General features: G+C 41.3%; 5 protein-coding genes and 1 non-coding gene across 12 annotated transcripts; 4 read left to right on the forward strand and 2 right to left on the reverse strand.

The window, feature by feature from the left end:
- Positions 1–1,525: 1,525 nt before the first annotated feature.
- On the forward strand, positions 1,526–4,588 carry LOC117557681 (replication protein A 32 kDa subunit-like; the record flags this gene model as incomplete). Its single annotated transcript, XM_034233623.1, is given in 3 exon segments — positions 1,526–1,648; positions 2,368–2,462; positions 4,097–4,588. Coding segments are annotated over 3 exon segments (306 nt in total), but the record flags the coding sequence as incomplete, so codon positions are not given.
- Positions 4,589–4,655: 67 nt separating this feature from the next.
- themis2 (thymocyte selection associated family member 2) lies at positions 4,656–11,086 on the reverse strand. The gene is made up of 6 exons (XM_034233613.1): positions 10,946–11,086; positions 10,477–10,617; positions 9,965–10,390; positions 7,827–9,025; positions 6,863–6,971; positions 4,656–6,467 (listed from the first exon to the last, which is right to left on the reverse strand). The coding sequence occupies exons 1-6, from the start codon at positions 11,046–11,048 to the stop codon at positions 6,355–6,357; spliced, it is 2,091 nt and encodes a 696-aa protein (XP_034089504.1). The 5' UTR covers positions 11,049–11,086; the 3' UTR covers positions 4,656–6,354.
- A 2,169-nt stretch (positions 11,087–13,255) lies between these two features.
- On the forward strand, positions 13,256–19,742 carry LOC117557832 (nuclear inhibitor of protein phosphatase 1-like). The gene is made up of 7 exons (XM_034233799.1): positions 13,256–13,370; positions 13,825–13,885; positions 14,389–14,542; positions 14,972–15,189; positions 16,349–16,493; positions 16,827–16,891; positions 17,969–19,742. The coding sequence occupies exons 1-7, from the start codon at positions 13,318–13,320 to the stop codon at positions 18,320–18,322; spliced, it is 1,050 nt and encodes a 349-aa protein (XP_034089690.1). The 5' UTR covers positions 13,256–13,317; the 3' UTR covers positions 18,323–19,742.
- LOC117557856 lies at positions 14,156–14,324 on the forward strand. The gene has a single exon (XR_004570760.1).
- Positions 19,743–21,163: 1,421 nt separating the features above from the next.
- LOC117557727 (cytochrome P450 4B1-like) lies at positions 21,164–34,793 on the forward strand. Of its 6 annotated transcripts, none has more exons than XM_034233707.1 (13): positions 21,164–21,180; positions 28,940–29,143; positions 29,974–30,118; positions 30,303–30,347; positions 30,450–30,577; positions 30,838–30,962; positions 31,052–31,206; positions 31,366–31,472; positions 32,129–32,319; positions 32,401–32,534; positions 32,807–32,871; positions 33,687–33,769; positions 34,077–34,793. In XM_034233707.1, the coding sequence occupies exons 1-13, from the start codon at positions 21,178–21,180 to the stop codon at positions 34,246–34,248; spliced, it is 1,557 nt and encodes a 518-aa protein (XP_034089598.1). In that variant the 5' UTR covers positions 21,164–21,177; the 3' UTR covers positions 34,249–34,793. The 6 variants fall into 6 exon arrangements, with proteins under 6 accessions (XP_034089598.1, XP_034089590.1, XP_034089601.1 ...); XM_034233710.1 differs by lacking the exon at positions 21,164–21,180 and adding an exon at positions 21,401–21,436; XM_034233732.1 differs by lacking the exons at positions 21,164–21,180; positions 28,940–29,143 and adding an exon at positions 21,402–21,436 and having other exon boundaries at positions 30,075–30,118.
- Positions 34,794–45,969: 11,176 nt separating this feature from the next.
- LOC117557783 (cytochrome P450 4B1-like) lies at positions 45,970–64,485 on the reverse strand. Of its 2 annotated transcripts, none has more exons than XM_034233741.1 (12): positions 64,191–64,485; positions 51,957–52,101; positions 50,399–50,443; positions 50,169–50,296; positions 49,785–49,909; positions 49,541–49,695; positions 49,275–49,381; positions 48,425–48,615; positions 48,210–48,343; positions 47,884–47,948; positions 46,994–47,076; positions 45,970–46,685 (listed from the first exon to the last, which is right to left on the reverse strand). In XM_034233741.1, exons 1-12 carry the CDS (start codon positions 64,380–64,382, stop codon positions 46,514–46,516), a joined length of 1,542 nt encoding a protein of 513 aa, XP_034089632.1. In that variant the 5' UTR covers positions 64,383–64,485; the 3' UTR covers positions 45,970–46,513. The 2 variants fall into 2 exon arrangements, with proteins under 2 accessions (XP_034089632.1, XP_034089633.1); XM_034233742.1 differs by lacking the exon at positions 64,191–64,485 and adding an exon at positions 64,140–64,146.
- Between the last annotated feature and the right edge of the window lie 6,771 nt (positions 64,486–71,256).

A 71,256-nucleotide genomic window follows, 5' to 3' on the forward strand; every position in this document is an offset into this window, starting at 1 on the left:
CTCTCTCTCTCTCTCTCTCTCTCTCTCTCTCTCTCTCTCTCTCTCTCTCTGTCTCTGTCTCTCTCTGTCTCTGTCTCTGTCTCTCTCTCTCTCTCTCTCTCTCTGTCTCTCTCTGTCTCTCTCTGTCTCTCTCTCTGTCTCTGTCTCTCTCTGTCTCTGTCTCTGTCTCTCTCTCTCTCTCTCTCTCTGTCTCTCTCTGTCTCTCTCTCTGTCTCTCTCTGTCTCTCTCTCTCTCTCTCTCTCTCTCTCTCTCTCTCCTCTCTCTCTCTGTCTCTCTCTGTCTCTCTCTCGTGTCTCTCTCTGTCTCTCTCTCTCTCTCTCTCTCTCTCTCTCTCTCTCTCTCTCTCTGTCTCTGTCTCTGTCTCTGTCTCTCTCTCTCTCTCTGTCTCTGTCTCTCTCTCTGTCTCTGTCTCTGTCTCTGTCTCTGTCTCTCTCTCTCTCTCTCTCTTCACTCTCTCCCAACTCTGTGTACTTCTCTGCACTGAGCCAGACAAACAGACAATCCTGTTTACAGTTGTCGCTCCTCTGTCTTCATAACAGTCAAAGCATGAGACTGAAGTTCCCACTGTGGTTCAAAATAATGCGCTGTGATGTGCAGTCGACACGGATGCGATCCGAATGATCTCACACAGTCCCTCGCCCTCCACAATGTTAATTGTCCTGCAAGCTGTAGCCACCGCCACCCATTTAGCTATAGCTGTTGAAAGCATGCTGCTCGTAGACGCCGTGTCCAGGCCTCTCCCCGGCAAACTTTCAATGGTCGTCTGCCGCAAGCGAGCGGCAGGAGCCGGGCTGTCAGCATCAGCTGTGTGCTTGGCTTGCTGTTTAAAACACCTTTTTTTGTATCCATATCTCTCGCTAGAATCTGCCAGCATCTAACAACAACAACAACAAGCCTTTGGGCTCTGAAACTACGGGGCGGGCCGAGGACAAATACACATGCGTTAATCGCACGTTAAAATAATTAGTGGCGTAAAAATAAAATGACGTTAACTTGACAGCCCTAGTTTTAACTGATGAGCTAAATATAAATTCACCCCGGATGCAGTTATCATAAATATAATAACCCAAACTGTCAGGATATTCAAGGCTATTCAAATGTGTAATTTTTAAGAAAAATTAGGAATTGTAACATCGGGGTCTATGGAGATGAACTCCCTCCTGGAGCCATTTCGAAAAACGTCCGGCGCCCTGGACGTTAGTTCTTGCTGAAAACCCCCTTTTTTAGGAAGACAGTTTAGCTCTTCGTGCTTAAAAATATGTATGTATGTATATGTATTATATATATGTATTCTTTATTTTAATCAATACAGAACCACATCAGTTTGATTCTGAAAATGACGTGGGTAGCATACTTGTTCTAGCACAGAAGAGTAAACTGTGTTTCCCTGAAGGGACATGAGGAAGTCACGTTTGTTCCTATCATGTTTCTAAGTATCTGTCTTCCTATTGTCTTTAGGGATGTTTTTTTGTTGTGCTGTTCCAGGCAATATGCTGACACAATTTATTTTTGTTTATCTTTCAGTTCAGTGCTGGAGGGGGCGCTAAGGTCGTGCCCACCTCACGACAGGACACAGGAAGCAAGGGAGAAGGCTATGCTGGCGCCACCGACATGGTTAACAACGGGTTGAGCGCAAACCAGAATCAGGTGAGCCTTAACGATGTCGTCAATTAGAATTACAAAGTCAACTCTATTGTCAATCTTCCAGTTTGTGTGTACAGACGGAGAGATCGAAATACCGTTTCCCACAATCCTGAATATAAAATGTATATAAAAATATGTGTGTGTTTATACCTATAGTATATACACAGAATCAAAGACACGTTTTTTACATGTGCACACATTAAGACCTAAATAAAAGCACAACAATCAATATATACAAAATAACAGTCAGATAGCCCAGCGTAAAAAGTGTCCGGTGCTGGAATTGAGTGTGTGGGGAGTTAGTGGCAGGGGGGGAGACACAACGACATGCTGACTGCAGTGGGGTTTGAACCAACGCTCTAACCCAAGGCGCCACAGCCACCATACTCAGGTGGTGTGTGCTGACCTGACAATGAAAGTTAAAATAGATGTGAATAATTAAGAAGAACGGCACACAAAAGAGCCATACAGTTTCAACCTCTGAATCGAACACATTCAACAATGATCTCTGGACAGAAAAGCGTGCAAATGAATGTGGAGAAGGACATTAAGAAGATGTGTCATTTGTTACGTCTTGCCCCTCCTTATTATATCTGAAATGCATGAACATGGTTTACTGAGGGGGAAAAAAGAGTATTTGGTTTCTGGAGCTGAAGGATGCTTCTGTATTTCCTCTGTGACGCTGCGTGCGGGTTTGAATGTGTCATTGCTCGTCTCACAAGGTGCTGAGTTTGATAAGAGGCTGCCCCGAGCCGCAGGGCATCAGCATCCAGGACCTGAAGCAGAGACTGGGAGGAACGAGTCTCCTTGTCATAAAGTAAGTCAAGTTCCCCTTTTTTATATCTTGTGAACAAAACAAAAAGTGAAGTCTATTTACTGCGTTGCACCCATATTAATATCCGAGCGTCCGATCAGTGATGCTGTCGGGGGACTTTTAGACGATGACTCATTGACTATGATCTCATTGTTGGCACTTTGTTTTCATAGCTTTCCTTTTTAAGACGAGACAAACGGGGTGAAGAATCCTAAGCGATTTCATAATTATATATATAATGCAAATATGAAAGCTTGTTGTTCTTTAGCATATAATGCATAGCAGGATTTCACAGAAGCTTATCCACATTGTAAGGGCGCTCTCCTGCAGCATTGGGTGGCTTCATTAGGTAAGAATAAATCTGTCACAAGAAAGGGAAGCTGCCTTTGAATGATGCTACTAACTATTTGTTTTCAGCATGAACAGACCCTGGATCAGCCGAACATTCAGGAACCTGGTAGCTGTTATTTGTTTATGTTAAGGAGTCAAAGTGGCTTAAATATAATCTGATAAACTGTCACTTTTTATTTGATAGACTTTCATTTATTTTATTTTAGTTATTTACCTTTATGGTATCCCAAATATGTCTCTATTTTATACTTCGTTATTTGTATTAATTTTATATGACGAATGTTATACTATTTAAAGCAGGGGTCAAACTCAAATACACAGTGGGCCAAAATAAAAAAACGGACTGGTTCAATGTTTATTGCAGAACTTATTGAAATGAACTTATTGCACATATTAAACCTGGAACTAACAAAGCTTAAATGATTGTCTATAAAAACAACATTAAACATTGAATAATCACTTGCATTCATTTCTTATGGCTCTATCTGCAGCTTTTCCTCAGTCATTTCTTATGATTACATTTTTCCACAGGCCAACAACAGCTTCAAAAAACCAAACATGCCCTGTTGTCGCAAGAAACATTTTTGAAAAGGAAACATCCATGTAAACTCAGGTTGCTGCTCTGTGATGCACACTAAGCCAGATACTTTCGCCACTGTATAGTTAGTTTAATAGGTTTTTTTTTCCGCCCCTCCCCCCCCCCCCCCACCCCCTTAACCTGTCTGCCTTTTTTCCCCTACTCCCCCCCCCCCCCCCCCCCCTACCCGACTTGTAAAGCGACCTTGGGTTTCCTGAAAGGCGCTATAAAAATATTATTTATTATTATTATTATACTTGGCATCTCATCCTGGATGCAAGTTCATCAATGTTTGGGCTCAGGCTCTGAGCTGAGGAGACCCTCAGGATGGAGTGAAGGTGCAATATACCAGCGGGTCAGATCTAATAGTAATTAGAAATTATCCTGCGGGCCGAAATTAAATCCACCAAGGGCCTGATTTGGCCCCCGGGCCTTGAGTTTGACACATGTGCTTTAAAGTCTTCTTTCTAATCTATACTCTTTTACTCTTCTGAATCACTTCCTACTTCATCATGTATAATTCTCACGGCTGGGAACCAACACATTTTTTGCATATTTTGCTAGAAAGGCAAGATGTTAAAAAAATCTATTTTCTCTTGATGTACTTATGGTTGCAGCTGCCCTTGTAAATGTGCACCATGTTATTTGTGTTGCTTGAAATTCATATGAAAAGACCCTAAAACATTTGTATTTCTTCGTTCTCTAACAGGCAAGCAGTGGAATTCCTAAGCAACGAAGGTCACATCTTCTCCACCATCGACGAAGATCACTACAAATCGACAGACAGCGACGATTAGATCCAGTTGTTTGAGTTGAATCTGATATGTCCTTCAGTCTGTTTAATAATAACTCAAAGCCTTCCCCTAAAACACAACCTCTGCCCGTGCCAATGCTAAAACTGAGTGACTTCCAATGATCCGTGTGAGTCGCGGCACTGTGGTCGGCGTTAGTTGAAGAACACATGGTTTATGTTGGTGAGGCTGTTGGTTGACACATCCTGTATCCTTAAGGTTGCTTCTGTATGTTGCCAGTCCCAGAGGTGTTGCTTTTTGAGGAAGTTGTTGTTGTTGGTAGTAAATGCTGTTTCTCTGTATTTCACACCATTTCTTTGTAAAGCATTTTGTAATTTTAAAAGATTTTGAAAGCAAGTACTTCGTTTTTTTGTCTGTTTAACTCGCATAATAAAATATTGTATAATTAACACATTCGTCTGTTTAGAGATTATTCAAGACATTTTAAATCTTAATGAAGCAATTTGTAGAAATGTGTTCAAATACAGGAGCACTTTATTTACATGAGTATTAAGTTGTGACGCCACAAAACGATACATTTGTTATCCTCCCACTTCAGATGTCTGTCTTTACTTGAATAAGTCCACCTGTTGTTCAGTTCAGTTGTGGGCAGGATGCAGACATGTAGAGCAAAAATATCTGTCTATAAATATCTAAACAAAGTAAAGTGGATTATGAAGCCTCGATGTTGTTGAGACAAACATCTTTAGTACAAAATAACAATACAGACAAATACATGTACAGTACGTTTGTATTTGAAGAAAAAAATGTAAACCTAAATGAAATGGGGAAATACAATGAACTTCTGCATTACTTTTTCATTTCATAAGTACCAAAAAAAGTGTTACAATGTTGTTCACACATGTTTTGGCTGTGACTTCCAGGGAGCCACTGCTATTTTGTGGTAAATGTGGTTAAGACCCACCCAGCTTTTGTTAACTTGTAAGTTTGCACGTATACTGTCGAAGGTTCACATTGCGAAACTCGTAAATATGCGTTTTTTGACCCAATATTCAACACTGGTGTTTTACAAGGGTTGTCGTGTTATACTGGAAAGCATTGCTGTCTCTTCAGGATGGTATATTCAGAGTAACGGCTGTGTACTGCACAATCAGACGTTATTATACACAAAATGACAAGCTACAGCCCCTGAAACTCTAGTTAAATACACAATATTCTCACAAGCTTGATTAAAAAGCACACATATACTGATACAACAAATGGTACAATAAATATGACAAGGGCAGTATGTTTATGATAAAGGTTTGCGACACAGCTGCAGCCACTTTCAATCATGAGGAGAATAAAGTGGTTAGAGCGCAGAAACAAAGGGTTGGAGACTCAAAGTGTTTCGCTGACCACATTAGAAGCAAGGTTGGTATGTTTTGATCCACTGCGAGACAATGTGTGGGCAAACATTAGCTAATCAAACTGTCCCCAAACTGAATGACTTCCCATGTTCTTGCCTATTGTTCACTTTGTTTGCACTCTAAACGTCTGATTAAAACAAGTCAGGACACAAGCCACCAAAAGCCCTGTGGGCTGTTATAAATCCTGTAAATCATCAAAGCAGTACCGGTAGAAGCTTATGTTTGATTAGTTTAATATTTAAAGAGGACATATCATTCTTATTTTCAGTTCCATATTTGTATTTAATGTCTCTACTGTGACATGTGTCCCTGCTTTAATGATCAAAAAGCTCTTAATTGTTCTCATGCTGCCTCTTTTCACCCTCTGTCTGAAACCAGAGCCCAGTATGTTGTGCTGGTTGTGATTGGTCAACCGCTTAGAGATGTCCCGCCCCTTAGCCTATCATGTACAGTGTGTTGGAGCTCTTATAGAAGAACGAGTGATGTCACTATGTTACAGACGTAAACAAAGGAGTCCAATTGAGGCGTTTCAGTTAAATGCACAAAAACCCATTTAACAAAAAATGTCCCAAATTGGGATCAATAAAGTATCATCTTATCTTATCTTATCTTAACACACTATAGGAAAGGGAAAACCCCAAAAAGCACGATAGGGCCTCTTCAGCGGAAATATCTAACCTTATTTAAACCCTTTCTTCTCTAAAAGAAATCAAGATGGAAGAGCATAAAAACACTGCAATATGCCATTTTCTTTTCAGTTCCCTCCGCCTATATTTGATTTGTTTCTGTCGTGGCAGGACATCATTTCAGTAAAACATGACATTCTCTTGCGCATCCTTCAGGATCGTGGCAAAAGTCTCATCCACAGTTTCATAGTCATGGTCGCTGTCCACATCTGGTGCGATTTCAGGCAGATGCACTGTGGGAGAAGAGAAGTACAGTTTATGTTGTATTCAGTAATGTTGTTTATTTGCAATATTGTTCCTCCTGTCAGCAAATCCAATAAACACAAACAAGTAATGAGTTGATATGCTAAGGCTAATCCTCTCAGTCATCGAGCTCTATTTCAAAGTTTCACAATTTTCTACTTCCTTTTTCACATACGGGTACTGTAATGTATCTGATATTAGGGATGTTGTGTCAATGCCACATGCCTTGTGACATAAATCCATCTAGACTAGAGAACCACTGTGTTTTAATTTGCATCTGAAAAAACACCCAAAATCATTTCCTCCTGCTTGAGTTACAAACAATAGTGGTCTTTTTTTTAATGAGTAACAATTTCTTTTTGAACGTCTGCATCCGGTTCTCCACCTTTTTTCTTGGAGTCCTCCCTTTGCACATAGGTGTTTGGCCGAGCATTGCCTGTAGTCACAGAGTGCTTTCGGGGTACTAATGGTGGAGGCTGATCAGTCAAAATACCCTGCACAAAAAGAGGAAGTTAGACACATTCAGCTTGATTAAACACACCACTTCTTCACCATGGCGAAAAGTGGAAGCATTGTGTTTCTGACCAGTTCACTGAGAGGCTCACTTCGAGAGTTCTCTAAGTCAAAAGTCACATTGTGGTGGGTTTCATAGAATTAGTTGAGATGCATGTTAAAAGAGACCGCCGAACCACAATGAACTTCGAATAGATCCTGTTTCCTGCATGCAAAGTTTCCCATGTAAAGATTTAAGGGTAAATCATTTAAGATACAAAAAGGTGTTGAAATATTGGTATTGTTTGGCAATTAAAACATGTTATCTATACAAAACTGTCTGTGTCCAATAACTCTATGTTATATGTTTACATACCTTGTGAATTAAAGTAAACTAAATACGGTATACTGTAAAATAATATACACTGACATTGACCATTTATCATCTGCCTAATGAGTAATATTTCTGTACTTAAATATGATTTTGTTTCTTTAACACATAATTGCTAGTACTTTAAAATATGGACGTATAAAACTAGTATCCATTCAATGTTTTAATCACAAAAAAATATGAAAAAGCTCATTTTCTTTAAATGGGTACTTCTGTATTTCAATTTCTTGACAATTCACTTCCATATTCCCTGAAACAGTTTCATGGTAACTATGTCTTGGATCAGCTTTTATCTCACTGTTGATCTTTTATAGTATAAAGTAATTTGTTTCTATTTAATATCAGTGTTGGTGGGTTCCTTTTACAAGCCCTCAGGTTTCTTTTTATCCCTCCTGTGCATTTACTTAATAATGTTTCCACTCTTACGTTTGAAATGCACAAATAAATAACTAAAATCCATACTTACTGGAGGCGGGGGAGCTGGGGGCCTTCGCTTGCCATCCAAAGTCAAAGTGGCTAACTCTGTGCTCGGGACGCTCTTGTTGGATGACTCTTTGATTGACTTTTTTGAGGGTTTTGATGGGGTTTTGAGAGACTTTGAAGATGACATATTTCGCTTAGGGGGTCGGGGTGGAGGAGCTGCGTCGTAGTTCCCCTGTTTGCGAAATTCATAAAAGAACATGTCTGTCACCTCAGTGACTCGGTCCAAATGGCATTTAGGGGGTTGGCTGCTGGGCCATGGAAGGGGGTCCTTGGTAAAATGGACAGACATAGAGAGCCACTCCGTTGGGATTTCAAAACAGTGTTCTGGCCTGTGTGCAAAGCTTGCCTGGATGGTGGGCTCCAACATGGCCGCCTCTATTCTGAGACACGCAAACCCAGCGAGTGGATCGGCTTCGAGTTCAGTGTCCCGGCTCACCACTTTAACATTCAGGGGCAAACTAAACTCCTTACCCAAGTCCTTGAGTTTGTACTTCTTGCTATCACTGAGTACTTCCACAAAGTGACCCTGCATGTACAGAGGCAGAACAATCTCCTCTCTGCCATTCTCCTGCATCACCTTGTCTTCATCTTCATCATCATCATCATCATCCCCATCGTCTGGGTCCTGGAGACGCAGACACAGCAGAGCCTCGACAAACTGCGTCTGTTCCTTGTTGCTTTCACAAGGCAGCTCCACGGTCTCACAGCGAACAACCTCCAGCTGTTCCCCCACACTGAGCGCAGGCAGGCCCTCCTCCTCACAGCTCCTCGTGACACCCACTTTCAGAGCTGGTGCCTGGGATGAAGCAACATGCAGCTCGTACACTGAATTAAACTCTCTCGGCCGCCTGCGGAATCGTCCACCGTATTGCTGAGACACCAGGAAGAACTGCTGAGACTTTCGGCTCTTCAGGCTGGATAACAGAACCATGGCTGTGGAGCTTTTCTTGTGGAAAATCAGGTTACTGCCCAATTTCATTTCTGACAGCCAGCTGCACTTGAACAGAGAGCGTGTCTCAGGGACTTCCAGTATCTCCACTACAGCAGGGAAGGATTCTTCCGGCTGGGAAAAGACCTCTGTCAGACTGAGCGGCGTCACAAAGTTCACGTCCTCGCACAGCTCAGTGGCATCGACCACATCCACCTCTAAGCTGGAGGGAAACTTCAACACGTTCTTCCTCACTGTAAAAAATAAACAATTGGGCTTTATCAGTGATGGAAAACAATGAAAAAACTGTTCCTCTAAGTATTGGTAGTGCGTGTACATTTAGCAGTACTGTTTAAAAAGCACGCCTCCATTAGGTAAATAAAGCTATTTATGGTCTTCAACATCATGTTCGGAAAGTCCCACTCACAAGTTCTCATTATGCAGATCATAATCTGTCACGATGAGTGTATATTATTATTGAGTGTATTATATTTTTGAACACTTGTGTATTGACCCTGGTCAAGGTGGCTCACATTTGTAATACTCTATGTAGTGCCAGGTAATGTCATCTAAAACAATGCACCATATTAGAAGGGGCCCTATTATGCTTTTTGAGCTTTCCCTTTCCTCTAGTGTGCTATAGGTTTCGTGCATGTTAATAGTCTGCAAAGGCTAAAATCCCAAATGTTCCCTCCAAAGAGAGTTTGGCTTCCTCAAGACATCTCTAAAGAGGCTGAGCAATCACAACAGAGCCAGCAAGTTAACCAATCAGAGCAGACTGGGCTCTCCATTCAGGGTTCAAAAGAGGCGGTATGAAAAAAATAAAGCACTTTTTGAACATTAGAGCATATAAACAAGTCTCAGTAGAGGCACAACATATATGATCCTGAAAATGAGCATATTAGGGCCCCTATAATGAGATCAACCTTGATTTTGTGAAATATATAGCTATACAACTACTAAATGTGGTGGTGAAAGTAAAAAATTACCTCTCAGATGTGTGAGGCATTAAATAGAAACAATTTAAAACTGTAACTATTAATCATAATAGAGTGTAGTACTTGAGTACTTTCACATGTCATTTACATTCATTTGATTCAATTTCAATCAACAGATAAACAAAGTGAAAATAATAACCATGATATAGCCCAGATGCAGATCACTTTTTAAAGAAAGTATTAGGGTATTCTTACTGCTCATGATGGCGTGGACCGTGTATATTGGACAGAGGACCAGGGGCCGATCACACTTGGTTGTGTTGATGAAGCGAAACTTTCGACTGCACAGGCAGGGCGAGGACATGATTTCTCTCAGAGTGAAGCGCTCCTCACTTTCACACACTTTGAACTCCCCTTGGGCAGAAAGTGGGATACACACTTCTGCAGAGGTTTCCTGTTGTCCTTTAACATGGCAGCGCACATGATCCACCTCACCCTCACGCCGCTCGATGGAGAGCACTGTCAAAGCTCGGCCTGCCCCCAGTGTGAAGTTTCCAACAGTTATCTTTGAGCGGTTGGTGAAAGTGAAGGGAAGACAGGACTCCAGGTCCAGGGGCCTCAGGCTCACCATCTCCTCCACTGAAGTGTACGGCATCTCCTCTGGAACAACCTTGAACAAACCTGAGAAAGAGAAACAAGTGTCGGTGTTCAGCTGAGACACAAAATGAGGTGTTCTCACCAGAATCTTATCTGTAGCTCAGACCGACCTGTGTGGTTGATAGGAAGCTCAAACTTCTCATCGTTGCTGATGTCTTCGCAGGAAACCGATAGGAGCTCAATGTCAATGACCTTTATTAGATCCCCAGTAGAAAAGCAGACTTCACTCCCAGAAAGTTCATATATAGACCCTGAAACGGAGAACGGGAAATAGAGCAAAGCTAAATACCAAGATCATCATTTAACAGTGAGCAGATATTTTAAGCACGAATAACCAACAAAAAGATAATGCTCTGTGTCTTTCCACAACAAGGTCTGACCTGGGGTTTGGCAAAGAAGGAAACGTAAATACAATATAGATTTAAAAGTATAGATATAAACAGATAATACAACAATCCAGACAGTTTACCATGTAGCCATTTTATCTCTTCAAATAATCTCTAACCCACTCAGCTGTGTCCTCACCTCATCTACTCTCACATTATCAGTTCACAATGAATAAAACAATCAAATGCCTACCTTGGAAATACACTCCAGAGCAAACTTGTAAAATTGTTGGTAGACAAGATTTGTCCAATGAGGCAATGAACTGTTGAAGTGACAGCGCAGTCGTGCCTGCCATCACTGCTGCTTCAGTGAGCTGCGATCAGAAGTGAAGGCTGACAGAGTGACAACCCAAGCATAAAAGGTTGTTGCCTCTCAGTCAAAACCACAAAATTGAATGAGGAAGTAACAGGATATCTTTGCACGGTGCATGTACAGGCGGAGGACCGATTCTATGAGTAATGCTTTGTAGTACTGTTGATGTGTAATTAATATTTCTAAATTATAAATTCATTTGTTTTCACATAAAGAACATAGAAGCTGATATTCTAATCCAGACTATTTAAAGGAAATGGGTCAAACTTTACACACGTGTTTGTGTGTTGATTCATACAATACATACGTAGGCTACAATTCCTGGTACAATAAAATGTACATATATGACAAGTATAATCAATTTAGTTTCAAGGACTAAAAATTCCAAGACACATCATCATGCTGTTGCATGTCGAGCAGGTGCAAACGTTGTCTTGTTGAAACCACAACGTGTTGTATCTTGTAAAGACTGTGGAAGGATTTCACAGGGCCGAATATAATTTGTTCCCCAATCTATTGCAAAACACTGACACAAAACCACACAAATAATAGTTTATACTTGACAGAAAGGACAGAGGCTACATGTTTAACCCAGACAACCAGAAGAGGGTTTCCTTGAGCTGTTAAGGAGCTACTTTTAGTCCTACAAAGTACCCTATGACACAGCCTCCATGCAAGGAACGTACCCTCTGTTCACTTGAGAAATAGACAGCCCCCTCACTTCCTTGTGCTGATCTCCTCCCACCTCTATGACACGACAAAATAACCCCGCAGTATCGGACAAAACCCACAACACTTTCCGAATGAAACCCTTGTTGAATCTCTTCAGCAACCCCTGCCCCAAACGCTATCTTTTCAAAACCACGCGTGTACTGAAATGGATGTATGTGTTTTTCAGCAAGCACAGTCGAGAATTAAGATGCAAGCCCCCTGCAACAAAATATGACATCAGACAAACTTGTGTTTTTCAGGTTTATCAAACCACCAGCTCTCCATAACAACTCAAATCAGTTTACATTTTGTTTTCTTTCTGCAACATACCTATTTTCAGTGATTTGAGGGACTTTGTATTCTACCTCACTACAATTCAGAGGTAAATCATGTACTTTTATTCCACTACATTTCTTTTATACCTTTAGTTACTTTCCAGATTTGAATGAATATTATGAAATTAAATCAACACTTAAATAAGACTTTAGTTACACCTGGAGACACATTCACCTGTTACCTTGCACTGCACAGAGGAATTTAAATTAGCTGCACCGTGATAACACATTATTGCATCAATAATTATAATCAAAACATATAGCATATTTTGAAATGGACCAATCTGCTCAATGAGCAGAACTTTTGGTACTTATATGTATATTTTGATGCCAATAATTGTATACTTTTACTTCAGTAAGATATTGATTGCAGTACTTTTACTTGAGTATTCCTGCTCTTTGGTATTTTTAATTAAGTATACCATTAGAGTACTTATTCCACCTCTGCCTATTTTGGGTCAGAAGTCTACAATGAGAACCTCCTCCAGTTTACATAGGCCTAGTTAGTTTTATTACAAGTAAAGTCTTGTTTACTGTATTGTCCCTCATTTGATATTAACACAGGGCGAGTATCATGATAACCTTTCTCTGCGGTCCTGGGTCTCATCATACTACTTCCCTGATGGCTCCCAGCCTCCCACAGGATTGTTTTTGACATCTTCGTGGATTCATCTTCTTATTATACACACATGCATTTCCAAACATTCTAGCGTAGTCTACCTACGCTGTAAAATGTATTATCTCTTCAATTTACACACGGCATCAATTGCACGTATGTCCGTCCTGGGAGAGGGATCCCTCCTCTGTTGCTCTCCCTGAGCTTTCTCCCATTTTTCTTTACTGTGGGTTTTTCTCTGGAAGTTTTTCCTTGAACGATGTGATGGTCTATCATACTGATATTCTGCACAAACTGTGCTGTTTGTATTTGCTGTAAAGTGTCTAACTGTAGAGTATTTTTATTACAGCACTTGACCAAAAATTGTTTAAAAATGTGCTATATAAATAAAACTTGATTTGATTTGATAACTTTGCTAAATTTCAGTTTAAATCGTGGACATACAAGTTTCATTTAAAATATTTGATGGTTTTATTTAGATGTAACCAGCGGATGTAACGTGTTAGAGTTTTAAGACTACAACTCCCAGGCCAGTTAACCAAAGTGATGTTTTCCCAGCATGCATCTCGGCTGTGAGAAGATGAGGCAAGATGGCGACTAAAATAATCAAAGAGAGTGCTCCTCCCTTTGATTGTCCATCATGGTGAGCAAAATGCACATGCTAAAGTTGTACCTGTTTGTTTGTAATGCCATACCAAAGGCACATGAGCAGAGCCGCGTACCCTCATTTATATAACTTACCTTTAACCTAGAGAAAAGCTTGTAGTTACTGTAGCTATCATTAGCAACCAAGCTAGCTAGCATGCTAACCAATGAACGCTGGTGTCCTTTTTCTTCTTCGTCCTTTTCTAAACAAGTTGCTGCATATGCATGGTTTTATAAGTGTCGTTTATGAGCAGAAGCCGTCCAGTTATAACGATAGGGCATTTTAACATTGTATTGGTCTGTTATAGCATTGCATAGCTGACGACCGCTTCAATGTTAACGTTTTCATGAGATGATTTACAGCAACAAACCTTTAAATACCACCTTTGCACAAATGCACCAAAGGTAGACTCTTTAAATGTTCAGAAAGTTCATAATCTTTTTCCTTTCAGGGCAGGAAAGCCACCACAAGGACTCCATCTAGACGTGATGAAGGGAGACAAATTAATGGAGGTAACTTTTAAGGTTTTCTTTTTTACTTCATGTATCAGTGACCTTGCCATACATCTGTAAGGTTAGTTTAGTAACTCATTTGGTCAAATACATGTAGTGGAGTAAAAAGTACAGTATTAGCTTCCAAGAGGAGTCGGGGTATAAGAAGCATACAATACAAATACTCAAGTAAAGTACAAGTACCCCAACATTTAAGTACAATACATGGGTAAATGTACTTCACTACATTGGACCGCTGCATGTACAATACTACTATTCAACGACAGTTGAATGCACCAGATACACGCCTGACAGTCCACTTGGTCCCAGAGGTGTTGAACACTTCTGGGACTTTCTATGGCTGCATGGCTTCAAATGGTGCGAGAACATCATCAGCCCTGACATTTAAGCTTTTCAGTGGAAAGCAACACTGTGTGAGTTATGGCTCAGAGGCACAGACAGATTGTTTACAGAAATATTCTGTTTGAAAATGACTGACTCACAGAAACTGTCTCTCCCTGTAGAAACTGATCATAGACGAAAAGAAGTATTACTTGTTTGGGAGAAACCCCGATTGGTGCGACTTCACCATCGACCATCAGTCGTGCTCGCGTGTCCACGCTGCCCTGATCTACCACAAACACCTGAAAAGGGTCTTTCTCATTGACCTCAACAGCAGTAAGTCATCATTCTCAGTTCCACTTTAAATGTTTGATATACATGTATGTTCAAATGGTGGAAAAACTAATACAACTCTCAGAGGTTATTTGCTTGAGACTCGATTGACAAAACATGTATTTGCAACTATTCTAGTCATATTTTATGTAATTCAGTTAACATCACTTTGCTCCTCAAGTGTTCCACCTCTTCTGTCTCAAACATCTTTAAGTGTTCATTTAATTTTGAAATGAAAAAGCATTTGGAACATTTTACTTTTGGATTTGAAAACATTGTAATTGACTTTTTTTAACCATCTCGTTTCTGTGTTTATAGAAAAAGTAATAATTATGAATCACATTCTATTAATTTCCACTATAATGTAACACATCTGTAAAGTAATCTGTCCTTACATATGCAAACCTCTTTATTGAATTGTTTTTATTTTAGCACACGGTACCTACCTTGGACACATCCGTCTGGAGGGACAAAAGCCTCAGCAAGTTCCCATAGACTCGACGATATCTTTTGGGGCGTCAACAAGAACCTACACCATCAGAGAGAAACCCCAAACCCAGGGCACCGCCGGCACAGGAGACAGTAAGACCGGAGAGGATGAGGAGCTGAAAGGACTGCTAGGGCTTCCTGAGGAAGAGACAGAGCTGGAGGTACGTCTAGTTTCTCAATAATAACAATATTATCGTGCTCTAAAACATGAACTGTATAAAGGAGAAATAAAATGGATGCATCTTGTGTTTTAATCATAACATTTGTTGCCTGCAAATTGCTGTTTTAGGTAGACTGCTAACATTACATTGCATTTAGCTGACGCTTTTATCCAAAGCGACTTACAATAAGTGCGTTCGACCAACAAAATACAAACTTGAAGAAAACAGAATCATATAAGTACATCAGGTTTCATAGAGCCAAACATTTCAAGTGCTACTCAACTGGCTTTAGGTAAGCCAGTCCTTTATTAGTATATAAGTGCTTTGTTAATCGTTCTGACGCTCGAAGTGGAGTCGAAAGAGATGAGTTTTCAGTTTGCGCCGGAAGATGTGCAAGCTATCTGCCGTCCTGATGTCAATGGGGAGCTCATTCCACCATCTTGGAGCCAGGACAGCAAACCCACGTGTTTTTGCTGATGAGAACGGTGTAATAGATGCACCACACTGTTTATGTGTTTCAGTCCTTTTTCACTCAAATAAATAAAGATACGATTATTCAGTCAAATCTGTTCCTCTTCCCTAGATATCATGTTCACAGCATTTAGAATTTGATGCGCAAAAAATATCCTTATGATTAGCATAGTTCCAAAATGTCATTTCCAAAGATAGCCTCAAACTCATAGTCAAATGTGTGACTGCGAGCAGCTTAGATTACTCAGATATCAGTGTCATCTTTTCAAAGCTTGTATGAGTGGTAGAAAAGCACAAATCCGTTTGCCACCATTTGAGGAACATCGTATTAACATAAGATTACATTACATGTTACATGTTAGACGCTTTTATCCAAAGCGACTTACATACTCAGTACTGTGGACAATCCCCACAGGAGCCATTTGGGGTGAAGTGTCTCAGGGACACAACGACATGCTGACTGCAGTGGGGTTTGAACCTGTGCTCCCCTGATCCCAACACCAACGCTCAATTCCACTGCGCCACACCAACGCACTAGAGCCTAAGATGATTACAATTCCTGTTTATATCCTCTTATTAACACGTCTTGTCTTTTTCCTGTTTATTAGCTGGCTCATTCTGGTGTTTTGTCCTGTTGTAAAGTAGTTACATCTTGAAATTAATATATTTTCTGTCTGCCTCCTTTCAGAACCTGACGGAGTTCAACACGGCACACAACAAGCGCATCTCCCTACTGACCATCGAGGAGGGCAATCTGGAAATCCAGAGACCTAAGAGGAAACGGAGAAACTCCAGGGTCACCTTCAACGAGGACGACTCCATCATCAACCCAGGTACGACTCAAAGTGACAGGCGGTATAACTGTAAAAACAAAACATCTGTCCTTCTAACTGTTACGGATTTTTGTAGTTGATTGCTCTCCCTTTGAAGTCCTCCCTTGGTAAATGATTTGTAAGAATCTTGACGTTTCATTTAACTGAGAAAGAAATGATTAAAGAGGATTACATTTGTAAGGCTTTTACAAACAGGTAACATACTAATAATGTGTTTTAGATCTAACTTGCATACTGTAAATATAACCAAGCTATTCCCCGTACAGTTCTACTTTGTAAGAGAACAAATGCACTGTCAAATACATTGTAACACTTTCTTTTAAATTCTTGCAGAGGACATAGACCCCTCGGTGGGACGGTTTAGAAACATGGTGCAGACTGCTGTCATCCCGATCAAGGTAAGCTTCAGTTTTGTCCCAGGTGCAGCTGGTGTAACTGATCCATTTCAATCAAAAATATGAACTTTACTCATTTTGTATAACAATTTGATCATTTGGAATGGGCTAAATGTGTGACCTGTAGAGCTTTGTGAATACTAACCAAGCTTGTTTTACTGCTGCCAAACACACTATTTAGATATATTAGGAGCTTGTGTTTAATTTCTAACGCCATGTGACTGATGACGCCCAAAGCTTCAAAGTCACATGGCTCTTAACACGGGGCTTCATCCAGTTTTAAAGTTTTACAATCTAATAAGCTAATGAAATAAACTTGATTACATATAATTATCCGCCGTGGTGTTACAACACAAGAGCGCAGAGTTGACTAATTAGAGTCCAATGTTGCATTAATAACCGTTTTACTGTAACACAATACCATTTCCTTACAAACTATTTTACAAAGTGGGGCAAGTTATTTGACCCATATATAAGAGCTGCTTCAGGCTTTCAAGAATATTGTTATTGTACCAAACAGGGTTGCAAAACGAAATGCAGTTGTAGTTGATTTGCAGGGAAAAAAACGGTAAAACAAAATGAGAAGTGCATTCCTGTAGTGCATTAAATTAGCATCAGGATTGGATGATTGGTGAAAAATGGTCAATTCTCCTTGCAGAGAATCTGGCAGGCATCTTAACATAAAAAAAATCAACATCCAGGACAAATCTGACATATGAGCAGCAAATAGAAACTCAGTCTTCCTCCAAATTCCTGCTTTTTGGCTTTGTGGTTCGCCAGCCAAAAGCTTGACCCGAGATGCCACCATGGAGCCAGGTCTCTTAAAAAAAATGTGGGCCCATCTCCCGCTACTGGGTTAGCCTGAGTCTTATTTTCCTGTGACTAACATCAGCCTGTGCTGTTCTCAGTCCAACCCCTGAGCTTCCTTCTCCGAGTCTGATGAGTGTAAATCTGTCATAGTGCTACAGTAATAAAGGTATACGTTGTAATAGCCACCACATGACAGTGTTTGCTGCATTTGAACCCCGGAAACGTATTTGGTCCATCCTTAATGACTTGACTCTGTCCTCCCTGCTGCAGAAACGCAGATCAGAGGGCCACAACACGCTGGGTCTCGATGACATGACTTCAAAGCGCATCCACAGCTACAACTTGGGCAGTGGTCTCTACGGGGACTTGCCGCCCACCAGTCATGAGAACCAGCCGACAGGAGCTCCAGGAGGGGCTTCTATGCAGGGAGGGCTTCCTCTGCCCTTCCCTAACCCAGCACCAGAGGTGGACCTGGACCCTGAAGCCCACCGGCCTCCTATCACACTCAACCCCACCCCCGTCATAGCCCCCTACCTTCCAGAGACCCACAACGAGCCACGCAAAAAGAAGTATGCCAAAGAAGCTTGGCCGGGGAAAAAACCCACCCCTTCACTACTCATCTAACGGGTCTGTTGAAGTTCCCAGCAGATACATCATGGACTGTGACCTGGCTGAGATGGAGTCGTTCATTCTCAAGCTCCTTTTTTAATTTGTTACTCGTTGTCATCGAAAAAAGGATCAACACAATGTCCTTGTGGTCTGTCATAAGATATCTACTGTGCGTCACCAAGGCAGCAGTTGGTCAGAAAACGGCAAAGGCTTGTTGATTGTGAACACAATTAACGTACATTTACAGGGCGTAGCATGTGAGTCTCGGAGTGACACATGTCGGCCTGTGAGTGACGGCTACCTGGGTGGCATGGATGATGCCGAGTTATGTTTTGGATGTAACTTTGGAATTTTTTTACTTAACATGTTTCAGGTTTTCTTTTCCCTCCCATGTTTTGATAATGCTGTTAAAGAAATGGCACATGTACTTTTTATATAAAATATTTGACTGAGAAGTCAGAGAATCCAGACTTGAAGTCAGTTTCACAACACAGGGCTGCTTTTTATTTGGAACACCTAATGATTCAATGTGAAACATTTTCAATACATGTATTAGACCGTTATTATCACAACTGCGTTATGTATTTGTCACATTAGCCACTAGATGGCGACTTGTGGACAATGGTCAGAGTTTTCAGTCCGGTTTAGTTGCAGTCTCTGGCCTGTTGCACTAACTTTAACCGTTGGCCAATACTTGGTATCCCATTCGAGTAGTGCTTTTCCAGTATAATGAGTTGAACATGGTTTTCCTCCGCATACTATACCTACAAGGATTTCTTTGACAGTTTCTATGTTGGCAATTCATTGGATTGACGCTACGTAGTAACAGTGTTGAAGAGTTGAAATGGCAGCACAGTAACAAAAACAAACTTTGCTGTACAATCAAAAAAGGTAGTAAAAACAAAACAGATTTAATACGTTTTAATGTTAATTTAGTGTGTTTTTCAAATCAAACAGTGCGGTGCATTTGACCCTTAACTGACAATGAGACATAGTAACAGCCTTTGCACAGTAGCAGAACATCTGAGTGTCCACCTGGTGAACACTGTCATCCCATGAAATGGTGTCCTTACTTCTGGGGTTTTCATTCAAAGCTTGACCGTAGTGCGGACAGGAAATGAAGGAGAGGGGGAAGTGCCCTGGAACAGAAGACCTTATCACAGAGGGACATTAAACCATATCTATCTTGCTGTAAACAAATGGGTGAGTTGTTTTTAAAAAACGAGCCTTAGTTGATGGAAATATCACATGGCCTTAATGTTTTATAGGAAGCTCAAGTGGCCATTTCATGGGATCTTTTCGAAAGATTGGAGATATGATAAATCAAAAAACGAGGTGTTTCACGTTTACAAACTGTGCTGGTGACTAAATGTCCTTGTAGGAGTGTGGATTTTGTAATCATATGACTGTAAATAAAAAATGAATTACTTTTGAATCATTACTCTGGAATGTCTTTAGCTGGGATTATAATAATGTTGCATTTGGGCAAATATGATCTGCCTATACACCATGAAAGGTCTTTATAAAAGCAGCTTATTTGATTACTTATTGGCAAACCACAGAATGAGAGCCCTGGTTATTGTTTTATTTAGCTTCCAAGACTTTATTCTGGAGATAACCATTGACCAGATAGCTATGTGAGCCGAGTTAGTTCACGTGCAACAGAATATTCTCTTCTTCCCATAAACAAACATCGAAGTACACTTAAGATAATGTTTACACCTTATGGCTATCAAGTCTTCCACCAAGCCAAAATGTAACCCTAAAAGCCTGAATAGCTTTCTCTGTTTTTTTTTTACTGACAGCTACTTTCCATAAATAATAAAGCATAAAATAAAACATTTTATTTATTAACAATAAAATAATTTAAAGAATCCAATGTGTATAACAATTAATTCTTTACACATTTCAAATGTTTTATTTATTCTGTGTTGATTTAAAAAAATGGAGAATGAATGGAATGGAAAAAGTGCTTTATTATAAAATATTTAACGTGAGGAGTCAGGAAAGTGAAAGAATCAAAATACATGGCTGATTTTGAAAATGTAATGATTCAATGTGAACGATTACACCACATTACATAAACCAGGGTTTCCCACACATAGATAGTCCAGTGGTTCTCAAACTTTTTTCAATAATGTACCCCCTTTGAAAAAAAAATTCAGCCAAGTACCCCCTGATCAGCGCAAAAACTATTTGTTAAGGAAAAAATGCCTATATAAAGAGGTACAGCACAGTGCTGCACCATCAGTGTCTGATTTATTGAAACAACAACATTGTAACTGAGAAACACTTAAATGCTACATCGTATGGAGTCAGATTTGGGTCAATATTCTCGCACGTAAAACAAGCTACTTGATTGATTGATTGATTGATTGATTGAAAAGTTTATTAACAGCTTGTATATTGGGTACAGTACAGTACAGCTCAAAACATACAATTGTTAAGGGGATGCAGACCAGAGAAAGACTTTCGTCTTGTTTACATCAGGGTCCCCCATTTCCAATTCATCATGTCATTTAAGACATATAAGACATATTTGACATACAGATGGCTTATTTACAATTTACATACAGGTGGTTTTTTTACATACAGATTGCTTGTTTACAATTTTCATTTTAGATTTCGTTCTAATACATCCTAACCGGACATTTAAGACATACCAAGTCTACAGATATACAGTTAGTAACAGAGTCTAAAATGCGAGTATATACATATATACGCGCGTGAAAAGTTTCTGGCACTTTGGGGCGGAGCCACTGGACTTTGATTGACAGCTGCCAGGAAACCCGGGGTTGCCAGGTTTGATAAATGCCTGAACTGCCAAGAGCCGAGCAGTGACGGCAGCCAAATCAGTTGGACGAGATTGAATGGTAAAGTTGTCCATAAAAAACTATTATATTCGTAAAGTGTACAGCTAATATATATATATATATATATATATATATATATATATATATATATATATATATATATATATATATATATGATTCTGTTTTCTTCAAGGTTGTGTCTTCCTGGTCGAATGTACTTATTGTAAGTCGCTTTGGATACAAGCGTCAGCTAAATGCAATGTAATGTGTGCATCTGGACCCGGTGACGACATTACCTATTGACGCAGCAACCACTGTAAGTTATATTCTTGTTTAATTAGACTTCTCGGTTTCATTTATTCGACTCTGTATAATTGTTACTGTAGCTTAAACGGCTAAATCGCTTTTGAGAGATTTTAAATCTCAGATCTGCTCAGGCAAAACCTGCTTTACAGGTCTCAGCACTCAAGCCTGCATTATTAACATAGGCAGGGCCAGTCTATTGATTGCGTGAAGTAGAACCGCGTGACTCAGTCATCCTTTAGCTCAAAAAGCATTTAAATACCGCATTTAGAAACTGATGAACTCAGTGTGCATCTGGACCCGGTGACGACATTACCTATTGACGCAGCAACCACTGTAAGTTATATTCTTGTTTAATTAGACTTCTCGGTTTCATTTATTCGACTCTGTATAATTGTTACTGTAGCTTAAACGGCTAAATCGCTTTTGAGAGATTTTAAATCTCAGATCTGCTCAGGCGAAACCTGCTTTACAGGTCTCAGCACTCAAGCCTGCATTATTAACATAGGCAGGGCCAGTCTATTGATTGCGTGAAGTAGAACCGCGTGACTCAGTCATCCTTTAGCTCAAAAAGCATTTAAATACCGCATTTAGAAACTGATGAACTCAGTGTGCATCTGGACCCGGTGACGACATTACCTATTGACGCAGCAACCACTGTAAGTTATATTCTTGTTTAATTAGACTTCTCGGTTTCATTTATTCGACTCTGTATAATTGTTACTGTAGCTTAAACGGCTAATCGCTAAAGGACTCTTGAGTGTTTAACTTTAGATAGTTTACTTTGTCTAAGTTCTCAGTGGGTCTCAAACGGTTTGGTCACCATTTATAACACATATTTCCATTTGAGAGGGTAGTGATTAGTAAAATATGTATGAATAAAACAAAATAAAAAAAGTTAAAGGTAGGTTTGAGAAACCGGCTCGAGATACACTTTTTGTTATATTCCATGGAATGCTCTTAACATCCCGATAGCAATGAATATCTGAAGTGCTTTGACAAAAAATCCATAAAAAATGTTGTGGAAGCCGTAATAATAAAAGTACGACCAATCATTTTAGCCGGCCAGGCTAAAGTAACTAGATGGCCTACCTGCCTGTCAGCCTTCCATCTGTGCACAATCTGTACTCGAGTGCCGATTTTCGGGACTCGTGACTCGACTCGGACTCGCGCACTGATTGACGCGACTCGGACTTGGACTTGTGAATTATCGCGTACGCTGACTTGGAATCGGACTTGTGAATGTTTCCCCCCACGATGACTCGGACTCGACTTGTACAATGACGCTCTGACTTGGACTCGTGAATGTTTCCCCCCACGATGACTCGGACTCGACTTGTACATTGACGCTCTGACTTGGACTCGGACTCGAGCAAGTTTTCTCTGGAGTCTGATGTCCTCTATCCTGTGCACCTGCGAGGCAAGTTCACGTACTAGGCCCCGCTATTCCAGTCTAGAGATGTCTAGAGACACACCCTGCATCGTGCTGTATGCTTTCACACATTCTGCTTCCACATTGGAAAAGAGCAGTGTTGGGACTAACGCGTTACAAACTACCAGTAGCGTGGCGTGGGGGGAAAAATTAGGGGAAGCCAATAATACGTCCTTTCTTTTGGGTCGGGGGTGTGGTGGTCAATGTAATAATGTAACCAGATGAGTGATTACAGCACCCGGTATCATTTTACACACAGATGCAGGACTTACACACGCCTGTTATCTATCTAACCGACAGGTTAGATAGACGCACTCTCCAGCCCAAACTCTAATAAGCATTCATTCACAAACTAAATCAGGAGACCTTTAACGTTTTACGTCCGATTCGCTCCTTTTTTCCTCGCTGTACACAGCTCCAGTTTGGGCATCGGCCTGTCATCGGATTGTATTTGTTGTTGCTGCTGTAGCGGAAGTTTAGTACAATTATTTGTTGATTAAATACTCCAAATCTCCACCCTCCATAATTGCACTTGCTTCAGTTGCTTGCTACTTTCTAACGGCGGTGAGAGTGGTGCAGTGACGCTATCTATCTTCTATCGATTAGATTTATGATTAGAAAATTATAAAAGTAAGGTAGACATTGCATTTATCTAACAGGTTCGTTTTCCACTGACCTTATTTCGAGCTATTTTCCTAAATCCTATGGAGAAATCCCGTTGCTTTTATGTCGAGGGAAACATGAGGGAAACCGAGCGCAGCTTACTTCCGGATTTTAGGACGCGTCACTGCAACACTAAATTGATGCGATTTGATTGGATTGTGAGGCAAGGGAAGCCAGCCGCCTTTGGCTTTCCTTGGCATGGTCCTGACCAATCACAGGTTGGCAGGGGCATCACGTGCAGAGTTGTGGCATGACCACCCAAACAGAAAGATATGGACACAAGATGTGTGAAAAAGTATTTAGACTCCTATCCATGTGAACATGATTTAAGTGGGGGGGACCTAACCTCCTCTAGTGGGGTCCGGGGGGCATGCTCCCCCGGGAAGATTTTTTTTAAATGTTGAAGTTAAAAGCATCAATCTGGTGCACTTTGAGAGCAACATTAGTAGATCTATGGATACATCTCTCAACACCCATATGAAACAGAACTGTAAGCAAATGTTCTTTTTCTTTATGGATATTTTACAAATCACTCCCCTTTCAAACTGTATTCTTGTTTATAATAACAACTTTTTTTTACTGTCATATAGTATTTTATACCTGTTTACTTTATTCTCTTATTTCTTTATAACTATAATGATCATATAAAGATGTGCCTTTACCTCGGTTGTAGAAAAAGCTTCTTATATTCGTTAGCATAGCTAGATAACCAGATGCTAATAACAACAAAGTTATTGACTGTATGATCAGTATGACAGATCGCCACTGGGCTTACAACTAAGACACAGCCACGCAAAAACTGCAGCATGTGTACGGCTCCTTAAGGGTACTGCAATTTTTGGAAGTGCCGGAGCGGAGCGGCGTTCTGGTGCTCCCCGTCAGAACTACACCCCTGTCAAACGAGACTTATACCACGTGATGACACGTTAGGCTTGTGTTGTGTTCAAGGACCCTGACCTTGGCCAGGAAAAACAGGCACTCACTTGTTTAATTATTTTGCGGTCTAGATTTCTTAAATGTTTTCCCGAGCAAACTCATGTCTAGCTCCGTTGTTTAGCTCGGTAGCATACACGCTAGGAACGCCAGCTATAATGTAATTACGTTTCCCGACTGACCGTACGGTAAATCACCTGGAGTATACTGTCTATGAGTATGTTGTGTGTGAATGCAGACATTCTCCATGTTTTGTGAAGCTATGCTCTGTGAAATGCCGCGCACACAGTAAAATACCGCCTCGAACATCTGAAGGAACAGTGTTAAAAATGTTAACCACTGACTTCGTCGTGGTTCTGCCCTCGGTAAAGCATGCATTGAACATTTCCCCTCACAAGACAGGAAACAGACCCTCTTTGGCATGACTAGATACAGTTTTGAACTGATACTGAGATTCCAACAGTATGCTAGGCTGGCAGAGGGTGCGGCCATAGCTCTGGGCGTGGCTACTGGGTGCTTCTACGACACAGCACCCAGGAAGTAAACAATGGAAAATGATGTTTCACCAACGAGGCGTTTTGGGGAGGTATTTTCTGTTTTCGAGTTTTACTCGCTACAGGGTGTACTTTGAGGGTTTTGACTCTGCAGACCGTTTACATGCATAAAAACCTTCATAACACACAAGGGGACGGGTAATAACCGGAAAAGCATGACATGTGTCCTTTAAGTTTTGATCCTTGAAGGGGGTGGAACGTTTTTTTTACCGCCATTACATGATATGCAAATTAGGCGATGACCTCATTTAGGGACTTCTGGTGACTTTTCGGACAGCCAATAGCTACTTTCCTTACTATAGAGTTGGCAACACTGCATACAGTGTTGCCAACTTGGCGATTTTCTCGTTAAATTTGGCGGATTTCCAAACCCTCCGGCGACTTATTTGTGTCAAAAGCGACTAACGACTAATCTAGCGATTTATAATGGTGTTATTAGCGACTTTTCTGGTGTTTGGAGACTCACATTGTTCTGCAGTTAACGAGCCGCGGGTGCTGCCGTGAGCCCCGCCTCCCTCCCATAGTACTCACAGGCGCTCAGACTGACAGTTGCCTGGCCGCAGCAGAGCTGCTGCTGCAGTCAGAGCAGAGAGGAGACAACCACACTCCCCCGCGTCGAGACTGCAAATGAATTGCGCATGCGCCAACTGCCAAGCCGTCCTGGTTTTGAGCGGGATTTAAATGTTGAATGTAAATGTTTCTTCACTCACTTTCACACTATACTAAATAACTGCCTTTGCTTTGCTTTGCCTCACACAGCCTCAGTCACTCAATCACCTCGTCCACTGTGTGTGTGCCTCTCTGTGACAAGCTAAACATCATGGCACAGTCTAAATTGTATTCTCAAAAATACAGAAAGGAGTGGGAATCAAACCCTGAGTATAAAGGATGGTTGAAGCCATTTATTGGAGATGACACACGGGCATACTGCCTTTATTGTAAGGGGGATTTCTATGCAAAACTGTCTGACATCAAGAAGCATGTTAAAACCCAAAAACATACTCAAAAGGCAAAGCCTTATGACAGTGCCACTCAAAGCAAGCTGCCATTATTTAAAACTAAAACAATTGACCCTGCAAAAAAGGCTGAAGCCATCATGGCTTTAGCTATGGCTGAACACTGTTCAATGCTGGCATGTGATCACATTGGGGAGGCATGTAAAGCTGCTTTCTCGGACTCCACTGCTGCTGAGCACTTCAAAATGCATCGGACAAAGTGCACCGAGATGATAAATGGTGTTCTAGCACCATACTTCCTGAAAAAGTTGGTCGCAGATGTGGGTGACCAGCGTTTCAGCCTCCTCCTTGATGAGTCCACTGATGTCAGTGTTTCTAAGTACCTGGGGGTTGTGATAAGGTACTTTAGTAACACAAAACAAACAATTGTCTCAACATTTCTGGGGCTTGTTCAGTTGGAGGGAGGAGATGCCAGATCTATAGCCCAAGCTCTTGTGGCTTTCCTGGAGAAGTGTTGTCTAAAAAAAGAGAAACTCCTGGGGATAGGGACTGATAATGCCTCAGTTATGACGGGGAATAAGAATGGGGTCCATAAAGTGCTGAAGGAGGAGTATGGCATCAAAGATCTGGTTCTTATTCGCTGTGTGTGTCATTCTCTGCAACTTGCTGTAACTCATGCTTCCAATGACACCCTCCCCCGTAGTGTGGAGTACTTGGTACGGGAGACCTATAACTGGTTTTCGGTGTCTCCAAAGCGCAGGGACGCCTATAAGGCCATATATGAGACCATCAACTGTGGGGAGCAGCCCTTCCAAATAACCAAGGTGTGTGCGACACGTTGGCTCTCCATTGAACCAGCGGTTACACGCATTTTGGACCAGTGGGAGGCGCTTAAACTGCATTTTGCAGTCACCAAGTCCAGTGAACACTGTTACATGGCTGAGGTTTTACACTCCATGTACAGTGATCCTCAGAACATTTTGTACCTCACTTTTTTGAAGTCGGTGCTGGGTGAGGTGCAGTTGGCGATCAAGGCTTTTGAGGGAGAGCAGGTGGATCCTTTGAAGCTACTTGACAGCTTGGTTAGCCTGATCAAGTCTGTGAGTAGCAGGGTGCTGAATCCACTTGCCAATATTGATGTTCTCAAAGAGCCAATTGATGGATACATCAGTCCCTCACCGTACCTTGGTTACCTTTTTGAGACCAAGGCAGCTGAGCTCCTTCTTGCGCCTGAGGAGAAGAACCAGGTCCGAAAGCGGTGTGTAGCCTTCACCATCTCCCTCACTCACGGGTTGAGGTTGAGACTGCCAGACAATATTGAGGCATTGCAGTACATGTTCGTTTTCAATGTAGAGAAAACTCTAAACCACAGTAAGAGCCTGGGAGAAATCGAAAAAAATAGCCAAGCTCCTTGGCTACTCTCCTGCAGATATAGACAAGATTGTCCAGCAGTGGCGTTCCATCCATCTGAGAAAGTGGAATGAAACAAAGAACACATTGGGCTTCTGGGTTGAGGTTTGGAAGTTCAGGGATGCAGCTGATAACAATCCATTTCATGAACTTACCATGGCTGCTGTGTCTGTGCTGTCCTTGCCACACTCGAATGCTGAAGTCGAGAGACTATTCAGCCAGATGAGTGTGGTAAAAAGCAAACTCAGAAACCGGATGTCCTTGCAGACCCTGAACTCCGTCCTTTATGTCCGATATGGTCTGAAGCTGTCTGGTGATGCTTGCTATGAGCACAAGCTGCCTGATGACGTTTTGCAGCTTTTTGGCACATCATCTGCTTACTCATTTAAGTCAGCTCCCTCAGTTGCTGAACCTGCCATAGAACACCTTGACCAAAATGATGACATGCTCTTTCTGTGAGCCAGCACAGTGTGAGTGGAGGGGGTCTGAAAAAAACCAACAACAAATGTTCAAGTTTTAGTGTATTGTAGGCTCCTAAGTGGAGCATATGGTTAGTAAACCCCAAAGAAAACTCTTTACATTTTTTTTAAAAAACGTTATAGTAATGGCAAAAATGTTCATGTTTTTCTCTGACTTGTTTCTCACTTAGGCACCTAAGTGGGGCATATGGTTTGTAAACCCCAAATAAAACTTTAAAAAAACGTAAGTAAAAAAAAAATGTAATAGTAATGGCAAAAGTGTTCATGTCTTTCTCTGACTTGTTTTATGCTCTTAAGTGGAGCATATGGTTAGAAAGTAAACCAAACTTAAGAAAACCCACACAAAAAAACTATAAAAGAAAAAAAAAATGAAAAAAACTTAAGTAACTCTGCCAGAGTGTCTCTTTTGGGTCACTTTGCCGGTCCCAAGCCCGGATAAAAGAAGAGGGTTGGATGTATAGCTAGCAATTCCACCATTGAATATTCTAGCATTTAACATTGGAACAAATGTGATTTATGTAATGCGGGTCAAGACAAACCATTAAAGTAATTAAATAATTGTTGAGATTAGGCGTATTTCAATGGCAAAAACAAAATAAAGATATAAAAAGAATCAACAGAAGAAAGGTAATTTGTAGTCCTAAACATGTTTTAAAAAAGAAAAGAGTACGAGCAAGAATTCTGAGTTATGTTCTGCTTAAGACGGGGAAGCAAAAAAGTAATTTTACCTTGCAGAATAGAGACATTTCTGATCTACTGTCGTCTAGATTTAACTCGGGTGGTTTCAAGTTTTGATCCCTGAAGAGTTGGGAACGTTTTTTGTATTCCCCTCTACCATGCTCTCTCCTACAGCCGCCATTACATGATATGCAAATTAGGCGATGACGTCATTTAGCGACTTCTGGCGACTTTTCGGACAGCCAATAGGCTAGCTACTTTCCTTACTATGGAGTTGGCAACACTGACTGCATAGTGGACGGGCCACATTCTCCACCCACATTCCTGTGGTTACATCACACACACACACACACACACACACACACACACACACACAAAACTGTGTTGTGTGAACCACTGTTCATCTTCAAGGAGGACGCAAGGATGGAGTCAACTGAGGGTTTCGTGAAGTATCAGTTGGGCTTACCCCACATGCACCACTTGATCGCGGTGCTCTGTGTTGTTGCCGTTGTTTATAAGTTGACAATCTTGCTCGCCCAAAGAAGAGCTGCGAAGCAAAGTATGGAATTGTTTCCAGGACCACCGTCGCACTGGCTCTTTGGACATCTAAAGGAGGTAACGTACGATGACTGCTCAGTGACGCAGAAGCAAGTGCAAGAAACAAGTAATAATAATAATGTATTATTAATGTAGGAGAAATACCACCTATAACAAAAGTCAGAGTCAGATTGTTTTGAGTTCATATACAAAATACTTGACTGAGCTCCTTGTAGTTTCTGGCATACAATGTATTTCTTATTGAAGTAGGGGAGACCTTTGACAGTTGCAACACTCTGTGCATTTCTCTCAGTTAATCAATGTGTTTGCTAACCACCAGTACCATTTTAAGATGATTAAATGTGACATATAATGTGTTTATTTGCATGGGAGAATAGTAATTTCAGCAGCAGATGTAGAATGTGTCTTCCTGTCCTCACTCTAGCATGTTTCTGATCAGAGGAATAAGAATGAATGCAACCACTGCAAGTCCACTGAGACAAATGTAACATTTGTGATATTGGGCTATAGAAATAAACATTGATTGATTGATTGATTGATTGATGAACCGTCCCTTTTTGCAGCGTCCCCAGTGTTGCAACTGTCAAAGGTCATCCCCAGTCTCATCATGTGCCAACAGACTCAGATTTGCAAAAAGAAAAGCCTGCGAAAAAAGGAAATTCAAAGCGTATTCATATGTTATTATTATTGGTGTTATTTAATTTGGGTTGTCCCTGATTTGAACTTCTTTACATTTATTTAAGTAACAATTTGGATGCAATTAAGGCTTAAACTTAGCAGTTGAGTACTAGTTTATAGAGCATCACAACTCAGGGGATAACTTTGTCCTCTTCAGGCTCCAGCATATTGGTTAAGCTTAACCTATGTTTTTATGTTTTTACTTTCAGTTTAAACAGGATGGATCGGACTTGAAAAAGATTGTGAAATGGGGACAGCAGTACCCTTATGCTTTCCCGATGTGGTTTGGTCCCCTTGTTTGTTTCCTCAGCATTCACCATCCAGACTATGTGAAAACTATATTGGCATCTACAGGTGTGTGAGCCATTGTTTTATATCTTTACTGAAGTCATAAACCTTTACAATGTAGCTGTTAAGTTACATTTTTACAATGCTTTTTACTACGTCGTATACATGTAGACTCATATTGGTTTATTATCTGCATTTCAATAAACAAAGGTCAATGTAACATAATCTGCAATTGTTTGTTTCGTAACAGAGCCAAAAGATAATATGGCATATACTTTTGTTAAGCCTTGGATTGGTAAGATTGCTTTTACTTTCTCCTACAGCATATTTTGGCTTACTGCACAGTATTTCCTGTTAAGATGCTTGCCTCGCTGACACATACTGCCTCTGTCTTCAGGTGATGGCTTATTGGTGTCTGAAGGTCAGAAGTGGTTTCGCCACAGAAGGCTCTTGACCCCAGGTTTCCATTATGAAGTTTTGAAACCCTACGTAAATCTGATGTCAGACTCTGTTAAAACCATGCTGGTACGTTAATGACAGTCTTTTTGTTTATAAAATCAGTGTCTGTTTTTTTTGCCAAGTTGCATTTCACATATTGTACAAGGAAAATGCTTTTGTGTAAAGTGCTATAATAAGTAGTCAATTGTGAAGTGATGTGGAGGAAATATAGGCTTAGGCTTTCCAGATGCTGCAGCTATTTTGTGTCAAAGTTGTTCCAGCTAAGTGTGTTGAAGGTTTTTCCACGTCCTGCTGAGACCTCACATCTGTTCTTTCACTGTTGCCAGGACAAATGGGAGAGTTATGCAAAAACCAATGAGTCCTTTGAATTGTTTAACCACGTGAGCCTTATGACACTGGACAGCATCATGAAGTGTGCGTTCAGCTACAACAGCAACTGTCAGACCGAGAGGCGAGTCCATACAAACGTTTTCCCGCCATTCACAATTACAGGTTTATGTTCTCAGTTGTCTGAACTGTTTGTCTACGTTCTTATTTCAGCGGAACAAATGAATACATCAAGGCAGTCTATGAGCTCAGTAATTTGATTAACCTGCGGTTCAGGACGTTTCCATACCACAATGACCTCATTTTCTACCTCAGCCCACATGGCTTCAGACTAAGAAAAGCATGCAAGGTGGCTCACAGTCACACAGGTAAGATGTTCACAGATATTACCTTCATCATGACAATCTAAAACTGAATTTAGCTTGCCCATACATCGAAATTGTATAGGTTCTAAACTGTAGGTTTATGGTTGCTGCATTTGAAGAGTTACTGGGGATATGCTCATTCATTATTCTCTTATTTTGAAGGGGAAGTCATACGAAAGAGGAAAGAAGCACTCAAGGAGGAGAACGAGCTGGATCGCGTACAGGGAAAGAGAAACGTGGACTTTCTGGACATCCTTCTCTTAGCGAGAGTATGTTATGTCTTATGTGCCATGTATTGAATTCACAAAATGAGACACTTCTGATCAATGAAAAAAACAACATACGTAAAAACTGCAATTGTCAAAGCAGTAAGCTCTCTATAGAGATAATTAATTAATAATCGTGATCATTTTAGTAATGAGATATTTAAAGCATGAACAGTCTTAAGTTGCCGCACATTAAAAAAGCGTAGTTGTGTCATGTTTATAACCTGAGATGATGCAAATATTATACTGTATGTGCTTAACCTGCAAGGGGCAAAACACTAGGGCAAAAGGAAACGCAGAAGGTTTTTCGAATGAGCATTGATATGCTGAGCATGAGGCCACTGGTACAAAGGCAACAGTCTGGTTATTTTACTCTTATGAGGGACTCTTGAGCAGCAACGTAAAAGTTATACATTCCTGTACATGTAATCAATATATATAATAAGCGAATCAAGGACACCTCTGTAACTCAGTAACTAACATGGCAATGATTCCTTTCTTTCCAAACAGAGTTGATCTGTAAAAGGAGCCAACAGACATTAGCTGTTTCTGTGCCAATTCCAATAGGCCTACAATTTGTACGGTTTTTAATTGGAGTAGTAGTGTCACATTAAGACATATGTTGATTACTCATGTTTTAAGTTTGCCTTTTATTTAAGGATGAGAACAAACAGGGTATGTCAGATGAAGATATACAAGCAGAAGTGGACACCTTCATGTTTGAGGGCCATGACACTACAGCCAGTGCCATGTCCTTCATCCTCTACTCTCTGGCCTGCCACCCAGAGTACCAGAAGATGTGCCGGGATGAGGTCCTTCAAGCCCTGGATGGCAAGGACACCATGGAGTGGTAGGCTTACATTTGAAAACAATGCAAATGTATCTCAGTGCTGCCAATTGTTGAACTAACACTTGTCTGTTTACTTTTTAGGGAGGATCTCAGTAAAATTCCATACACTACAATGTTCATAAAAGAGTCCCTCCGCCTTTACCCTCCGGTACCAGGAATGTCCAGAATCACCACCAAGACCATTACGTTTTTTGATGGAAGAACTTTGCCTGCAGGTTTGGCTTTAATGGTTATTTGCAGATGAATGTGAATAAAACACCATACAGTTGCATGCATCAAACGTGTATACCCTTTGGTAAAGGTTAACTTTTTAGTTAAGGATTAACAGTTATTTTTATTGAGTCAAGCTTGCACAAATGAACCTGTTAACCTTCATGGTTTGAATTATAGCAGCAGGTTTGCAAAATTGTCTCAAACATAATATATGAATTGTTTTCCCCTGCACAATCTCATTACAAATACATTTTTGTTTTGCTCTTATTTGTAGGGAGTCATATTGGAACAAGTGTGTATTCGCTTCACAGGAATGCAACTGTCTGGGAAAACCCTGAAGTAAGTAAAGAAGATCATTCTGTGGAAGCATTTTTAAATGTGTAAGCTCACATGTGCCCATAAAAGTAAACCTATGCTACTTGTACATAAAATGTTTTTAAATCATTTTTTTCATTTTCATTTAATCGTTTATTTGAATAGGGACAATGCACATTAATGAACACTTTAGACAAATAATGCTTCAAGTGTAAATATGCCAGATTTTAGCTTTGAGCTAATTTCCATCCATAGTCCCTGACATACAAGATATAAGAACATGACATTTGTAAACATAGCAACAAATAAATACATGATATGCAAAAGAGCAAGAGCAGCACACACAAGTATTTACCACATGGCAGTATACTATAGCAGCAACGACATATTAAAGGTGGGGTAGGTACGTTTGAGAAACCGGCTCGAGATACACTTTTTGTTATATTCCACGGAATGCTCTTAACATCCCGATAGCAATGAATATCTGAAATGCTTTGACAAGAAATCCATAAAGAAATGTCATCTGTGGAAGCCGTGGTACTGTAAAAAGCACGACCAATCATTTTAGCCGGCCCGGCTAAAGTAACTGGATGGCCTACCTGCCTGTCAGCCTTCCATCTGTGCACAAACTGATCTCGTGCCCTCATTGGTCATTGGCGTGTTCGTGTGTGTTGGAGGAGAGGCTCTGTGAGGAAGTGGCAGATTTTTTCCAGTTGTGTATTTTCAAATTCTAGCGCACTCGAGCTGGTTTCTCCAAAATTACCTACCCCACTTTTAAGTGCAAGAGATTGTGATTAATGCCACACTGGTGTTTGTTTTTCCATCTTGTGTCAACCCAGGTCTTTGACCCACTGCGTTTTCTCCCGGAGAATGTTTCCAAGAGGTCTCCTCACGCATTCGTGCCCTTCTCTGCTGGGCCAAGGTTTGTCCTCATATGATACCGTGTGACTAGCTCACTAAAAATATGGCTACAGCTAAGTTTACATTACAATACAATAGCCCTGCAGTAAAAACACATTTGGCAAACACGAAAGGCTTACTGAAAGGCTGTTGCCATATCTTCTTGTCCAACCTATTCCAATATTATGTAAATCAAAAATATATATATCATTTGGTATTGACTGTTCATCTGATTTACATAACCTTAAGTGCTGTCTTCCTATATGATGTTACTTTAAAGCTTAATTTGTCCCCATATTCCTCTCATTGGTGCTGTTTTCCTCTCTCAGAAACTGCATTGGTCAGAACTTTGCCATGAACGAGCTGAAAGTGTCAACAGCGCTGACACTGAAGAGATACCATCTGATCGAGGACCCGACGCAAACACCACAGATAGTTCCTCGACTGGTGCTTCGTTCACTTAATGGCCTCCACATCAAAATAAAACCTGTAGACCCATGAGTGAAAATGGAAATAACTGTTGAAAAAAAACCTGGGAAATAAATGACTCATAAGGGAACTTCTTCTATGATTTGACTCAACTTTTAAACTAACAAATAATCACAAACAGATACTAATGAAGTGATTAACTGTTAAGTATTTTATCAAGTGTCTAATGATTATTTACACTGGAACCTGTGTTAATGAGACATTTATCGCACTTTACATATAAAAGGAAGATGACTTTTGTGATCGTCAAAAGGAAAACCTAAGTAACATTTTTGTTTCACCATTTATAAATGCATCTCAACTGGTTTAGCTAAGCTTTGTACAGAGCACCTTGGCATTATGTAAATGTGTTCATGGAAGTGTTAGTGTGACCTTTAACAGGTCAGAGGCACTCTTATTGACATTGCACCCTTGTGCAACATTTCAGTTGATGTAATGTGGTGTAATCGTTCACATTGAATCATTACGTTTTCAAAATCAGCCATGTATTTTGATTCTTTAACTTTCCCGACTCCTCACGTTAAATATTTTTATAATAAAGCACTTTTTCCATTCCATTCATTCTCCATTTTTTTTAATCAAAAAGCAGGATAAATAAAACATTTGAAATGTGTAAAGAATTCATTGTTATACACATTGGATTCTTTAAATTATTTTATTGTTAATAAATAAAATGTTTTATTTTATGCTTTATTATTTATGGAAAGTAGCTGTCAGTAAAAAAAACAGAGAAAGCTATTCAGGCTTTTAGGGTTACATTTTGGCTTGGTGGAAGACTTGATAGCCATAAGGTGTAAACATTATCTTACGGAGCTTTTAAAATGCGTGTTTTCTTAATGGAATCGGATCGATCAGGCTAAACTAACCTGTAGCTGATCCGTCCACGCTCACAACAACGTCATACAGACATAAATAAAGCAGCGACTGTATTCACCATGACATAGACAGTCTGTGTTTTGTATGTGTTTAACTTTTGTCCCGTTTCTGAACAGATATCAGGAGCTGTGAGCTCTGAGTGTGTGCTAACAGCTAACGGCTGATGTGTTGGGCCAATCACGAAGCGTCATTTCTTGACTGGCAGCAAAAACAACCAATCACAGCAGTGCTTCTCTGGCTGGCTCTGTCCAATCACAAACAAGAAGTGTTCTCCCTAAGGAATACCCTTTCCGTCCAATGTGAAATGCTGTGGCGTTTTGTGAAATGCTGTTGTGTTTTGTGAAATGCTGTTGTGTTTTGTGAAATGCTGTTGTGTTTTGTGAAATGCTGTTGTGTTTTGTGAAATGCTGTTGTGTTTTGTGAAATGCTGTAGCGTTTTCTGAAATGCTGTGGCGTTTTGTGAAATGCTGTTGTGTTTTGTGAAATGCTGTGGTGTTTTCTGAAATGCTGTAGTGTCTTGCACTTCAGGGCCACCGTAGATATAGGCCTAAAGTATGAAAACGGTAAGCAGTGCAAGTATAGTATAAAATATATAGATATTAATTTCATGATGATAAACATTGTGGAACAATGATGAAAAATGGGAATGGATGTGGCGACGTAAAACTGACACAAAACAACAACAAACTTTTGCCGAGCCAATTGGAGAGTTTCATCAGCAGCACGGGGTAAAAACCACCAATGAGCGCTCAGCTGGAGTCGTTTCCCATCAAGCATTTCGCTTCCGCAGCCCGTGGAGAGGAACTGCGCCGCCTCGCCGCGCCTCGCTCTCAAGGCAATATGGTCTAGCTGCGGCCGCGGCCAGTACACGGCGGTGTCGGTACCAGATATGTTGAGAAGGGTCTAGCTGCGGCCGCGGCCAGTACACGATGGTACACGACACGCCCACCTGACACGACACTACGGTGGCTGAGAAGGGTCTAGCTGCGGCCGCGAAAAGTTGTACTTCCAAATATGGTCAGAAGAGAGCACGCCCAACACGTGAGGTTTACAGACAACAAACAACATGGCGCACCGAGTACAGGTACTTAACGTATTGTGGTTTTAGATATAATTTAGGGCCGGGACTCGATTAAAAAAATTTATCTAATTAATTAGAGGCTTTGTAATTAATTAATCGAAATTAATCGCATTTTTAATCACATATAAATATTTGACCTGAGAACAGTGAGAAGCAATTTTTTTCACATGGATTTTAGTATACCATTAGGCGCATTCACACCGCAGTACTTTTCCCACAAAGGTTCATGAGAACTCTTTGAACCTGGGGGTGGATTAGGCAAATGAAGCCGCTGACGTCACTTCTTCTTCTTCTGCTTTGGGTTTACTGGCAGGCCGCAAACCACTTCACGGCGTATACTGCCGCCCAAAGTCCCCGGCCGGAAGTCCCCGGAGTTGGGGACTGGCTTCAGTAGAAGCTGCTGGGAGTCCCAGCAGCTTCTACTGAAGCCTTCCGAGTAAATCGCCAGAACGCCGACACCTCCTCATCTCCACCGCTCCCATGTTTTATTTTGTGTTGCCATAAGTTAGTCTCTCTGCGTTTCTGCGCTGGGCTAATGCTAATAATGCTAATGCGAGGATAATAAAATGGCGGCTTCACAAAACTTTTTGGGAGTTTTACGGGGCGTGGTTTGCAATCCGCCCAGCCAATCAGACATATAGCTCTTTTCTCACAAGAGAGCCGCACGAAAGTCCCTGCTCTCTAGCAGGGACTTTCGTACGGGTAAAAAGGTTCTCATGAACTAATTTGAGTACCGGCTCTTTTTGGTGTGAACGCGATAAAAGAGGCTAACGTCCACGCTAGCTTCCACGCTAGCTGCTATATGTTTTGCATTGAGGTGATACTTGAGGCTTGATATGCTGCGGTGATATGCGAATTCCTTTTTGCATAATTTGCACACAACCGTGCTCTTATCGACGCTTCCATCCGTCCGTTTTTTTAAAACAACATTTCCCACTGTTGTTCACTGTGGTTTGTTGTTGTCTGAAGTCATGAACGTTAGTTGGTGCTCCAGTATAATCGGTACGCCTGAAACTCATCCAGTGAGAAACGTTCCGCGGTGCAAAAATAAGTGCGATTAAAATGCATTAATTTTTTTAACGCGTTCATTTTTGTGTAATTAATTAATCCTAATTAACGCGTTAAAGTCCCGGCCCTAATATAATTACATACTATTTAGGTTCTCGTTTGTTTGTCGATGTGGCTGTTTAGCGCAGTGTGATTGTGTTTATTTTGTTATATATATTATATATCTTAGCTTGACATGCTCGACGTTCAGTTAACTTAGCATATATGCTAACTGAACATGCATGTACTCTAATTTTTACAAGAATCTGATTTTATGTAAGTTTTAAATATTAATTGAAGATGTCTTTCACATTTGAATGTTTTTTATTTACAACGTGTATTAGCTGCTATACTGTAGACACGTAAATATGTATAATTATTATTTTAAGTGTGGTTTAAAGTTAAATGGTATTATTGGGTAGAGCCAAGTAACCCAGGTGGATGCAATCAGGTAATTAGGACAGAGCCTCTGTTTTTAGATGGGGTTTATGCTGTAGGCCTGACATTTAAACTAGCTGAAGGGCTTTCTGTTCGAACCACAGTGAAATCTAGAGGTTGTTTTGTGCATTAAAGGGTTATACCTTCTGAAAGTGAGGAAGTATGACCAGCTTTGTCCCATAGGATTATACAGGCCAGTCCATTGCTGCTTGTTTAAGGAGTTAACTATTTCCAATATTAAAGTCACTTAAATTGTATTCTATTTTATTCACCTATAGACAAACAACACAACACTCCGTGATGGAGCACGCCCAGAGCTCAACAAATTGGACTCGGACACCTTCCAGTGTCCATTTTGTGAAAGGACCGGGTCACACCCAGCCGTCACGTGTACATTATGTCTTGCATGTGCTAATAAAATTCTCATTACAGTATGCCTGGTATTTTGCCATGGAGGCCAGCTTTGACTTCAGCATTGTAAGTATTAAAGGGATAGTGGAAATCCGCAAATTTTGGGTTTAACTTATGTATTTTTATTAAAAATAAGCATAATAAACAATTTTTTTTAATTTCATGCGCCTAGTTTCATTTTATTTTCAATTTTACTGCGCCCTCTCAATGAAACAAAATACTTCGGGAATCGTCGGGAATCTTCGGGTGATGACGAGAGCATAGGAAGACGGGCACAAACAATGGCGGACATTCAATAGCATTTGCATGTGAATAGCCGACCTTTATTATGGTGAATAGATGTGTTTTGTATGGCTCTAGTGCGACAGCAAATGCAGAGAATGGCGTATCGACGCATGCGTTTCCAAGAAACCCAGCCATTCGTCGTCAGTGGGTGAAATTTGTTCAGATAACACGGGCAAACTTCACGGAGCCGAAGCTGACAAGTAATTCGGCAGTCATGTGCTCCCGTCATTTTACTGACGATTGTTTCGAGATTCCTCGGTCTCTAGCTCAAATTGAAAGTGGAATACATAAGAAGTGAGTATTTTATTATGTTTTCTTGTTGATTTAATGCATCATTAGCCTGTACCATTTTGTACAACGCCATTTATCCGGTACACAGTGTTGAATGTGTACACTACAGTCATCATATAGACATGATAGACTAACAGTACTGTGAGTACAGCCTACACTTGACAGGCAGCCTGGCTATCCTAGGATGTTGTTTACTTTCTCTTTTCTGGCTGATAGCTCCAGGAATTCGAGGTCTTACAGTGATGACATTACATGTGTGGAATCTGTGGACTCTCAGCTTTAAATCGTATATCTTGTTTGTGCAGTTAAGATAGTAATACGGGCATTTCTACCGCGTGTTGTGTGTAAAAAAGCGTTAGCATTAGTTAGCATTGTTTCGCTCAATGCTAATTCAAAGGCTTGGTATTACTCTTGTGTTTTTTCTAGCTAACAATTGTTCTTATTGTCAGTTAGCGGAATTTCTTACCTTTTAAAAGGGTATGAAACATTAATAGTTTCATAAATGTTAATAAGCCCTGAGACATGTGAGAGAAAAAAAACTGTGGGAGGGGTCCACTGGGGCGACCTTCGGCCTTAACTTGTTAACGATGATTAATATTTGTAAAGGCTACAGGTGATCTTAAGATGCGTGAGCTATGCTTAGGGACCTACCAGTCAAGATTATTTGTGCGTAGGGGTGCATCATCTGGCGCCTGGTCCTGGTCATCCTCGCCATTGCCCATGCCGTGAACCATCACCTCGGGCTCGGGCTCGAACAAATAAGGACGTAATGGTCCATCGTCTGGCTCAATATTGTCACCATCGTCGCTTACTGAACCGGATTCAGATTCAGTTCCTAAAACGACATTTTCGTATAAGCCGAGAGGATGTTTCTGACTCGCTATCATCACTGGATACCTCGTACAATCCTTCTTCTTTGTCTGGTATATTTGCCCTTCCACGTTCATTCTGCATAGACGCCATGGTTTGTTATCGTATCGTCTTCCTGAGTTTTCGTCACTTCCGGTTTGGCTGAGTCGAACATTTCGTTTCTAAAAAACTTCGGGGAAGCTGCAATAAAGTGCTTCTAACATGCGTAAGGCAATTATTATATATTTTTAATCAGGTGTGATTGTTTTGGTACGTAATTATGCTTGTATATAAGTTAAAACGAAACTATTTGAGGTTCCATTTCCACTATCCCTTTAAGGAAAGAAGTCACATTAAAATGCTATAACAAACTTAATGAAAATTGATGCTCTTTCTTTAGCATGACATGTCTCTCCTGAGAAGGTGGTGTGTTATCCTGGTGGAAAACTTTGGACTGGAAGGGTATGCTGCAGTGCTACAAAAACATTTGAATTTGTAATTGTATTATCAAGAAGATTTGGGGGGAACACCTGGCTCTAAAATTCAACCTTCTGGTGAAGAAAATGTGTCTTAATTGCAGGTATGGAAAGAGGTTTGCTCACTATAGTGAGGAAGGCAGGGCGACCCTTAGCGACAATGTCCCACGTACATTCAGGATCAGTCGTAAAAGGACGCATGCAAGCAGCACCATGGTCAGTGTATCGCTCAACGTATCTATGACCCTGTGTGCCTGTTTCAGAATGGGTTACTACTCCTAAAACACATACTACATAGAACTTATGGTACATGCAACATTTGTTTTGTGTGGTACTGTGTCATTCTGAATCGAGCCTGGATCATTTTTGGAGGAGTTAAACCGTGCATGTAAAGCACTGTCAAAATAATGGTTGACTGTCTACAGATGCCCCTGGACACTGATGACGACCACTCCTATAACAAGAGGCCTTACAGCTTCCTTCCTAAAGAGTCGGTTAGTGAATGGACACATTAAAGTGTACAACCCCTGATGCATGTGATTTTATAATATTACATATGACTTCTTTATACCATCTTGTCTTATCAGTAAGATGGAACTTTGTTCTCATGACCTCGCCAAGAACATGAGTGAGGAAGCGCGCCAAAGGCTGAAGGACTTGTGAAAGATTCCGAGGAGTTTATTATTTATTCAATATTTTTTTAAGTTGACCAGCTCTGATTTTCCATTTGATGTTCTGTTCAATAAATGTTCATTGAGGAAAACGGTATCAGTGTCATATTTTATATACATCACAGTGAATGCTGAACTTGCCTGACCATATACTGCAGTTGAAAGTACACGATGAAACACTGGCTCAATCAATACAATTCCCACATGCTCTACCCCGGAACCTGCGGTCTTCAGACTCTGGCCCCCCCGCACCAACCTGCGATCCTTCGGGGACAGAGCCTTCAGTATGGCAGTCCCCCACTCTCTGGAACGCTCTCCCTGCGGAGATCTGCAACATCCCCACGCTTGATGCCTTCAAAAGGGCCCTCAAGTCCCATCTGTCTGCCAAGGCCTTTGGCCCCAAATCTATTTGTTGTTTTGTCTGACTGCCTTTTGTTATGTTTGTTTCTACTCCTGTTCTTCTTTTTAAAGGGACCTTGGGTCTCATGAAAGGCGCTATATATATCCCATTATTAATACATCATTGGTAAGCATTTTTACAATATTCTGGCTTTCACTGTTCAAATGAGATGTCAACCATCAAAATGGGATAAGGGGTTCCAAGGGGTTCTCAAACGGATAGGTTATTAATTTATTTGCCTAATAGTTGCTTAAAACGGATAGGTTATTAATTTAGTTGCTTAAAACGCCTAATAGTTGCTTAAAACGGATAGGTTATTAATTTATTTGCCTAATAGTTGCTTAAAACGGATAGGTTATTAATTTATTTGCCTAATAGTTGCTTAAAACGGATAGGTTATTAATTTATTTGCCTAATAGTTGCTTAAAACGCCTAATAGTTGCTTAAAACGGATAGGTTATTAATTTAGTTGCTTAAAATGCTACAATAACATGCCATGTACGCCTAATAGTTGCTTAAAACGGATAGGTTATTAATTTAGTTGCTTAAAATGCTACAATAACATGCCATGTACGCCTAATAGTTGCTTAAAACGGATAGGTTATTAATTTATTTGCCTAATAGTGGCTTAAAACGCCTAATAGTTGCTTAAAACGGATAGGTTATTAATTTAGTTGCTTAAAATGCTACAATAACAAGCCATGTACGGTCTCCACCGTAGGCGGCGTAGTTGTCGTCAATTCGCTTTTCATCTGCCATGCCTCTCAGCCACCGTAGTGTCAGGTGGGCGTGTCGTGTACCATCGTGTACCGCCGTGTACTGGCCGCGGCCAATATGGTCTAGCTGCGGCCGCATATGTAATATATATTATAAAATCACATGCATCAGGGGTTGTACACTTTAATGTGTCCATTCACTAACCGACTCTTTAGGAAGGAAGCTGTAAGGCCTCTTGTTATAGGAGTGGTCCTCATCAGTGTCCAGGGGCATCTGTAGACAGTCAACCATTATTTTGACAGTGCTTTACATGCACGGTTTAACTCCTCCAAAAATGATCCAGGCTCGATTCAGAATGACACAGTACCACACAAAACAAATGTTGCATGTACCATAAGTTCTATGTAGTATGTGTTTTAGGAGTAGTAACCCATTCTGAAACAGGCACACAGGGTCATAGATACGTTGAGCGATACACTGACCATGGTGCTGCTTGCATGTGTCCTTTTACGACTGATCCTGAATGTACGTGGGACATTGTCGCTAAGGGTCGCCCTGCCTTCCTCACTATAGTGAGCAAACCTCTTTCCATACCTGCAATTAAGACACATTTTCTTCACCAGAAGGTTGAATTTTAGAGCCAGGTGTTCCCCCCAAATCTTCTTGATAATACAATTACAAATTCAAATGTTTTTGTAGCACTGCAGCATACCCTTCCAGTCCAAAGTTTTCCACCAGGATAACACACCACCACCTTCTCAGGAGAGACATGTCATGCTAAAGAAAGAGCATCCATTTTCATTAAGTTTGTTATAGCATTTTAATGTGACCTCTTTCCTTAATACTTACAATGCTGAAGTCAAAGCTGGCCTCCATGGCAAAATACCAGGCATACTGTAATGAGAATTGTATTAGCACATGCAAGACATAATGTACACGTGACGGCTGGGTGTGACCCGGTCCTTTCACAAAATGGACACTGGAAGGTGTCCGAGTCCAATTTGTTGAGCTCTGGGCGTGCTCCATCACGGAGTGTTGTGTTGTTTGTCTATAGGTGAATAAAATAGAATACAATTTAAGTGACTTTAATATTGGAAATAGTTAACTCCTTAAACAAGCAGCAATGGACTGGCCTGTATAATCCTATGGGACAAAGCTGGTCATACTTCCTCACTTTCAGAAGGTAACCCTTTAATGCACAAAACAACCTCTAGATTTCACTGTGGTTCGAACAGAAAGCCCTTCAGCTAGTTTAAATGTCAGGCCTACAGCATAAACCCCATCTAAAAACAGAGGCTCTGTCCTAATTACCTGATTGCATCCACCTGGGTTACTTGGCTCTACCCAATAATACCATTTAACTTTAAACCACACTTAAAATAATAATTATACATATTTACGTGTCTACAGTATAGGAGCTAATACATGTTTTAAATAAAAAACATTCAAATGTGAAAGACACTTTCAATTAATATTTAAAACTGACATAAAATCAGATTCTTGTAAAAATTAGAGTACATGCATGTTCAGTTAGCATATATGCTAAGTTAACTGAACGTCGAGCATGTCAAGCTAAGATATATAATATATATAATATATATATAGCAAAATAAACACAATTACACTGCGCTAAACAGCCACATCGACAAACAAACGAGAACCTAAATAGTATGTAATTATATTAGGGCCGGGACTTTAACGCGTTAATTAAGATTAATTAATTACACAAAAATTAACGCGTTAAAAAAATTAACGCATTTTAATCGCACTTATTTTTGCACCGCGGAACGTTTCTCACTGGATGAGTTTCAGGCGTACCGATTATACTGGAGCACCAAAACTAACGTTTATGACTTCAGACAACAACAAACCACAGTGAACAACAGTGGGAAATGTTGTTTAAAAAAACGGACGGATGGAAGCGTCGATAAGAGCACGGTTGTGTGCAAATTATGCAAAAAGGAATTCGCATATCACCGCAGCACATCAAGCCTCAAGTATCACCTCAATGCAAAACATATAGCAGCTAGCGTGGAAGCTAGCGTGGACGTTAGCCTCTTTTATCGCGTTCACACCAAAAAGAGCCGGTACTCAAATTAGTTCATGAGAACCTTTTTACCCCCACAAAAGTCCCTGCTAGAGAGCTGCTAGAGAGCAGGGACTTTCGTGCGGCTCTCTTGTGAGAAAAGAGCTATATGTCTGATTGGCTGGGCGGATTGCAAACCACGCCCCGTAAAACTCCCAAAAAGTTTTGTGAAGCCGCCATTTTATTATCCTCGCATTAGCATTATTAGCATTAGCCCAGCGCAGAAACGCAGAGAGACTAACTTATGGCAACACAAAATAAAACATGGGAGCGGTGGAGATGAGGAGGTGTCGGCGTTCTGGCGATTTACTCGGAAGGCTTCAGTAGAAGCTGCTGGGAGTCCCAACAGCTTCTACTGAAGCCAGTCCCCAACTCCGGGGACTTCCGGCCGGGGACTTTGGGCGGCAGTATACGCCGTGAAGTGGTTTGCGGCCTGCCAGTAAACCCAAAGCAGAAGAAGAAGAAGTGACGTCAGCGGCTTCATTTGCCTAATCCACTCCCAGGTTCAAAGAGTTCTCATGAACTAAGTTCTCATGAACCTTTGTGGGAAAAGTACTGCGGTGTGAATGCGCCTAATGGTATACTAAAATCCATGTGAAAAAAATTGCTTCTCACTGTTCTCAGGTCAAATATTTATATGTGATTAAAAATGCGATTAATTTCAATTAATTAATTACAAAGCCTCTAATTAATTAGATTAATTTTTTTAATCGAGTCCCGGCCCTAAATTATATCTAAAACCACAATACGTTAAGTACCTGTACTCGGTGCGCCATGTTGTTTGTTGTCTGTAAACCTCACGTGTTGGGCGTGCTCTCTTCTGACCATATTTGGAAGTACAACTTTTCGCGGCCGCAGCTAGACCCTTCTCAGCCACCGTAGTGTCGTGTCAGGTTGGCGTGTCATGTACCATCGTGTACCATCGTGTACTGGCCGCGGCCGCAGCTAGACCCTTCTCAACATATCTGGTACTGACACCGCCGTGTACTGGCCGCGGCCGCAGCTAGACCATATTGCCTTGAGAGCGAGGCGCGGCGAGGCGGCGCAGTTCCTCTCCACGGGCTGCGGAAGCGAAATGCTTGATGGGAAACGACTCCAGCTGAGCGCTCATTGGTGGTTTTTACCCCGTGCTGCTGATGAAACTCTCCAATTGGCTCGGCAAAAGTTTGTTGTTGTTTTGTGTCAGTTTTACGTCGCCACATCCATTCCCATTTTTCATCATTGTTCCACAATGTTTATCATCATGAAATTAATATCTATATATTTTATACTATACTTGCACTGCTTACCGTTTTCATACTTTAGGCCTATATCTACGGTGGCCCTGAAGTGCAAGACACTACAGCATTTCAGAAAACACCACAGCATTTCACAAAACACAACAGCATTTCACAAAACGCCACAGCATTTCAGAAAACGCTACAGCATTTCAGAAAACACAACAGCATTTCACAAAACACAACAGCATTTCACAAAACACAACAGCATTTCACAAAACACAACAGCATTTCACAAAACGCCACAGCATTTCACATTGGACGGAAAGGGTATTCCTTAGGGAGAACACTTCTTGTTTGTGATTGGACAGAGCCAGCCAGAGAAGCACTGCTGTGATTGGTTGTTTTTGCTGCCAGTCAAGAAATGACGCTTCGTGATTGGCCCAACACATCAGCCGTTAGCTGTTAGCACACACTCAGAGCTCACAGCTCCTCATATCTGTTCAGAAACGGGACAAAAGTTAAACACATACAAAACACAGACTGTCTATGTCATGGTGAATACAGTCGCTGCTTTATTTATGTCTGTATGACGTTGTTGTGAGCGTGGACGGATCAGCTACAGGTTAGTTTAGCCTGATCGATCCAATTCCATTAAGAAAACACGCATTTTAAAAGCTCCGTAAGATAATGTTTACACCTTATGGCTATCAAGTCTTCCACCAAGCCAAAATGTAACCCTAAAAGCCTGAATAGCTTTCTCTGTTTTTTTTACTGACAGCTACTTTCCATAAATAATAAAGCATAAAATAAAACATTTTATTTATTAACAATAAAATAATTTAAAGAATCCAATGTGTATAACAATGAATTCTTGAAGAGAATGAATGGAATGGAAAAAGTGCTTTATTATAAAAATATTTAACGTGAGGAGTCGGGAAAGTTAAAGAATCAAAATACATGGCTGATTTTGAAAACGTAATGATTCAATGTGAACGATTACACCACATTACATCAACTGAAATGTTGCACAAGGGTGCAATGTCAATAAGAGTGCCTCTGACCTGTTAAAGGTCACACTAACACTTCCATGAACACATTTACATAATGCCAAGGTGCTCTGTACAAAGCTTAGCTAAACCAGTTGAGATGCATTTATAAATGGTGAAACAAAAATGTTACTTAGGTTTTCCTTTTGACGATCACAAAAGTCATCTTCCTTTTATATGTAAAGTGCGATAAATGTCTCATTAACACAGGTTCCAGTGTAAATAATCATTAGACACTTGATAAAATACTTAACAGTTAATCACTTCATTAGTATCTGTTTGTGATTATTTGTTAGTTTAAAAGTTGAGTCAAATCATAGAAGAAGTTCCCTTATGAGTCATTTATTTCCCAGGTTTTTTTCAACAGTTATTTCCATTTTCACTCATGGGTCTACAGGTTTTATTTTGATGTGGAGGCCATTAAGTGAACGAAGCACCAGTCGAGGAACTATCTGTGGTGTTTGCGTCGGGTCCTCGATCAGATGGTATCTCTTCAGTGTCAGCGCTGTTGACACTTTCAGCTCGTTCATGGCAAAGTTCTGACCAATGCAGTTTCTGAGAGAGAAAAACAGCACCAATGAGAGGAATATGGGGACAAATTAAGCTTTAAAGTAACATCATATAGGAAGACAGCACTTAAGGTTATGTAAATCAGATGAACAGTCAATACCAAATGATATATATATTTTTGATTTACATAATATTGGAATAGGTTGGACAAGAAGATATGGCAACAGCCTTTCAGTAAGCCTTTCGTGTTTGCCAAATGTGTTTTTTACTGCAGGGCTATTGTATTGTAATGTAAACTTAGCTGTAGCCATATTTTTAGTGAGCTAGTCACACGGTATCATATGAGGACAAACCTTGGCCCAGCAGAGAAGGGCACGAATGCGTGAGGAGACCTCTTGGAAACATTCTCCGGGAGAAAACGCAGTGGGTCAAAGACCTGGGTTGACACAAGATGGAAAAACAAACACCAGTGTGGCATTAATCACAATCTCTTGCACTTAAAAGTGGGGTAGGTAATTTTGGAGAAACCAGCTCGAGTGCGCTAGAATTTGAAAATACACAACTGGAAAAAATCTGCCACTTCCTCACAGAGCCTCTCCTCCAACACACACGAACACGCCAATGACCAATGAGGGCACGAGATCAGTTTGTGCACAGATGGAAGGCTGACAGGCAGGTAGGCCATCCAGTTATTTTAGCCGGGCCGGCTCAGATGATTGGTCGTGCTTTTTACAGTACCACGGCTTCCACTGATGACATTTCTTTATGGATTTCTTGTCAAAGCACTTCAGATATTCATTGCTATCGGGATGTTAAGAGCATTCCGTGGAATATAACAAAAAGTGTATCTCGAGCCGGTTTCTCAAACTTACCTACCCCACCTTTAATATGTCGTTGCTGCTATAGTATACTGCCATGTGGTAAATACTTGTGTGTGCTGCTCTTGCTCTTTTGCATATCATGTATTTATGTGTTGCTATGTTTACAAATGTCATGTTCTTATATCTTGTATGTCAGGGACTATGGATGGAAATTAGCTCAAAGCTAAAATGTGGCATATTTACACTTGAAGCATTATTTGTCTAAAGTGTTCATTAATGTGCATTGTCCCTATTCAAATAAACGATTACATGAAAATGAAAAAAATTATTTAAAAACATTTTATGTACAAGTATCATAGGTTTACTTTTATGGGCACATGTGAGCTTACACATTTGATCACAGAATGATCTTCTTTACTTACTTCAGGGTTTTCCCAGACAGTTGCATTCCTGTGAAGCGAATACACACTTGTTCCAATATGACTCCCTACAAATAAGAGCAAAACAAAAATGTATTTGTAATGGGGAAAACAATTCATATATTATGTTTGAGACAATTTTGCAAACCTGCTGCTATAATTCAAACCATGAAGGTTAACAGGTTCATTTGTGCAAGCTTGACTCAATAAAAATAACTGTTAATCCTTAACTAAAAAGTTAACCTTTACCAAAGGGTATACACGTTTGATGCATGCAACTGTATGGTGTTTTATTCACATTCATCTGCAAATAACCATTAAAGCCAAACCTGCAGGCAAAGTTCTTCCATCAAAAAACGTAATGGTCTTGGTGGTGATTCTGGACATTCCTGGTACCGGAGGGTAAAGGCGGAGGGACTCTTTTATGAACATTGTAGTGTATGGAATTTTACTGAGATCCTCCCTAAAAAGTAAACAGACAAGTGTTAGTTCAACAATTGGCAGCACTGAGATACATTTGCATTGTTTTCAAATGTAAGCCTACCACTCCATGGTGTCCTTGCCATCCAGGGCTTGAAGGACCTCATCCCGGCACATCTTCTGGTACTCTGGGTGGCAGGCCAGAGAGTAGAGGATGAAGGACATGGCACTGGCTGTAGTGTCATGGCCCTCAAACATGAAGGTGTCCACTTCTGCTTGTATATCTTCATCTGACATACCCTGTTTGTTCTCATCCTTAAATAAAAGGCAAACTTAAAACATGAGTAATCAACATATGTCTTAATGTGACACTACTACTCCAATTAAAAACCGTACAAATTGTAGGCCTATTGGAATTGGCACAGAAACAGCTAATGTCTGTTGGCTCCTTTTACAGATCAACTCTGTTTGGAAAGAAAGGAATCATTGCCATGTTAGTTACTGAGTTACAGAGGTGTCCTTGATTCGCTTATTATATTGATTATATGTGCACTACAGGAATGTATAACTTTTACGTTGCTGCTCAAGAGTCCCTCATAACAGTAAAATAACCAGACTGTTGCCTTTGTACCAGTGGCCTTTGACCAGTGGCCTCATGCTCAGCATATCAATGCTCTTTCGAAAAAACTTTTGCCCTAGTTTTTTGCCCCTTCCAGGTTAAGCACATACAGTATAATATTTGCATCATCTCAGGTTATAAACATGACACAACTACGCTTTTTTAATGTGCGGCAACTTAAGGCTGTTCATGCTTTAAATATCTCATTACTAAAATGATCACGATTATTAATTCATTATCTCTATAGAGAGCTTACTGCTTTGACAATTGCAGTTTTTACGTATGTTGTTTTTTTCATTGATCAGAAGTGTCTCATTTTGTGAATTCAATACATGGCACATAAGACATAACATACTCTCGCTAAGAGAAGGATGTCCAGAAAGTCCACGTTTCTCTTTCCCTGTACGCGATCCAGCTCGTTCTCCTCCTTGAGTGCTTCTTTCCTCTTTCGTATGACTTCCCCTTCAAAATAAGAGAATAATGAATGAGCATATCCCCAGTAACTCTTCAAATGCAGCAACCATAAACCTACAGTTTAGAGCCTATACAATTTCGATGTATGGGCAAGCTAAATTCAGTTTTAGATTGTCATGATGAAGGTAATATCTGTGAACATCTTACCTGTGTGACTGTGAGCCACCTTGCATGCTTTTCTTAGTCTGAAGCCATGTGGGCTGAGGTAGAAAATGAGGTCATTGTGGTATGGAAACGTCCTGAACCGCAGATTAATCAAATTACTGAGCTCATAGACTGCCTTGATGTATTCATTTGTTCCGCTGAAATAAGAACGTAGACAAACAGTTCAGACAACTGAGAACATAAACCTGTAATTGTGAATGGCGGGAAAACATTTGTATGGACTCGCCTCTCGGTCTGACAGTTGCTGTTGTAGCTGAACGCACACTTCATGATGCTGTCCAGTGTCATAAGGCTCACGTGGTTAAACAATTCAAAGGACTCATTGGTTTTTGCATAACTCTCCCATTTGTCCTGGCAACAGTGAAAGAACAGATGTGAGGTCTCAGCAGGACGTGGAAAAACCTTCAACAAACTTAGCTGGAACAACTTTGACACAAAATAGCTGCAGCATCTGGAAAGCCTAAGCCTATATTTCCTCCACATCACTTCACAATTGACTACTTATTATAGCACTTTACACAAAAGCATTTTCCTTGTACAATATGTGAAATGCAACTTGGCAAAAAAACATACACTGATTTTATGAACAAAAAGACTGTCATTAACGTACCAGCATAGTTTTAACAGAGTCTGACATCATATTTACGTAGGGTTTCAAAACTTCATAATGGAAACCTGGGGTCAAGAGCCTTCTGTGGCGAAACCACTTCTGACCTTCAGACACCAATAAGCCATCACCTGAAGACAGAGGCAGTATGTGTCAGCGAGGCAAGCAGCTTAACAGGAAATACTGTGCAGTAAGCCAAAATATGCTGTAGGAGAAAGTAAAAGCAATCTTACCAATCCAAGGCTTAACAAAAGTATATGCCATATTATCTTTTGGCTCTGTTATGAAACAAACAATTACAGATTATGTTACATTGACCTTTGTTTATTGAAATGCAGATAATAAACCAATATGAGTCTACATGTATACGACGTAGTAAAAAGCATTGTCAAAAGATGAATTTAACTTAACGGCTACATTGTTAAGGTTTATGACTTCAGTAAAGATTAGGGATGTAACAATACCAAAAACTCACGGTACGATAATATCGCGATAACAAGTCCACGGTACGGTATTTATCGCGATATTGAATAATAAAGAAAAAAAGCATTTTAGTAGGATAGCAGTATTTTAAAGTGTCAAAAACAAAGTGACAGTAACAAACTGGAACAAGAAAACCAGTGTTTTTGTACCTATAGTACTACCAAACAAAGTAGGCATTTTCTTTGTGCCACTGCATCTCACAAATAAACAAGGACATTTAATAATCAGACCCTGCAAACAAATAAATCAAGTTTCACTTTAGTTTTTCAAGTAACTCAACTCAAACTCACTAGTCACTCACTCAGCATCATCAGACAGGTTTTTAGGAATATGAGAATGTCCACATTTCCAGGTATTTATAAACTGGGAATTTTGGGCATTTACAATATCCCCTGCTCTGGAAAAAACTCTCTCGCTTGGTACTGATGTTGCGGGGACAGCAGTGGTCGCGTTAACCGAATATTTTATTTAACAATGACCGAAAAATCTGAAAGCAGTCTGTCATTTTGACAGATTAGAATAAACTCGGAACAGCGCCAACGTTTCCCCGCAGCGAGGCTCTGGTGTTATGCCGTGTTATGCATGCCCTCCAAAAGGAAATGATATAGTTTCCAAACCGTACTTTGCCGTACAGATCAACACATGTCTGGGAGGTTTTGTTTTACGCTGTGCACGCTCCGGCGAGGTGCATGCACACACGGCATAACACCGCCCCCCCCCGTTGACAGTTCACGAGCGTGCTCTCTCGTGAACTGTTCAGACCCGACGGGTAATAAGGGATATGACGGACATTTTACGATCCTGTCTGTCAAAATGACGGACAGCGAAAAAGTCTAACGCCACCTCAGTGGGACGGAGAGATATGCTTTGGCCATGGGTGACAGCAGTGGGTCAAACTGTGCATTGTCTCTCCACCCACCACTTCAAAAACAATACAGTTGTTGCCCAGAAGGTGAGGCTTATTGACAGAGATATAAATATACTGTTGGTAGGCCTACTTGTCAATGTCTCTAGGTGTGTAAATGTAGTAAATACGATGTCCTTTTGTGTTCTGTTGTTTTATGTTCATGTTGTAACCTACTTGCTGCCATGTTGGACAGGTCTCTCTTGAAAAAGAGATCGATGATCTCAATGGGACCACCTGGTTAAATAAAGGTTTAAAACAAAAAAAAGTGTTTAAAATGTTTTTTTGCGGCAATATCGCGGTAGATTTTGTCAGTCTCACGACGGTATTGGGACGTTTATTTACCGCGATATTCGGTATATCGTTACATCCCTAGTAAAGATATAAAACAATGGCTCACACACCTGTAGATGTCAATATAGTTTTCACATAGTCTGGATGGTGAATGCTGAGGAAACAAGCAAGGGGACCAAACCACATCGGGAAAGCATAAGGGTACTGCTGTCCCCATTTCACAATCTTTTTCAAGTCCGACCCATCCTGTTTAAACTGAAAGTAAAAACATAAAAACATAGGTTAAGCTTAACCAATATGCTGGAGCCTGAAGAGGACAAAGTTATCCCCTGAGTTGTGATGCTCTATAAACTAATACTCAACTTCTAAGTTTAAGCCTTAATTGCATCCAAATTGTTACTTAAATAAATGTAAAGAAGTTCAAATCAGGGACAACCCAAATTAAATAACACCAATAATAATTAAAACTGCGGTCGCACTTGTGCGCGCAGTGATGAGCGGGCCCTCGCGTCCGTGCGCCTGTCGGGGAGGGCAGCCGGTCGTCCCGGCGTTAAGTAGACGCGCGCGAGTCCTGGGAAATGAGCCGTTTCTCATTTCTATAATTTTCGCGTCCCAGACGTCGAGGATCGATTATCGAGGAAGCTGTCTGGAGGAGCCGTAACCGAGGACACAAAGATGTAGAGGAGAGCGGAGAGAGGAGTCTCTCTGGAGGAGCTATAACCGAGGGTACACTGAAGTATTCTCCGGAGACGATTTCAGCCAACAGTGATGTTTAAAAGAGGTGTGACGCATGGCTGGACTTCTGTCAACGAAGCACAGCTCTGCAAATTGTTACCGTTGTGATTATAAGCTATTTGAGATGATCAAATGTGCATCAGACTTTCTGCCGTTTACCGTTTGTTTACTCACTAATCACATCTCCCCTGGATGTTAGGCTATGTTTTTTTCAATACAACTGCTTTCATTGTGACGCAATGTTTACAGTGAGAACAGCTGCTGAGGTCAGTGCAGAAAGCAGAACAGTGTGTATAATATATATCGCTCAATAATAAATGTAACAAGCCTACATTTCACACTTTATTTGTAGGCTTTAGGAGATATCTACAAATAAAGAGTAGAGTTAGGGAGTGTATGTGTATGTGTCTGTTGTAATGAATATGCCGCCAGCAAAGGGCGTTGTTGGACTAACAGTAGGTGTGTGTGTGTGTCTGTTTGTGTGTGTGTGTGTGTGTGTGTGTGTGTGTGTGTGTGTGTGTGTGTGTGTGTGTGTGTGTGTGTTGATGTGCCAGGCAGACAGACAGGTCTCAGTAGCTTATCTGACATATAATTGGTCAAAAATGGTACATTCTCCGTTAGCCTACGAGCTCCCCGTTTGAGCGAAGAACTATTCCTTCTCAATGTAGAATGACATTGGATATGCGCTGAATTTGTCCTGGATTGGAATTTTTTCGATCATTCCCCTATGAGGAGTTTGCAGAAATGTCCTTAAAATGCATGAGAAACGCACATTTGTCAAAATGGCCGACTTTCTGGGGGGCGGGGCTAATGGAAGGCAATTTGAAATATGTGTGCAATCATAATAGCAATATGTATACAGCGTTTCGTGAATATTGGAAAAAGTATACGCGAGTAGTTTGGAGTCATTTGGAGTCATTTGTGACATGTAAATCGTAAAAAATGGTGTATTCGCTGTTAGCTTACGACCTCCATGATTGAGCTATCAAAAATGTTCTTCTCAATTTAGCATCATATTGGATAGGGGCTGAACTTGTGCTGGATTTGAATTTTTCCGATCATTCCCCTAGGAGGAGTTTGCAATAATGTGCTTAAAATGCATGAAAAACGCACATTTTTCAAAATGGCCGACTTCCTGGGGGGCGGGGCTAATGGAAGGCAATTTGAAATATGTGTGCAATCATAATAGTAATGTGTATACAGCGTTTCGTGAATATCGGAAAAACTATATGCGAGCAGTTTGGAGCAATTTGCGCCATGTAAATCGTCAAAAATTGTGTATTCGCTGTTAGCTTACAACCTCCACGAGTGATTTTTCAAAAATGTGCTCCGCAATTAAGTATCATATTGGATAGGGGCTATACCTGTCCTGCATTGGAATTTTTCCGATCATTCCCCTAGGAGGAGTGCGCAAGAACGTGCTTAAAATGGCTGAAAAACGCACATATTTCAAAATGGCCGACTTTTTGGGGGGCGGGGCTAATGGAAGGCAATTTGAAATATGTGTGCAATCATAATATCAATGTGTATACAGTGTTTCGTGAATATCGGAATAACTATATCCGAGTAGTTTGGACTAATTTGCGACATGTAAATCGTCAAAAATGGTGTATTCGCTGTTAGCTTACAACCTCCACGATTGAGCTATCAAACATTTTCTTCTCAATTAAGTATCATATGTGACCTGCTCCATCGAAATCAGTCGCATTGACCCGAAAACACATTTTGAGTTGTATACACTGTTGGAAAGAGGATATTCATAGCTTTCTAATGATATCAGGATTGTTTTTGTACTCCAAATATTAATCGAAATACGTCACATTATATAATGACTGTCACCGAGTCATCATTTTGAGAAAAAGGCCTTCAAAGTTTCCTCTTCTCTGGAATCCATCGATCTGATTGATTATTAGCGGAGCAAATGATCAAAATATTACGGAGGGAATATATTTTCATTTGGAGGGGAAGCTCGCGAGTGTGTGTGTATACGTTTGTGTGTGTGTGTGTGTGTTTGTGTAATTTTGCGTTTGTGTGTATTGTGTTTGTTTCCCGGGGAAAACACTCACGAGAAACACCGGCTGTTGTTATGCCTGCAGTGACGTTAAGTTACTCCGTTCTCCGCTTGTAATTATGCCGTTACAAGCTTCAAAGTTGTATTTATTATCTGAATTTGCCGAAACAAGTTTAATATTCTGAAAGCCAAGACTTTGTTTAATTGAAATCAGATGAAAACAAACTGTAACGGACCCCGCCGTGTTATCTATGATTACTATACTCTTACATTCATAATTTCAGCCGGAGGGAGGGGGGCGGCGCTGCGGAAGAGCAGATTGCGAGTGAGAGGTGCCTGTCTTCGTCCCTTTACAAGCTTCAAAAATGTATTTATCGTGTGATTTTGGAAATACAAGTTTCATATTCTGAAAGCCAAGACTTTGTTTGTTTAAAATCAAACAAAACACCCGAACCCCGAAAAAATAGTTTTTTACGTAAATCCACATTTATTTTTGAAATGAGCCGTTGCGACTTCCGACTGATTTCGATAGAGCGGGTCACATATTGCATAGGGGCTGAACGTGTCTTGGATTGGAATTTTTCCGATCATTCCGCTAGGAGGAGTTTGCAAGAATGTGCTTAAAATGGCTGAAAACCACACATCTTTCAAAATGGCCGACTTCCTGGGGGGCAGGGCTAATGGAATCTATATACAAATATGTCCGCAATTCCATGAGGAATGTCTGTGCCAAAATTCGTGAAGTTCTGAGAAACTATATGTGACTACCACACAATAGGGGGCGCTAGTGAGCAGTTTTTTTGAAAATGTACGGTTTTTTTTTTACATTCTCGAAAAAGTCTTGGGCTCTGACGTGTGTCCCAAGTTTTGCGTCCGAAGCTCATTTTATGCTATCGCAATTTTAAAATAACGTATAGGCCACGCCCACATTCTGAATTTGTTGCGACACTTTAAATCTGAGTTTGTAGTCACCCCGAGAGTATGTGTAAAAAATTAAAAAAAAATTCGTCTATCCGCTCTTGAGTTATAAATTGGTGGTGTTTTTGGCGCCCCCTATAGTTCTAAATGAAAATTATTCGGTGTGCCTATTTCCCAAGACAGACTGAACCTTTCCACCAAAATCTGTGGTGAATGGATACATTGTTGATGAGTTATGAGCATTTCTTTATAAGCCCCGCCTTTTTGCGAGTACGTTTTAATTCATGGCGGAAATATTTATGCTTTGAACATACTCATCTCCTAGGGCAGGCCTATTCAAATGGCGGCCCGCGGGCCAGATGCGGCCCAGAACCAACTCCCGAGTGGCCCAGCCTCCCGTAGCCAAATTCCTACACTAGTACAGACCATGAACGCAACACTCTGCGTTGCATAGAAACCACCAAACCACAACGCAGCACGTTTTTTGAAAGTGCATCTAGTGGTGCTAGTAACGGTGGCCATATGATAGCAACTCTAAAACATGTCCCTCTCAACTCTGAAGCGTAAACTGAGACAAAACGGTCATTGATCTTGTGGAGCAGAAGCGCGCATTCCAAGTCAAGCTGGACCTTTTCGCGACCGACTTGAGCACGGGTCGGATGCTGCATTTTCCGACGCTCCACAAACACATCACATCCCCGGCACAAATCACGGATGTGATGACAGATTTCATTGCGAGGTTGAAAGAGAACTTTGCCGGCCGATTGGATGGACTTGCTCTGCCCACAGAGGTGATGGGCTTTGCCAGAGACCCCTTCACTGTTGCAATAGAGGGGGACGTATCAACCAGAGCAAAGGAAATGGTCCCCTCCATCGACGAGGGGAAATTTACACTGGGACTTATTGACATGCATTCATCCGTAACCATGGCACAAGAGCAGCGCACTAACGGGCCAGAGAAGTTTTGGAATGACGTCAACAAACAGCAGTTCCCTAACGTTCAGAAAGTAGCGACCTGTGTGCTCAGTATGTTTGGATCAACATACAAATGTGAATCAAGCTTTTCACACATGAACTCAATAAAAAGTTAGTTAGTTACCCTTATCTCTTGTTATGGGTCTGTGCAGGGTTTGACAGTTATTTTTGTATTCATTTAAATTAACTTTGTAATGTGTCTGGGTCAAATGTGACCAAAACGTATGATTTTTTTTGTTATTACTTGAAATGTGAAACAATTATAGTTCAGTCAGACAACTCACGTGTTCCTTTAACATGTTTATTAGAAGCAGCATATAGTTGAGTTTGGCGACTAGGCTCGGGCATCATCACTCCATAGATATACATAGCACGATGAGTGATGATTAAATAACTAACCCCCGAGCCTACAGGTGGAAGCTGGGGTGGAAGCTGGGGTGGTGGTGGGGCAGGCAAGCAGCAGCGACGTAGAGGTAGCTGCAGCAATAGCAGCAGCAAGCAATGCATAGAGAGAGATCTGGCAGGTTAAATAGAGCGGCATATTAAGGAGACTCTGTTTGGTTGGTTGTAGAGTGGCAAGTAGAGGGCTGATAAGTAGAGGGCCTAGCGAGCTGCCATGTGGCCATTCCCCCTAAGCACAACGGCTTTAAGGGGAATATACTACTAATTGAGACTGCTATGTGTAGGCCTCAGGAATAGCCCAGAGCCGATTCTTCCCTGAGCACAGTGGCTTTGAGAGGAATATACTACCTATATATGCTACCTAATGAAACTGCTATGTGAAGGCCCGGGAACAGCCCGAAAAGCCATCCCCCTTAAGCACCACGGCTTTGAGGGGAATATACTACCTAGTGACTGCTATGTGAAGGCCCGGGAACAGCCCGAAAAGCCATCCCCCTTAAGCACCGCAGCTTTAAGGGGAATATACTAGCCTACCTAGTGACTGCTATGTGTAGGCCTGAGGAATAGCCCAGAGCCGATTCTTCCCTGAGCACAGCGGCTTTGAGAGGAATATACTACCTATATATACTACCTAGTGACTGCTATGTGAAGGCCCGGGAACAGCCCGAAAAGCCATTCCCCTTAAGCACCACGGCTTTGAGGGGAATATACTACCTAGAGAGACTGCTATGTGTAGGCCTGGAAGTGACCAGTGCCGACCCCCCACCAGCACCGCGGCTTTGAGGGGAATATACTACCTATCAAGACTGCTGTGTCTAGGTCTTTGAGGCAGCGACAATGAGATTTCCCCACCAAGCATGCAGCTATGATGGGAATATACTATAATGAAATAAATATAATCTAACCCAGCAACCACCTGGTATGCAAAAACTGAATTCTACAGATATACATCTTTGAACGTTTACTCATCATCGAGTAATGCAAGAGCTCATTTTTCTTAATCTCTTTCATTTTTTGTAAAGCACTTTGAATTGCCTTGTGTTGAAAAGTGCTATATAAATAAACTTGCCTTGCCTTGCCTTGCCTTGCCTTGCCTTGCCTTGCCTTGCCTTGCCTTGCCTTGCCTTGCCTTGCCTTGCCTTGCCTTGCCTTGCCTTGCCTTGCCTTGCCTTGCCTTGCCTTGCCTTGCCTTGCCTTGCCTTGCCTTGCCTTGCCTTGCCTTGCCTTGCCTTGCCTTGCCTTGCCTTGCCTTGCCTTGCCTTGCCTTGCCTTGCCTTGCCTTGCCTTGCCTTGCCTTGCCTTGCCTCATGGTTGTTTGTGCTGAAAGGATCTCATTCATGTGAGGCATGATATAGCGCTGGTGGGCAGAAGATGACCGACGGCCCAGGATACTCAGGGTTGAGGTAGTCGGATATAGAGCTGCGGTTGTGGCTGTGCAGATTCTTAAACAGTGGGAATAACGATCTGGGGGCAGGTCGCAGCTTAGGCAGAGATCACGCAGCTTGGAGGAGAACCCTCGTCGTTGGGTTTGCAGCCATCGAATAAACATGGGTGCCGACCCATGTGTCAGAGGGCAATGATGCGAGAAGTTCAGCATGGAAGATAAAGGACAAAGAAAACAGTGTTAGTTTTAGCAATGATTATTCGTGGTTCCTTGACTCCCCAAACAGAACTGTCAGACATTGAATGTTTCAAAACAGTGTGTATATTTGATCTCCAAAGTTAATTCAGTAAGGGAGAGATTATGCTGAGGATTAAAAGGTGAGAGGTCTGTGTATATTCACCACCTGAGAAACCAATAGAAAGCTGTAACAACTGCATCTGACGTTTATCAATGTATAGTGAAACCCCTTTGCCTGAACTTATACATTAACCTTTGCACGGGTGCAAAGTTAAGAGGCAGTCTTTATCATTGTGTGGAGGACGTGCCTGCTTAAGGCCCTTGAGGAGCAAATTAATGAACTCTAGCGTGGCTTAATACTTAGCACTTGAAGATTGCAGGATTGAATGAAAATACAATTAATGCATGAACAACTATTATATATATTGCATAAGTACACAGAGGAGGTTGGGACAGAAGAAGATAAAGTACCAAGCTGAATTGTATGCTTTGAATCATGCTCTTGGTTGGAGGCAGAATATGGGAAATCCTTGAGGGCTTGACGTGTAGATCCAGAGTCATTTGGTTGAATGAAGGGCATGGCAAGCTGGTGGGGCAAACCACTCATTGTGAAATCCCCCGAACCAGCAGAAGGCGCAGCATCTGTAAGTAACTAGAGAGGATCTGAGGACACTGCAAGGTCATTATAAAAGAATGAACATAACATTCCACTCGTCGCAGAGGGGCTAAGGACCAAAGATCTGAGCAATAGCCATCTCTAAGATTGCATTCATGCCGAATAGTCCGCGTCTTTACACCAGACGCAAGTGTATTATATCGTTTCATTTGCAGTTTCAACAATTGGCGGGACATCAAGCGGATAAAATGCAGATCCCAGCAATTCCTACAGTAGCCTGCATCATGGAGCATTGGCAGGTTATTTTCATACTGCTGTTAATCTGGAGAGTACATCAACAGACTCTGCGGCCGGCGCATAGGATTATAAATCGGACAACGTGCATTAAAAACATTATAACACATAATGAGACGTTATGCAGTGAGGAGGTTTCACCGATGACAGGTGGCTCTGATGAGATTGTACCACTGCCTTTTCTCTGTACACAGGGGACCAGTGAGGTAAGCAGTCACCAGAATGAATGCATGACCCTATAGGTTACTGGATGTTGCACACAGCATAGATAGCAAAACAAGCGATGACGGGCAAATAGTTGTTTCCCATGTTTTGATGCGGACTACGTCACACCAGCAATGAACCTCTCCAGAGTTTACTAGCGAGCGACTCGAGACCACCTCTTTTAGGCGGAGCAGAGGTATCGGACTGCTTCCACACCAATCCAACGAACCGCATCAAGGGGTTAACGCTACAGGACCGATTCAATAGTACTAACCAAGCAGGTGTGAACGTGACCTAAGACTATGGTGCCTTAAGGTTTGGACAGAAAGGCTAGCGCTTGTTCCTTATAAATATAAAACATCTCTTTTAGAGAGACTACCAGTGGGAGACCATAATTGAAGGCAGTAATCAGTATTGAATGTATTACAAGTCTAATATGTAGTATAACGTAGAGCACTTTGAACATTTGGAAAGGCGCTAAATAAATAACATGAATTGTAATTATGGCTGTTCTGATGCGGGACAGCTTGTCTGGTGGCAGTGAAGCTTGCATCAGCACACTATCGAGAATGATACCGATAATTCTAGACGTGTGGAAGGGCTTCCAGTTCCTGTTCTGAAAGAGGTAGGCCTAGCTGTTGAAAAGTTTTATCTGGGAAAGTTAACTAGGAAATGGTTAAAAGATGGACACCAAGGGGTGCTTGCAGGTGTTGCAGAGAATCCAGCATACTGCTTCTGATGAGGTGTCAAAGAAACGTGGGCTACTATGGAAACCAAATGCACATTTGATTGTAAAACCTAAAAATATATATGCCACAGAAGGCATATGGGATGTATGCTTTCCCTGCCATGTCATCTACAGAGCAAAGAAACGGGAAAAATCTTTAGTAGTTAATAATACTCTTAACAGAATAATCGTGAGGAACTAACGGCTCAATAAAGAAACGTTGCTAGAATAATTCCTCCTAGCACTAGGCTAGGGGCCTGTCGTGTTTTTAAACGTTTAAATAGCAGCACTTGTAATACTCCTGGCTCCTTCAGTGCAAACTTCAGTCTTGAGTGCAGGTTTCAACAGACATGGGTCCCTGGGAGCCAGCATAACCTGCTAAGAAACCTTGATTTAAGCCTGTGATAAGGTCATTTGACGAACATCTGTGATTAGAAAGAGCTTGGAAACGATTTGCAGCATGAAGCCTCCTGAGGCACACCCAGCGAGGGGCAGATATTGCAGGTAGAGCTTAATTCCTGTAAGGAAAAACTCTTCTTTGGTAGGTGATTAAATGTACATGGCCGCTTGGCAGAGAATGATTCATGGTATTCATAGAAAAGACACTGTAGGAGATTGAAGTCTAAAATGATGGTCAAAAATGTATCGAGCTTCCCTTCATATTCACGTGATGGAAATTATTAATTTATTTCCGTTTTTAATTTCATTGATTTATAGTAGGCCTAGTATAAATACTTATACACATACAACTTCTGTATAATTGCCTCAAATATGACTTACTGCAGGCCAAATATTTCCATAATAAAACATTGCTTATGCAGAATAGTATTATACACTGAACAAAAATATAAACGCAACACTTTTGTTTTTGCTCCCATTTTTCATGAGATGAACTCAAAGATCTAAAACATTTTCTATATACACAAAATAACCATTTCTCTCAAATATTGTTCACAAATCTGAAAAAATCTGTGATAGTGAGCACTTCTCCTTTGCCGAGATAATCCGTCCCACCTCACAGGTGTGGCATATCAAGATGCTGATTAGACAGCATGATTATTGCACAGGTGTGCCTTAGGCTGGCCACAATAAAAGGCTACTCTGAAAGGTTAGGGTAATGTTGTGAATCGAGTGGCCCATGGTGGTGGTGGGGTTATGGTATGGGCAGGCGTATGTTATGGACGACGAACACAGGCCACTCGATTCACAACATTACCCTAACCCTAACCCTACCCCTAACCCTCACACCAGATACTGACTGGTTTTCGGACCCCCCCAGATCCCCCCAATAAAGCAAAAATGCACGTTTCAGAGTGGCCTTTTATTGTGGCCAGCCTAAGGCACACCTGTGCAATAATCATGCTGTCTAATCAGCATCTTGATATGCCACACCTGTGAGGTGGGATGGATTATCTCGGCAAAGGAGAAGTGCTCACTATCACAGATTTCTTCAGATTTGTGAACAATATTTGAGAGAAATGGTTATTTTGTGTATATAGAAAATGTTTTAGATCTTTGAGTTCATCTCATGAAAAATGGGAGCAAAAACAAAAGTGTTGCGTTTATATTTTTGTTCAGTGTATATACCTGCCAAGATTCGATTCCTAAGGAACTGCTGCTGCAGGGGGCAGGAAGCTAGAACTCGTGGCTGGATCTGGGACTCCAATTCCCAGAATCCTCTGGAGTGTGACGTCAGCGGCACAACGTGGTTGAACGCGGAAGTAGAAACATTTGTTTACGAGTTTGTTCACGGGAATATATCGTGCAATTAAAGGCTTCAAGCGCTGATTTTACTTCGAGAAGGTAGGACAGGATGGCAGGTACTTTGGGAATGCCGGAGTCAGCTTGCTCCTGCCTTTTTTGGTGTTTAAATACCCACCGACCGAGAGACAGTGCGACTCTTAGCTGACACACAAGAGAGGGGTTGTTACCGGAGCTGGCGTAGAACTCAAGACTTCCTCTGGCCCAAAGGATATTAAAAGTTACTCCAGATGAAGACGGAAGGGAGTGGGACACCTGAATGTGTGTCGTGCGGGAGCTGTGGCTCGTTCCAGCGGCGTCACTCTGAACCATGCTCTGAGCTAGCCTGTGTTTCGGGAATGAGGCATTTCTTACGGTTTCTTGCGTATGATAATTTGGTTCCAGAGTCGGAGATTGCAATAGACATTTGCAAGGACAGCACCGGCAGGCAAGCAGCAGCAACATGAAACACAGCAGCAGGAACATGAACGCAGCAATAGCAAGTGAACACAGCAGTGGCAGCAGCAATCAGCAGCGACGTAGCTGCAGCAATAGCAGACACATTACCCTAGGACCTAGGGTAATGTGTCTGACCCTCCACCGATGCTGTATACGAAGATTGGTGTTGAAAAACTGAAAATTGAAATTTAAGTGAATATTTAACTGTTTTGAACATTATGCCAATTTAAATAAAATAAAATGTAGGCGGAGCTTAGGGTTCCAAGAGGATTATTTGTAGAGCAGGTCCACCCGGATATGTGTGCAAAATTTCAGGTCATTTGGAGTTACGGTGCGACTTTGTACATGTATTCTGAAATGGGTTTTTCATAGGTGGCGCTAGCGAGCACGTTGGAATATTTAACCCATTGACTCCAGAATATTGAATATTTTACCGGTCCTGGCGTCCGTGCAAAATTATACAACTTTTTAAGCATCCTAAAGACCTCAAAAAGAGGAAACGCCAGCACTATAATAATAATTCCACCAATAACAATAGGTGCCTCGCACTTCGTGCTAGGATGCCGTTGGGTCCTAGCGCTCCGTGTTCGGGACCTAATAATAATAACATATGAATACGCTTTGAATTTCCTTTTTTCGCAGGCTTTTCTTTTTGAAAATCTGAGTCTGTTGGCACATGATGAGACTGGGGATGACCTTTGACAGTTGCAACACTGGGGACGCTGCAAAAAGGGACGGTTCATCAATCAATCAATCAATCAATCAATGTTTATTTCTATAGCCCAATATCACAAATGTTACATTTGTCTCAGTGGACTTGCAGTGGTTGCATTCATTCTTATTCCTCTGATCAGAAACATGCTAGAGTGAGGACAGGAAGACACATTCTACATCTGCGGCTGAAATTACTATTCTCCCATGCAAATAAACACATTATATGTCACATTTAATCATCTTAAAATGGTACTGGTGGTTAGCAAACACATTGATTAACTGAGAGAAATGCACAAAGTGTTGCAACTGTCAAAGGTCTCCCCTACTTCAATAAGAAATACATTGTATGCCAGAAACTACAAGGAGCTCAGTCAAGTATTTTGTATATGAACTCAAAACAATCTGACTCTGACTTTTGTTATAGGTGGTATTTCTCCTGTGATCTAAAAAGTCCAGTGGCACAAGAAGGTTAACTTCAATGTAGTGTTTGTATTGCCAGTTCTGCAGAACCCTCCTAATATTTTTCACATTTGTTCACAAGCTACCTCTCGTATTATCTAGACAGCTTTCCACTTCCCATAACAATACTGCACATATTTTATTGTATTATTCTGAGAACTTTGCAATAATATATTGTACGTACGTTTCTTGGTATATCCAGATTGAGTGTAAATCATGTTCTATATCTTAACGCAAATAATAGTTTTTTTATTATTTTTATTTCATTTTTTGGTTGTTTTTCTTACTTTTGTTCCTCTTTAACTGTGTTTATGTTTGCACCATGCACACAAAGGCACATTCCTTGAATGTGTTAACCTACTTGACAATGAACCTGTTTCTGATTCTATTATTATTAATACATTATTATTATTATTACTTGTTTCTTGCACTTGCTTCTGCGTCACTGAGCAGTCATTATACACGTTACCTCCTTTAGATGTCCAAAGAGCCAGTGCGACGGTGGTCCTGGAAACAATTCCATACTTTGCTTCGCAGCTCTTCTTTGGGCGAGCAAGATTGTCAGCTTATAAACAACGGCAACAACACAGAGCACCGCGATCAAGTGGTGCATGTGGGGTAAGCCCAACTGATACTTCACGAAACCCTCAGTTGACTCCATGCTTGCGACCTCCTTGAAGATGAACAGTGATTCACACAACACAGTTTTGTGTGTGTGAGTGTGTGTGAGTGTGTGTGTGTGTGTGTGTGTGTGTGTGTGTGTGTGTGTGTGTGTGTGTGTGTGTGTGTGTGTGATGTAACCACAGGAATGTGGGTGGAGAATATGACCCAACCACTATGCAGTACAGCTCCGTCTGTAGTCACACTCACAGCATGAGGCTCCCTTCTTTCGGGTGTAAAACCTTTGTCTGTGCAGGAGGGGGGCCAGGGGGTAGCTTGGAGTTGCTATAGCAACTCCAACAATTGGCCTGTGTGCGTTAAAGGGGAATGGGTGTGCGTTCTGTCATGACTCCAAATCATTATTGGGGGACTGACTGAGGGCAGAGGGACACACACACACACACACACACACACACACACACACACACACACACACACACACGCACAGGAGATGGAGCAACAGATGGAATCAACAACTGCTGACTCATTGCCTAGGGTCCCGCCCAGAAGTGAAACCGGCCAATGCAGAACTGCCAACTCACTGGCTAGATCGCCCAGAAGTGAAATCGCCAATAACAAATAGCTAGGGAGGAGCAACCGACACAACTACTCAAATAATTTGTATTTAAGCTGTCCCAATGTTCATAATCGGCGCTGTCTTCTGACTGACTGTCCTGGGACGTATCTCACACGGTAGTAAGGCAAGGCAAGGCAAGGCAAGGCAAGGCAAGGCAAGGCAAGGCAAGGCAAGGCAAGGCAAGGCAAGGCAAGGCAAGGCAAGAAGGCAAGGCAAGGCAAGGCAAGGCAAGGCAAGGCAAGGCAAGGCAAGGCAAGGCAAGGCAAGGCAAGGCAAGGCAAGGCAAGGCAAGGCAAGGCAAGGCAAGGCAAGGCAAGGCAAGGCAAGGCAAGGCAAGGCAAGGCAAGGCAAGGCAAGGCAAGGCAAGGCAAGGCAAGGCAAGGCAAGGCAAGTTTATTTATATAGCACTTTCCAACACAAGGCAATTCAAAGTGCTTTACAAAAAATGAAAGAGATTAAGAAAATGGCATTTAAAATCAGTCATTAAAAAGAAAAGCTAATAAAATAAACATTAAAATAAAAAATACATGGATAAAAGTGACAGTGCAATTAAACATTAAAAGAAAAAGTACATGGATAAAAGTTACAGTGCAGTCTAAGATATGAATAGTTCAATTAAAAGCAGCGACAAAAAGAAAAGTCTAGTAGAGTTCTAGTAGAATTCAGCCCGGAGCACTCTGTATTGTACTATTGCAGAGTGCTCTGTATTGTGTATTGTTGTTTTTACCATTAAAACAGATTATTGTTTAACCTTTATCCTGGTGCTTTGAGTTCCTTCTTTTGTAAATTTGACCAGCTCATCAGTCATCAAGGGACGCGCGGAGCAGAGGTGAACCTTCCACCACCGCCATTGGGTGGTGCTACCCCATTGTTTTGTTATGAAAATGTATCTATATTATACACATTCTCGCGAGATCTATCAGGGGTCGTTGTAAGTTAAAGCGCAAACTGTTACTTGGCTAATGTTGTTATAATTCTCAGTATGTGAACACAGATCGAAAATGGAAAGATTTCTCACAACACAAGTCAGCGTAAACGACCGTGATTTTCCAACGGAGCCGGTCCAGCCGGACAACCCTGCTATCCAGAGCCGGCCCGACCCATTAAGCGACATAAGCGGCCGCTTAAGGGGCCCCCAGCAACAACAAAAAAATGAAAAAAAAAAAATCTCAGTACACCGTCGCCGTGATAAGTATGTTTAATTCATTGTGTTAATATGCCTAGATTGCCTACTCTCAAAGTCATGTATTATATTATTGAGTCAATAATATAATACATTAACCGTGCTTTACCTGAACCTCATCATGACACTAGAGAGGACGGCAGGAATGTAATTTCCCGTGTTCAGTGAATGCAACAGAGGCAAGACACCAGACCAACCAGAGAGTTGAATGGAAATAAACATCTGTCTTATTGGCTGACAGGTACCTATCCTGTGAGCTGTGACAATGTTTAAAATAAACTGTCAGTCGGACTCAGAGATTTTGAAGATGGACATAAGAACATTTTTTCTTAAAAAAGACGACAATTCTCAAGTGGTGTCTCACACAACTACCCCAGAGCCACTACTTGAGCCAGGCAAACAAGGTATGTAAATGTCAGTAAACTTCCAAGTTATGCGAACATGTAAGCAAAGCATAAATTACAGCTACGTTGACGTTACTTTGAATTGGAGAGACAGCAAGCGCATTTTGTGGCATCTGCAGGCAGTGGCAAGTACTTCCGGCATATGCCACAGAGGCCGCTACTCTGTGGTATCTGTGGCAAGTACTTCCGGCATATGCCACAGATGCCACAACTTGCCGAGGCATCTGCCCAACGGGAGTTGCCACAAGATGCCAGAGTAAGAGAAGGTTTACTGTAGCTGCCACTCGCCTTCCGTGGCAAATGCTTTAAACCGTATTTATCGTGTAAAATGTCGCTGTTTAGGCATGACTTTATCGAACTGATCTGTACACAGGACTGATGATCTGTACACAGGGTTGGGTTGTAACAGAATACATGTAACAGCGTTACGTAATCAGAATACAAAAATCAAGTAGCCTAACTGTATTCAGCTCACGTTACATTTGAAAAACAACTAATCCGAATACAGTTACTTTCGTAAACCTGAAGTGAATACATTTTGGAATAGTTATTGGAATTATTGGTGGAAAAGTTTCCTCACAAAATGTATCCTAATATTCATTACCGGCAGAACTGTGTGCACAGCGCAGCAGCATGTATGTGAGGCCCCGCCCCCACACGCAGATGAGAGAGAGATATCTTTTTAAATATATTGAAAGTTAGAAACGGAGATGGTTCGATAAAACATGCAAGATAACGTTTATGTAGCATTTCTTTATTGTCGAAATGATGACATTTCATAACGGGATAAAATCAAAGTGAATGGCCTGCTACTGCTGAAGGCATGGGGCAAATATAAGTCCTTTGCCTAATTTATAAAGTAAACCTTAGCATCTCACTAGCAGTGGCAACTGCAATCAGTTACAGCTGCCCTAAGTCTGTAGCTAAGTCTAATAACACCAGTGTACACGTTGCTGTGTCAATACAGATATTTATTTGTTAATTATTTGTCTTTACTAGTCATACACCTGGTTTATCGTAGCAAGCAGTGGAAACTCCCCTCAAGAAGCGACAATTTCCAAGGGCGTTGCAACCCTCACTCGCCAATATGTCATCATAAATATAGCACGTATGCTTATTTTAGCAAACCATGCTCCAAGTAAAATTGAATAGAAATGATAATGTATAATCTTTTTGAAAAATAGAGATCGCACATCAGTCTTGTGTACAGATCAGTTCGATAAAGTCATGCCTAAACAGCGACATTTTACACGATAAATACGGGTTTAAATAGCTGCATTTGCCACGGAAGGCGAGTGGCAGCTACAGTAAACCTTCTCTTACTCTGGCATCTTGTGGCAACTCCCGTTGAGCAGCGGCAGATGCCTCGGCAAGTTGTGGCATCTGTGGCATATGCCGGAAGTACTTGCCACAGATGCCACAGTGTAGTGGCATACTTGCCTGCAGATGCCACGAAATGAGCCAGGCCCTACTGGATAATTGCGGGGGTAAGCTAAATCGTTAGCAAGTAGCTATAGCTAGCCAGATATTAAATAAACACTTTGTCATAGAATCTAAATGTAATGTTTTTTAGCGTTACCTGGTGATTTCAAAGAAAGCTCTCAGGGAAATGTTGACTTACTGTTCGACATGAAGCTACTCAGGCCCGGTTCTACGGGGGTGCATAAGGGTGCATTGCACCCTCAGTTGAGTTGTTATGCACCCTCATTTGAAAAATTAAAAGTGAAAAAATGTTTTAAAGTGAATTTTCTTTTTTTTTATTAAAAGTGAAAAATATTACATATATAATAACAATAACAATAGTAGTAATAATAAGAAGAAGAATATAGTTGAAATAAAATACATTTTAGTTGTGGTTAAATAACATTGTCTGCTGCATTTATTTGGTCAATTTAAACGGTAAGTAACATTATTATGTCAGGTGCGCGTGACCTGTGCCCCTGCGCGTTTGTCATTTGCAAAGTGCTTACACAGCAGTCAGTGATGGACATCAGAAAATGGTTAAAACAACCAGCCCTTATCGCCAGCAGTAACACTGCATCTACTGCAGGTAATAACAGTTCAGATCATGGGGAGATTACGTTACCCGCGGCCACTGTCGTGGACACTAACGTCCTCCCGCCCGACTCGCCGGCTTTGCCCGCCTCGCCCTCTTCGTTGCCTCAAACACCGCCACCCCTCGGCGGCCCGCAAGTGCCAGAGGACCTCGGCAAAACAGAGCCTGCCCAGGTATATTAAAAAAAAGTACCCAACTCACCTGTAAAGTGGGGTAAGGTGCTCATTTTGCAGCTCATGGTTTCACAACAGAGATTGGCTGGAATATTCCTCAAAAAAATATGCCATCTTCTGCTATGCATTTCGGTCTTGAAAGGGGAGTGATTTGTAAAATATCCATAAAGAAATAGTAAATCTGCTTACAGTTCTGTTTCATATGGGTGTTGAGATGTATCCATAGATCTCTTCATTTTGCTCTCAAAGTGCACCAGATTGATGTTTTTAACTTCAATATTTAGCATGCCCCCGGACCCCCCTAGAGGAGGTGAGGACCCCCTAGAGGGTGTTAGGTCCACTCCCCACTTATAAAAATAGCAATTTACCACTGCACCCTCTCTAATCTCAGTTGCACCCTTAGTCATTTTGTTCTGGAACCGGGCCTGAAGCTACCTCACAGTACACAGTTGATCCTGAGTCGTGTCAGTTAAAGTGTTTCATAGTTAGCTTAGCTAAGCATCAACCTAGCACTGAAATATATGGATGTTATTTGACAGTATTTCTGAGAAAAAGTCAGCTGAAATGGTGGCATAGTTGCCACTGCTTTACGTGTCAACAGCATGTTTGAACGTATTTGCAGCAGTAAATGTGGCTGGTTGGCCACTGACGTTGCCATAACAACACCTGAATTTAAATGTACAACCTCTTTTTGTGACAGATATTTGCAAGAAATTATAATTCTTCTGAATGATATTCCTATTGACAGCTAGTTTCTATGTGTGTTAGGATTATGTTTTAAACAGGACCCAGGCGCAGGCAATGACTGAAGATGTTTAAATGGTTTATTGTTTTCGGAGACTCAGGCAGGTTTGGTGATTATGGAGGTCCGGAGTGGAGGTAGGCAGTTCAGGCTGGACTGATAACTAGGCAGGCAGGTATGATGCAGGAAGAAGCAGGCAGGTTGGCTGGAAGCTCTGGTGGATGATGGCCGAGGGATTGCACTGGAAACACAAGGAGAAACTTAGTTACAAAAAGTACGGAATTACACGCAGACAGGATAACTGAATGGGCAGCCAGGAGGATGTAATACCACTGGTGTAGAAAACAATCTGGCGGTGAGTTGCTGGGAGACTGGAGTAGATAAGTTGTGTCCTGATTAGATGATGAGGGACAGCTGAGTCGGACGGCCAGGTGAGAGCAATCAGGCTACTGCCTGCAAGGGAAACCACACCCTCTCCACAAACACAGGGGAACAAACAGGGAGACAGTATGGACCGTGACAGTACCCCCCCCTCAACGGGAGCCTCCAGGCAAACCACCAGGCTTATCTGGGTGGTCTCTGTGAAAGTCCCGAATGAGAGAGGGACCTAGAATGAGCTTGCGGGACACCCAGCTCCTCTCCTCAGGACCATAACCCTCCCAATCGACCAGATACTGGTACCCACTGCCCCGGCGGCGAATGTCCAACAGCCGTCGGACCGTGTAGGCCGGGTGGTCATCAATAACAAGGGTGGGTGGAGGGGAGATGGCTGGAGGGCACAAAGGGCTGGACAACACTGGTTTCAACTGGGACACATGAAAAGTTGGGTGAATTCTCATGGAGGGAGGCAGCTTGAGTCTAACAGCAGATGGATTGATTATGCGCTCGATCACATAGGGGCCAATGAAGCGTGGTTTCAACTTCTTAGACTCAGCTTGTAAAGAAATATTTTTTGAAGAAAGCCAAACTTTCTGACCTGGTTGGAACTGGGGAGCTGCGGTCCGGTAGCGGTTTGCAATATGCCGACTGCGTTCATCGGAGTGGAGAAGGGCAGAGCGGGCATCCTTCCAAATCCTCCGACAACAACGGAGATGCGCTTGGACAGAGGGAACTGCGATCTCGTCCTCTTGGGCTGGGAACAAAGGGGGTTGATATCCAAGAGAACATTCAAGGCAAGGCAAGTTTATTTATATAGCACTTTTCAACACAAGGCAATTCAAAGTGCTTTACAAAAAATGAAAGAGATTAAGAAAATGGCATTAAAAATCAGTCATTAAAAAGAAAAGCTAATAAAATAAACATTAAAAGAAAAAATACATGGATAAAAGTTACATTGCAATTAAACATTAAAAGAAAAAAAACAAAGTACATGGATAAAAGTTACAGTGCAGTCTAAGATATGAATAGTTCAATTAAAAGCAGCGACAAAAAGAAAAGTCTTCAGCCTGGATTTAAAAGTAGTCAGAGTTGCAGCGGACCTGCAGGTTTCTGGGAGTTTGTTCCAGATATTTAGAGCATAATAACTGAACGCTGCTTCTCCATGTTTAGTTCTGACTCTGGGGACAGAAAGCTGACCAGTCCCTGAAGACCTGAGAGATCTGGATGGTTCATAATTTAGCAGGAGGTCAGAAATGTATTTTGGGCCTAAACCATTCAGTGCTTTATAAACCAGCAGCAGTATTTTGAAATCTATTCTTTGACACACAGGAAGCCAGTGTAAAGACTTCAGAACAGGAGTGA

Source organism: Gymnodraco acuticeps, unplaced genomic scaffold, assembly GCF_902827175.1.
Source record: "Gymnodraco acuticeps unplaced genomic scaffold, fGymAcu1.1, whole genome shotgun sequence".
Taxonomy (NCBI): Eukaryota; Metazoa; Chordata; class Actinopteri; order Perciformes; family Bathydraconidae; genus Gymnodraco; species Gymnodraco acuticeps.

Bases quoted from the DNA above. Each gene is read 5' to 3' on its own strand.
- LOC117557727 (XM_034233699.1), top strand. From the start codon at position 25,826: ATGGCACAGTCTAAATTGTATTCTCAAAAATACAGAAAGGAGTGGGAA.
- LOC117557832 (XM_034233799.1), top strand. From the start codon at position 13,318: ATGGCGACTAAAATAATCAAAGAGAGTGCTCCTCCCTTTGATTGTCCA. The intron at 13,371-13,824 runs GTGAGCAAAATG...TTTTCCTTTCAG, and splicing joins CCCTTTGATTGTCCATCATG to GGCAGGAAAGCCACCACAAG. The intron at 14,543-14,971 runs GTAAGTCATCAT...TTTTTATTTTAG, and splicing joins TCTCATTGACCTCAACAGCA to CACACGGTACCTACCTTGGA.
- LOC117557783 (XM_034233741.1), bottom strand. From the start codon at position 64,382: ATGGAGTCAACTGAGGGTTTCGTGAAGTATCAGTTGGGCTTACCCCAC. The intron at 49,696-49,784 runs GCGAGTCCATAC...TTCTTATTTCAG, and splicing joins AGCAACTGTCAGACCGAGAG to CGGAACAAATGAATACATCA. The intron at 47,077-47,883 runs GTAAGTAAAGAA...GTGTCAACCCAG, and splicing joins CTGTCTGGGAAAACCCTGAA to GTCTTTGACCCACTGCGTTT.
- themis2 (XM_034233613.1), bottom strand. From the start codon at position 11,048: ATGGCAGGCACGACTGCGCTGTCACTTCAACAGTTCATTGCCTCATTG. The intron at 10,618-10,945 runs GTAGGCATTTGA...TCTCCGTTTCAG, and splicing joins CTCTGGAGTGTATTTCCAAG to GGTCTATATATGAACTTTCT. The intron at 10,391-10,476 runs GTCGGTCTGAGC...TCTCTTTCTCAG, and splicing joins GCTTCCTATCAACCACACAG to GTTTGTTCAAGGTTGTTCCA.